General features: G+C 45.3%; 3 long non-coding RNA genes, 1 other non-coding gene and 2 pseudogenes across 6 annotated transcripts; all 6 read right to left on the bottom strand.

Moving 5' to 3' along the window:
* Positions 1-12859: 12859 nt before the first annotated feature.
* LOC109027608 (putative uncharacterized protein FLJ44672) lies at positions 12860-15552 on the bottom strand (annotated as a pseudogene).
* Positions 12860-17726, bottom strand: LOC134758805 (putative uncharacterized protein FLJ92257; annotated as a pseudogene).
* Positions 17727-18715: 989 nt separating this feature from the next.
* Positions 18716-27649, bottom strand: LOC129523665 (uncharacterized). Of its 2 annotated transcripts, none has more exons than XR_008667235.2 (4): positions 27504-27649; positions 26565-26629; positions 20238-20360; positions 18716-19488 (listed from the first exon to the last, which is right to left on the bottom strand). It is a non-coding gene; the product is annotated as an uncharacterized lncRNA (long non-coding RNA). The 2 variants fall into 2 exon arrangements; XR_010134531.1 differs by having other exon boundaries at positions 20242-20360.
* Positions 27650-28389: 740 nt separating this feature from the next.
* LOC129523666 (uncharacterized) lies at positions 28390-38352 on the bottom strand. Its single transcript, XR_008667236.1, has 3 exons — positions 38288-38352; positions 29985-30108; positions 28390-28494 (listed from the first exon to the last, which is right to left on the bottom strand). It is a non-coding gene; the product is annotated as an uncharacterized lncRNA (long non-coding RNA).
* Positions 38353-40462: 2110 nt separating this feature from the next.
* LOC129523940 (U6 spliceosomal RNA) lies at positions 40463-40566 on the bottom strand. Its single transcript, XR_008667575.1, has one exon. It is a non-coding gene; the product is annotated as a U6 spliceosomal RNA (small nuclear RNA).
* A 530-nt stretch (positions 40567-41096) lies between these two features.
* LOC134758868 (uncharacterized) lies at positions 41097-53337 on the bottom strand. 2 transcript variants are annotated; one of them, XR_010134533.1, is made up of 5 exons: positions 53161-53337; positions 51809-51867; positions 51342-51416; positions 45679-45782; positions 41097-41497 (listed from the first exon to the last, which is right to left on the bottom strand). It is a non-coding gene; the product is annotated as an uncharacterized lncRNA (long non-coding RNA). The 2 variants fall into 2 exon arrangements; XR_010134534.1 differs by lacking the exon at positions 53161-53337 and adding an exon at positions 52854-53132.
* Positions 53338-53882: the final 545 nt, after the last annotated feature.

Below are 53882 nucleotides of genomic sequence, written 5' to 3'. Positions count from 1 at the left end.
GAGCCTGAGGCAGGCAGATCACCTGAGATCAAGAGCTCGAGACCAGCATGGCCAACACGGTGAAACCCCGTCTTTATTAAAAATACAAAAATTAGCTGGGCATGGTGGTGGGTGCCTGTAGTCCCAGCTACTCGGGAGGCTGAGGAAGGGAGAATCACTTGAACCTGGGAGGTGGAGGTTGCACCACCATGCCCAGTGTCAGAAACAAACTCACCTGTCCAAACACAAAGAATGGACTCAGATACCCAGAGAACAGCGAAAGTAAGACTTTTAACAATGGTCTTGCAGGATCGGGTGTCTGATAGGCAGGCACACTCATAACAGTTTCAACAAGCAATTTATCCTCTTGTGTGCAGGTCCCTCCCGCTTCCTCATACATAGGCTGAGTACTATGGGGTCACAATCTTCCTGGATGTCACCTATTGGTTGTTGGGTAGGGGCTTTAGGTGTCTTTTTTGTTTGTTTGTTTTTTTAAGATGGAGTCTTGCTCTGTCGCCCAGGTGGGAGTGCAGTGGCGCAATCTCGACTCACTGCAACCTCTGCCTCCCAGGTTCTTGCCATTCTCCTCCCTCAGCCTACTGAGTAGCTTGGATTACATGCGCCCGCCACCACGCCCAGCTATTTTTTTTTGTATTTTTAGTAGATACGGGGTTTCACCATGTTAGCCAGGATGGTCTTGATCTCCTGACCTCATGATCCACCCGCCTTGGCCTCCCAAAGTGCTGGGATTGCAGGCGTGAGTCACCGTGCTGAGCCGTGTATACCCTGTTTCTTCTGTAGTTTGCTGACCTAATCTGATTTAAGGCACTTTGTCTTGGAAATGGACCACTGTATACATTATTTCCTTTACCCAGCTAATTTTAATTTTTTTTTTTGTAGAGATGGGGGTCTCACTCTGATGCCCAGGCTTGTCTTGAACTCTTGGCCTCAAGTGATTCTCCTGCCTCAGCTTCCCAAAGTGCTTGGATTACAGGCAGGAGCCACCTGTTCAGCCATTTTTGTTTAAAAAAGAGAGTTTAAAGGACTCCAACTAGGAACTAATGCAGTAATCTGGGCCAGATATGATTCTAGCTGGGTTGAAATAATGACCAAGATAAAAAGGAGGAAGATGGGAAAGGCTGGGAGGGGCACAACCAACAGGACTTGTAAGTAAGCAGATCTGGTGACAAAAGTCAGGGAAAACAAAAGAAGACTCCCAGGTCTCCAGGTGACAAGGCCGGACGTGGTATATGGTAGTGCCAGCAGACGGAGAGGGGAGTGCACACCACCACACAGCTGGCCCACACAACCTGGCTGCAAAAGGCCAGGAATCGCATGCTCTCCAGCTTGCAGCCTGAATTTGGACAACTCACTCACTCTCACTGCCTGTCTTCACAATTTCAAAATGAAGCTTAAAAAAAAAAACGCTTCGCTAACTCGTTTTGCTTTTTTCTGAGACAGAGTCTCACTCTATCACCTAGGCTGGAGTACAGTGGTGCGATCTCGGATAACTGCAACCTCTGACCCCAGGGTTCCGGCGATTTTCCTGCCTCAGCCTCCAGAGTATCTGGGATTACAGGCCTGCCACCATGCCCAGCTAATTTTTTTGTATTTTTTTTAGTAAAGACGGGGTTTCACCATGTTGGCCAGGCTGGTCTCTGACTGCTGACCTCAGGTGATCCACCCTCAGCCTCCCAGAGTGTTAGGATTGCAGGTGTGAGCCACTGTGCCCGGCCGGCCTCCAGCTTGTTTTAAGAATCCAGTAACATCATTATGTTTAACAATTGGCTTAGATATTCAGAAGCTGCTGATGTGAATGTTAAATGAATTTTATGAGTAAAAAAATTAGATCAAAGTAAGTGGATTCCATGTAGCCGAGAATGATGTCTTCTGGATGTGCCACCTGGTAACCCCTCCTTCAGTGCACTATGCCCCTTGACAAACACCATGGGGAGCAGGGACAGAGGAGGTGGGTGGGGAGCACAGGGACACAGGCACTGACATCCGACCCTGCCTTGCCCCTGTCCCGTTCATCCCTTTCTATAATACAATCATTTAACAATGGTTCCCCATGTGTAAAATATTTGCTTTATTCAATCACAGAACAGATACTTGATGTTCAAATTTACTGAGGAAGAAACTGTTCACTTGCCAAATAGGAACTTAAAAAAATCAACAACCCTTAATTAGCTGTATCATTGAAGTAAAACCAATGTAAGGGATTTAGTGTTTATCCAAGCAAGCCTGGTTGGCTTCTTGGCTTCCTGTCTTCCCCATTTGTTCCTCCTTCTCAAAGTGTGGATTTCATTTTCAAACTGGGGGAAAGAGGTGTTCAAGGTGGGAGGTGGAGGCAGGAGGATGGCTTTAGATCAGGAGTTCAAGACCAGCCTGGTCAATATAGTGAGACCTTGTCTCCAGAAATTTTTTTTTTTTTTTTTTTTACTTAGCTGGGTGTGGCTGTATGCTTGTGGTCCCAGGTTCTCAGGAGGCTGAGGCAGGAGGATCACTTGAGCCCAGGAATTTGAAGCTGCAGCGAGCTGTAATCATGCCACTGCACTCCACCCTGCATGACAGGGCAAGACCCTGTCTAAAAACAACAACAACAAAAAAGGGCCAGACTCAGTGGCTCACACCTGTAATCCCAGCACTTTGGGAGGCTGAGGCAGGAGGATCTCTTGAGGCCAGGAATTCAAGACCAGCCTGGGCAACATAGTGAGACCCTGTCTCTATATTTTTTTTTAAAAAAAGAGGTGTTTGGGGATGTAGACATCCACTGCTGAAGGGCTGTTTTGTGTCATAACCAAGACACATGGCCTGAGACCTGTGATGATTATTTGTATTTGTGCAAACTCCAGAGCAGCCCAAGCTCCTAGACTAAGAGACACTCCACCCTGTTTGTAACAGTCTTGAGCAGACATATGAGGAGACACAGGTCATTGTCTCCAGTATCAAAGGAATGAACCAGGATGTTGATTTTAGAGCCAACACTTTCCCAAGAAGCCTCCACAGTGTGACCTCACAGGGCCTCTACTGGCACTGAGTGTCAGAATTAAGGCATCTGAGGCTGGGCCACATTCTAGCTGAGGCCCCACTCAAAACATGGCCTGGAGTGATCAAAAGATGTTGATATGACAGCTCCTCACCAGATGTCCTGCTCCCACTCTTGCCCCTCCATGTCCAGTCTCTTGACAAGCAGCTGAAATGTTCTTTTTAGTGTTTTTGTTTTGTTTTTCCTTTGACATGGAGTCTTGCTCTGTCGCCCAGGCTGGAGTGCAGTGGTGTGATCTCTGCTCACTGCAACCTCTGCCTCCCGGGTTCAAGCAATTCTTGTGCCTCAGCCTCCTGAGTAGCTGGGATTACAGGTGCCTGCCACCATGCCCGGCTAATTTTTGTATTTTTTAGTAGAGACAGGGTTTCACCATGTTGGCCAGGCTGGTCTTGAACTCCTGACCTCAGGTAATCCACCTGCTTCAGCCTTCCAAAGTGCTGGGATTACAGGTGTGAGCCACCACGCCTGGCCTTTTTTTTTTTTGTTTTTTGATTTTAGAGATAAGGTCTGGCTCTGTTGCTCAGGCTGAGTGCAGTTGGGCAATCATGGCTCACTGCAGCCTCTATCTCCTGGGCTCAAGTGATCCTCCCACCTCAGCCTCTGGAGGAGCTGGGACTACAGGCATGTGCCACCACATCTGGTTAATTTTTTTTTCAAGAAGGAGTTTCACTCTTGTTGTCTAGGCTGGAGTGCAATGGCCTGATATCGGCTCACTGCAAACTCTGCCTCCCGGGTTCAAGTGATTCTTGTGCCTCAGCCTCCTGAGTAGCTGGGATGACAGGTGCCTGCCACCATGCCCAGCTAATTTTTGTATTTTTAGTGGAGATGAGGTTTCACCATGCTGGCCAGGCTGGTCTCGAACTCCTGACCTCAGGTGATCTGCCCCCCTCAGCCTCCCAAAGTGCTGGGAATACAGACATGAGCCACTGCACCTGTTACACCTGGTTTATTTTTTAAAAGTTATTTTTGGCCGGGCGAGGTGGCTTACGCCTGTAATCCCAGCACTTTGGGAGGCCAAGACAGGTGTATCAGACGAGGTCGGGAGTTCCATACCAGCCTGACCAACATGGAGAAACCCCATCTCTACTAAAAATACAAAATTCACCAGGTGTGGTGGTGCATGCCTGTAGTACCAGCTATTTGGGAGGCTGAGGCAGAATTGCTTGAACCCAGGAGGCAGAGGTTGGTGAACCGAGATCGTGCCACTGCACTCCAGCCTGGGCAACAAGAGCGAAATTCTGTCTCAAAAAAAAAGTTGTTTTTACAGAGACAGGGGTCTCTGTATGTTGCCCACGCTGGTCTGAAACTGCTACCCTCAAGTGATCCTCCCTCTTCAGCCTCCCAAAGTGCTGGAATTACAGGCATAAATCACCATGCCCAGCCTTATTCTTTTTTAATTAGCTCAGTTTCAATTTCCTATTATAAAAATACCATCAAATAGAAAATGTCAATGTTAAGTAGGCTTTCCAAGTAAAGGTGGCAAATCACAAAATCTCCCTTCCTTGATACTTATTCATTCATTCTTTTTTTTTTTTTTTTGAGATGGAATCTCACTCTGTCACCCAGGCTGGGGTGTAGTGGCACAATCTTGGTCCACTGCAACCTCTGCCTCCCAAATTCAAGTGGTTCTCCTGCCTCAGCCTCCCAAGTAGCTGGGATTACAGGTGTGCACCACCATGCCCAGCTAACTTTTGTATTTTTAGCAGAGACAAGGTTTCACCATATTGGCCAGGCTGATCTCGAACTTCTGACCTGCGGTGATTCACCTGCCTTGGCCTCCCAAAGTGCTGGGATTACAGGCATGAGCCACTGCGCCTGATCCCTTGATACTTACTCATTCTAATGACATTTGTTGTGTGCCTACTATGTGCCAAGTACTATATTAGGTTCTGAGAATGAACAAGATGGGACTCCTGCCATAGGGAGCCTCTGTTCTGATTTGCCGTTGAGTTTGGGAGGAGGATATGCAGACAAGCAGTTCAATAAATAACAAGCTGATTTTTTAGTGTGGTATCTGCTTTGAGAGAACCAGGCAGGACGAGGCAATGAAAAGGACGATGATTCCCTCTTCACAGGATGAGGGAGGATTTCTCTGCAGAGATGATGTGTGAGCTGAGGTCTGAAACATGACAAAAATCCAGCTATGGCAAGAGGTATGGGAAGTCCATTTCAGGCAGGGGAGAGCATGTGCAAAGGTCCTGAAGAGGGAAACCACTTGGCATTTACAGGAGCAGAAAAGAAGCCCAGATGCCTGATGCGCAATGAGCAAGAGGAGAGGAATAGAGGGTGGCAGACAGGGTCCGATCATGCTAGGATTGGTTTGTTTTTTAAGAGACATGGTCTCACTCTGTCACCCAGGCTGGAGTGCAGTGGGGCAATCATAGCTCACTGCAGCCTCAACCTCCTGGGTTCAAGAGATCCTGTCATCTCAGCCTCCCAAGTAGCTGGGACTATAGGCCTGAGCCCCACCATGCCTGGCTAAGTTTTTTTATTGTTATTAGAGATGACAGTCTTGCTATGTTGCCTAGGTAGGTCTCAAACTCCTGGACTCAAGTGATCCTCCCATCCTGGCCTATAAAAGCACTGGAATTACAGGTGTGGGACACCACATCTGGCCAAGATTGGGGGTTTAAAAAATGCTTTACTTTTAATTTTTGTGGATACACAGTAGGTGTATATATTTATGGGGTGCATGAGACATTTTGGCACAGGCATGTAATGTGTAATAATCACATCAGGGTGAATGGGATGCCCATCACCTCAAGCATTTGTCCTTTCTTTGTTTTACAATCTCCAATTATGCTTTTTTTTTTTTTTTTTTTTTTTGAGACAAAGTCCAACTCTGTCACCGGGGCTGGAGTGCAGTAGCACAATCTTGGCTAACCGCAACCTCTGCCCCCTTGGTTCAAGTGATTCCCCTGCCTCAGCCTCCTGAGTAGCTGGGACTACAGGCGTGCACCACCACACCCCGCTAATTTTTGTATTTTTAGTAGAGGTGGGGTTTCTCCGTGTTGGCCAGGCTGGTCTTGAACTTCTGACCTCAGGTGATCAGCCCCCCTTGGCCTCCCAAAGTGCTGGGATTACAGGCATAAGCCACCATACCTGGCCTATTTTAGCTATTTTTAAATATACAATAAATTATTGTTTACTATAGTCATGCTGTTGTACTACCAAATACTACATCTTATTCATTCTAACTGTATTTTTGTACCCATTAATCATTCCTGTGCACCCCTTCCAGCCCACTACCCTTCCCAGCCTCTGGTAACCATCATTCTATTCTCTATCTTCATAAGTTCAATTATTTTAATTCTTAGCATCCACAAATGACTGAGAACATGCAAAATTTGTCTTTCTGTGTCTGGCTTATTTTAGTTAACATAATGATCTCCAGTTCTACCCATGTTGTTGCAAATAACAGGATTATATTCTTTCTCATGGCTGAATAATATTCCATTGTGTATATATACCACATTTTTTCTATCCATTCACCTGTTGATGGACACTTAAATTGCTTCCAAATCTTGGCTATTGTGAACAGTGTTGCAATAAATATAGAAATGCAGATATTTCTTCAATATACTGATTTTCTTCCTTTTGGGTATATATCCAGCAGTAAGATTATTGCATCATAAAGTAACTCTATTTTTCATTTTTTGAGGACCCTCCAAACCGTTCTCCATAGTGGTTGTACTAATTTACGTTCCCATCAACAGCGTATCAGGGTTCCCTTTTCTCTACAACCTCAATAGCATTTGGTATCGCCTGTCTTTTGGATATAAGCCATTTTAACTGGGGTAGGATGATAGCTCATTGTAGTTTTGATTTGCATTTCTCTGATGATCGATGATGTTGAGCACCTTTTTATATACCTGTTTGCAATTTGTATGTCTTCTTTTGAGAAATATCTATTCTGATCTTTTGCCCATTTTAAAATCAGATTATTATATTTTTTTCCCATTTATTTTTTTTCCACCTGAGCTCTTTATGTACTCTAGTTATTAATCCCTTGTCAGATGGATTCAGAATTGGGTTTTGACTTTTACACTCAATTCTAAATCATTAAATGCTGTCAAGTGGAGAACTGACATAATATTCGTATTGGAAGACCACTTTGTGTATCAGCTATCTATTGCTGTGTAACAAACCACTCCAAGCGTAATGGTATAAAGTTACAATGATGCTTATTAGTCTTCTCACAATACTGAAGGCTGACTAGACTCACCTAGGCAGTTCTGGCTTAGGATGTCTTATGTGGTTACCTTCAAACAGTATGCAGTTAGAATAGTCTTAATGGTTTCCTTGCTCAAATATCTCCTGGTTAATGTGGGCTGTTAGCTAGTGCCTCAGATGGGGCTATCTGGTGGAACACCCACACATCACCTCCATACGTGGCCTGGGCTTTCTCACAAAATGGTGAATGAGTTCTAAGTGCATCCATCCCAGGAAGGACAGCCAAGTGGAAACATCTTTTATGACCTAACTTTGGCAGATCATAAGCAACACTTCCATTGTATTCTACTTATAGAAGCAGGGGACTAAGTTCATATTCAAGGGAAGATAAACTAGATTTTTTATTTTTTTTGAGATAGAGTCTTGCTCTGTCACCCAGGCTGGAGTGCAGTGGCCCGATCTCAGCTCACTGCAACCTCCACCACTCAGGTTCAAGTGATTCTGCTGCCTCAGCCTCCTGAGTAGCTGGGACTACAGGCACAAGCCACCACGGCCAGCTAATTTTTGTATGTTTAGTAGAGATGGGGTTTCAACATGTTGGCGAGGATGGTCTCAATCTCCTGACTTTGTGATCCACCCACCTCGGCCTCCCAAAGTGCTGGGATTATAGGCGTAAGCCGCCACACCCAGCCTGAAACCAGATTCTATCTCTTGATGACAAATGTAAAAAATTTGTAGACAACTATTCTTAACAGTGAAGAGATGGAATCAACCTATGTTTCTTTCCATCAATGGAAAAAAGAATAAAGGAAATGTGGCGGCCGGGCGCAGTGGCTCATGCCTATAGTCTGTAATCCCAGCACCTTGGTAGGCTGAGGGGGGTGAATCACCTGAAGTCAGGAGTTTGAGACCAGCCTGGCTAACATGGTGAAACCCTGTCTCCACTAAAAATACAAAAATGTGCCAGGCATGGTGGTATGCACCTGTAATCCCAGTTACTTCAGGAGGCTGAGGCAGGAGAATCACTTGAACTTGGGAGGCAGAGGTTGCAGTGAGCTGAGATTACACCACTGCACTCCAGCCTGGGTGACAGAGTCAGACTCTGTCTCAAAAAAAAAAAAAAAAAAAGTTCAACACATAGAAATGCTTGATATAATCAAAGTGAATCAGAGGATAAAAGAACTACAATAAAACAACTGAAAAAATAATTATGGAAATTAGAGACAGTAGTCTAACACTGGGTTGTCAATTGGTGACCCTGAGTTAGACAACCTAAAAAAATAAAACAGGGCTGGTCATGGTGGCTCAAGCCTATAATCCCAGTGCTTTAGGAAGCTGAGGTGTGAGGATAGCTTGAGGCCAGGAGTTTGAGACAAGCCTGGGCAACATAGTAAGACCCCATCTCTACAAATGTAACAAAAATTAGCCAGGTTTGGTGGTGCATGCCTGTAATCCCAGCTATTCGGAAGGCTGAGGCAGGAAGATCCTTTGAATCCAGGAGTTTGAGGCTGCAGTGAGGTATGATGACACCACTGTATTCTAGAGTCTGGGTGAAAGAGCAAGGCCCTGTCTTGAAAGAAAGAAGAAACATAGGAATGGAGGAAGGAGGAAGGGAGGGTGGGAGGAGTGAGGGAGGAAAGGAAGGAAGGAAGAAGGAAGGGAGGAAGGGGAGGGAGGGAAAGGAGAAAGAGAGAAAGAAAGAAAAGAAAGAAAGAAAGAAACAGAAAGAAAGATTGCATGCAGAGATAGAGAAGTACATAGTCAGTAGCCAAAGGGCACACCGTATACCTGGAAAAACTAATACGGAGTGACTGGCCTCGAGCCAACCCTGGCTAAGCTATCAAACTTCAATGATAAAGGAAGTACTCCACTGGCCTTTGGGCAGGAAAACATAAGTACATGTGAGAAAAACCTCCAGCCAGCCTCAGACCTTCCCTTAGCCCCAGCCAGAGTCAGATGAGAATAGAGTCAGAACTTATGGGAAGACCTGAAGAAAAGGAAAATGAATCAAGAATATTCTCCCAGGCCAAGTGCGGTGGCTCATGTCTGTAATCCCAGAATTTTGGGAGGCCGAGGCAGGAGGATCACCTGAGGTCAGGAGTTCGAGACCAGCCTGTCCAAGATGGTGAAAGCCTATCTCTACTAAAAATACAAAAATTAGCCAGGCATGGTAGTGTGTGCCTGTAATCTTAGCTACTTAGGAGAATGAGGCAGCAGAATCGCTTGAACCTGGGAGACGGAGGTTGCAGTGAGCTGAGATCACACCACTGCACTCCAGCCTGGGCAACAGGGCAAGACTCTGTCAAAAAAAAAAAAAAAAGTCATCCAAGGATAAACACATTAAACAGAAACTATCAAACATGCACCAATTCCAAAAATACAGCAGCTGTGGGTGAAAACAGAAACTGCAGATTAAAAAGAATCATAATACTTTTATTATTTTTAAAATAATTTTAATGAACATTGAATAAAAAGATATCACTTTCCCATAGGCATTTATCTGAAGTTCAGAAATTCTCCCACCTTACTTTAGTTTCTTCAGCTTCTGTTGTAGCAAGCAAAATAAAATTTATATATATATTTAAACTAAAACACAATATAAAATACATAAAGTTACTTTTTTTTTTTTGAGAAGGAGTCTCACTCTGTTGCCAGGCTGGAGTTGTATCTTTGTATTTTTAGTAGAGACAGGGTTTCACCATGTTAGCCAAAATTGTCTCGATCTCTGGACCTTGTGATCCACCTGCCTCAGCCTCCCAAAGTGCTGGGGATTACAGGTGTGAGCCACCGCACTCATCAAAGTTATTTTCAGTCCATTAATCTATCTACTTATCTAGCTACCTATTTGCACAAAAAGAGGTATGAATTAATTTTTTTTTTTTTTGAGACAGAGTCTCTCTTTGTTGCCTAAGTTAGAGTGGAATGGTGTGATCTTGGGTCACTGCAACCTCTGCCTCCCAGGCTCAAGAGATTCTCATGCCTCAGCCTCTCAAGTAGTTAAGATTACAGGCATCACCATGCTCAGCTAATTTTTGTATTTGTAGTAGAGATGAGGTTTCACTATGTTGGCCAGGCTGGCCTCGAACTCCTGAATTCAAGTGATCTGCCTGCCTCAGCCTCCCAAAGTGCTGGGATTACAGGCATGAGCTATCATGCCTGGCCATATCACCTAATGTTAAGAGTTATTTCTTGGTGGTTGAAAATTTCATGATTTGCTACTTGCTTCTTTGTACTTTTCTTTCCTCTCTCCTCTCTCTCTCTCTCTCTCCCCCTCCCTCTTTCTGACAGGGTCTCACTCTGTTGCCCAGGCTGCAGTCTCAAACTACTGGGTTCTAGTGATCCACCTATCTCAGCCTCCCGAGTCGCTGGGACTACAGGTGCACATTACCATAACTGGTTTTTAACTTTTTATAGAGATGGGATCTTGCTATGTTGTTCATGTTGGTCTCATACTCCTGGCCTTGAGCAATCCTTCTACCCTGCCTTCCCAAAGTGCTGGGATTACAGGTGTGAGCTATAGCACCCGGTGCGCTTTGTACTTTTCTATAGGACTTAGATTTTATATAATAATTACAAATAATTTTTACAAAAGCAGTAGTCATTCTAAACTTTTAAAAATTAAGCAGTGATTAAGAAAGAGCTACAGAAAGTAGTATTAATTCAGCACCTATTATATGCTAGATATTTTGCATATAGCGGATCACCTAATCCACATATCAAGGCAAGAATTATAATCTTTATTTTCCAAGACAGAAAACTGAGGCTTACAAGCATTTGTTAATTCTAGAGTTACACTGCCGCTGCCAAAATAAGTGCCCCCTCCCAGCAGCCTGTCCACTGCTGGTTTTATCAAATTCAAACCCCACTTCCACCCCCACATCTGTGCACAAGAATGTTCACACACACACACACACACACAGACACACACACACACACAAACACACACACATTTCTGCAATATTCCATTTGACTAGGTCAGGAACTTGTCATGACAAACCAAATGCAATACCTATTTCCTGACCAAAGCTGTTATTCAATATCTCTATCATTTGAGAAACAGTTTGATTTCATGCTGACAAGGGTCACACTGAGGTCTTAAGAGAAGTAACAATTACAAAGCATCCTAATCTAAGTGAAAGGGTGTGATGTTCAGATACATCCAGCCCTTTGAGATGCTCTGCTGGAAGGTGGTTGAGGTGCAAAGTACTATTGACTCATGGTCATCTTGGTCCATGGTCATTAATAATGATACTTTGTACTTCTTTCATGTTTGTGCTAAGGGTGGTTTCAAAACCTGGAAGAAGCTTATCAACTTCTAGGCATTCAAATATCTCTTTCACAATATATAGATGTGTGTGTGTATGTGTATGCTATGAAAATATACACATATATACATATGTGAATATATATACACACACATACATATATAAATATTTACAGTATACTAATCAAAAAGTAAATTCTTTTTTTTTTGAGATGGAGTCTCACTCTGTCACCCAGGGTGGAGTGCAGTGGCTCGATCTCAGCTCAATTCCATCTCTGCCCCCCCAGATTGAAGCGATTCTCCTGCCTCAGCCTCCTGAGTAGCTGGGATTACAGGCACCTAATTTTTCTATTTTTAGTAGAGACAGGGTTTCACCATCTTGGCCAGGCTGGTCTTGAACTCCTGACCTCATAATAGACCCACGTCATCCTCCCAAATTGCTGGGATTACAAGCATGAGCCACTGTGCCCGGCATAAAGTGAATTCTTAATCATCCTTGAAAAGAAAACGGCAGGCCAGGTGTGGCTCTCACCTGTAATCCCAGCACTCTGGGAGGCTGAGTTGGAAGGATCACTTGAGCCCAAGAGTTTGAAACCAGCCTGGGAAACATGGTGAGACCCCCTCTCTACAACAAATATAAAAATTACCTGGGCATGGCAGCTTATACCTGGGGTCCCAGCTACTCAGGAGGCTGATGTGAGAGGATCACTTAAGCCAAGAAAGCAGAGGTTGTGGTGAGCTGAGATCACACCACTGCAGTCCATCCTAAGTGACAAAGCAGTACCTTGCCTCAAAAAAAAAAAAAAAAAAGAAAAAAAAAAGAAAAGAAAAAAATTGGTATCCAAGAAAAATTTAAAATCTCTCTCTACATATAAATGTATATAGTCATAGTGTATTAATCAAAAAGTAAATTCTTAATAGTTCATGACAAGCAAATGGCAGGCCAGGCATGGTGGCTCATGTTTGTAATCTCAGCACTTTGGGAGGCCCAGGCAAAAAGATTGCTTGTGTCTAAAAGTTTGGGACCAGCCTGGGCAACCTAGTGAGAACCAACCTCTCAGAAAAAATCAGAAATTAGCCAGGCATGGTGGCATATGCCTGTAGTCTCAGCTACTCAAGATGCTGAGTTGGGAGGATCACTTGAGGCCAAGAGGCCAAGTCTGCAGTGAGCCATAATCACACGACTACACTCCAGCCTGGGTGACAGAGCAAGACCCTGTCTAAGAAAACTATAAAAGAAAAAGAAAACTATAAAAAATATAAAAAAGAAGACATGAAGTGAGAAGCTACCATGTCCAGGGCAAAGACAAAGGGCCCAAGCAAAAGCCCATTCCCCTCCTCACCCCCAGTAGACAAGAAAAACCATGAGACACTAAATAAAACAGAAATCACTGTGAAACCACACAGGCAGAATTTACTATCGATTTGTCAGAAATCCACTCTCAAGGTTAAGAGACAGTTTTTGCTAAGGCACTCTGCTGTAAAGTGAACAAATGAGAGCCCAGGGAAGCTTTAGGCTCCTTGATGCTGTTGACCATCAAAGGCTTAAAGCTGGATCTGGAAGAGGCAACTGTGAGGCAAGAGCAAAACCAGAAGAGGCTACCATGAGGCAAAAGATGGGCCTTGAGTGGCCACTGTGAGGCAGAAGATGGGCCAGACGAGGCCATTGTGAGGCAGGAGCTGGTGTAAGAGAGACCACCATGAGACAGGAGCTGGGTCTTGGGAGGCAGATCTGAGGTAGGAGATGGGTCTAGTGAGGCCACTGTGAAAAAGGAGCTGGGCCTAGAGAGGCCAGTGTGAGGCAGAAGCTGGGCTGGTTGAAGCTGCCAGAAGTCAGATAGGAACATGGCCGGGGAAGGCCACCATGAGGCAAGAGCTGGGCCTGGAAAGCCTGCTGCGAGGCAGGAGAAAAGCCTGGAGAGGCCATTGTCAGGCAGGAGCTGGGCCTGTTTAGGCTGCCACGAGGCTGACAGTAGGCCTGGAGAGCTTGATTTGAGAAAATTTTGAGCCTACAAAGGCCACCAGGAGCTGGGCAGAAGCTGAGTCCAAGGAGGTTGTTGTGAGGCAGGAGTTGGGCCTGTAGACACAGCAGGGAGGAAGAGCTCGACCTGGAGAGGATGCCAGGAGGCAGCAACTGGGCCTAAAGAGGCCGACTTGAGGAAGTTCTGGGCCTGGAGAGGCCGCCAAAAGGGAAAAACTGGGCCTGGAAAGGCCGTTGTAAGGAATGAGCTGGGCCTAAAGAGGTCATTGAAAGGCGGGAGCTGGGCTTGTCGAAGCTGCCAAAAGGCAGGAGTTTTGGACTGGGGAGGCTACAGTGAGGCAAGAGCTGGGTGTGGAGAGTCCGCTGTGAGGTAGAGGCTGGGCCTGTACAGGCCTTAAGAAGGCAGGAGCTGGGCCTGGAGAGGCTGACTTGAGTTCAAGTTCTGGGCCTGAAGAGGCCACCAAGTCAAAAGCAGGGCCTGAGAAGGCCACCAAGAGGCATGAGCTGGGCCTGGAGAGGCTGATGGGAGGAAGTTTTGCACCTGGAGAGGCCACCAAAAGGCAGGAGCTGGGCCTGGAAAAACCAACTGGAGGATGATTTGGGTCTTCAGAGGCCACCAGGAGGCAGGAGCTGGGAAAGGAGAGGCCAATTTGAGGATGATTTGGGCCTGCAGAGGTTGCTGGGAGGAAGAGCTGGGCCTGGAGAGGCTGACTGGGGGAAGTTCTGGGCCTGGAGTGGCCAAAAAGCGAAAGCTAGGCCTGGAAAGGCCACCGTGAGGCATGAGCGTGGCCTACAAAGGCCATTGGGAGGCAGCAGCTAGGCCTGTAGAGGCTGCCGAAAGGCAGGAACCTGGTCAGAGGAGGCCACGGTGAGGCAAGAGGTGGGCCTGGAAGGTGCACTGTGAGGTAGAGGCCAACAACAGGCAAAAGCTGGGCCTGGAGCGATGACAAGAGGAATGAGCTGGGCCTAAACAGGCCAGTATGAGAAAGGACCTCAGCCTAGAGAGGCCAGTGTGAGACAGGAGCTGGGCCTGGACAGGTTGCCAGAGGCATCAACTGGGCCTAAACAAGCCATTGTGAGGGAGGAGCTAGGCCTGTTGAGGCTGCTGGGAGGCAGGCGGGAACTTGGCCCACGGAAGCCACTGTGAGGCAAGAGATGGGCCTGGAGAGGGAGCTAAGAGGCAAGAGCGGGGCCTGCAGAGGCTGTTCTCAAGCCAGAGCTGGGTCTGTACAGGCCACTGCAAGGCAGAAGGTGGGCCTAAAGAGCTTGACTTGAGGAAGTTTTGGGCCTACAAAGGCCGGCAGTAGTTGGGCAGGAGCTGAGCCATAAAAGGTTGTTGTGAGGCAGGAGTTGGTCTTGTAGATACAGCCAGGAGGAAGAGCTAGGCCTGGAGAGAATGCCGGGAGGCAGCAACTGGGCCTGGAGAGGCCGACTTGAGGAAGTTTTGGGCCTGGAGATGATGTCCCGGGACAGGAGCTGGGCCTGGAGAGGCCACTGTGAGGCATGAGCTGGGCGTAGAGAGGCCAGTGTGTGGCAGGACCTGGGCCTGTCCAGGCTGCCAGGAAATAGGTGGAAACCTGGCCAGGGAAGGTTGCCATGAGACAAAAGTTGGGCCTGGAAAAACCATCGTGAGGTATGAGCTTGGCCTAAAGAGCCATTGGGTGGCAGGAGCTGGGTGTGTAGAGGCTGCTGAAAGGCAGGCGCTTGGCTTGTGGGGGGCCACGGTGAGGCAGATGCTGGGCCTGGAGAATCTGCTGTGAGGCAGATATTGGGCCCGTAGAGGCTGACAGAAGGCAGGAGCTGGGCCTGGAGAGGCTGCCAGGACACAGAAGCTGGGCCTGAAGAGGCTGCCAAGAGGCATGAGCTGGGCCTAAAGAGACCAGTGTGACAAGAGATCAGCCTGGAGAGGCCGACTTGAGGAAGATTTTGGCCTAAAGAGCCTGTCAGGGGCAGGAACTGGGCCTGGAGAGGCCACCGTGAGGCATGAACTGGGCCTAATGATGCCAGTGTGAGGCAGGAGCTGGGCCTGTCAAGGCTGCTGGGAGGTAGGCAGGAACTTGGCCAGGGATGACCTCCGTGAAGCAAGAGCTGGGCCTGGAGAGGCCATTGTCATGCAGGAGCTGGGCCTATCCAGGCTACCAAGAGGCAGAAGGTTGTGCTGGTGAGCTTGACGTGAGGAAGTTTTGGGCCTACAAAGGCCTCCAGGAGCTGGGCAGGAGCTGAGCCAAAAGAGATTGTTGTGAGGCAGGAGGTGGGCCTGGAGATTCAGCTAGGAGGAAGAACTGGGCCTGGAGAGGCTCACTTGTAGAAGTTCTGTGACTAAAGAGGTTGCCAAAAGGCAAAAGCTGGGCCGGAATGGCCACCATGAGGCAGGAGCTTGGCCTAGAGAGGCCACTGGGAGGCAGGAGCTAGGCCTGTAGAGGCTGCCGAAAGGCAGGAGCTTTGCCTGGGAGGCTGTGGTGAGGCAGATACTAGGCCTGGAAAGTCTGCTGTGAGGCAGAGGTTGGGCCTGTAGAGGCCGATGGGAGGCAGGAGTCTGGGCTGAAATGGCAGACTTGAGAAAGTTCTCAGTCTGGAGAAGCCACCGGGATGCGGGAGCTGGGCCTGGAGAGGCCACCGAGAGGCATGAGCTGTGCCTAAAGAGGCCAGTGTTAGGCAGGAGCTGTGCCTGAAGAGGCGACTTGAGGAAGTTTTGGGCCTGGACAGCCCGTTGGGGGCAGGAGCTGGGCCTGGAGAGGCCACCGTGAGGCATGAGCTGGGCGTAATGAGGTTAGTGTGAGGCAGGACCTGGGCCTGTCGAGGCTGCCAGGAGGCAGGTAGAAACTTGTTCAGGGAAAACCTCCGTGAGGCAAAAGCTGGGCCTGGAGAGTCAGCTGGGAGGCAAGAGCTGGGCCTGGAGATGCTGTTGTCACACAGGAGCTGGGCCTGTCCAGGCCATTGGGAGGCAGAAGGTGGGTCTGGAGAGCTTGACTTGAGGCAGTTTTGGGCCTACAAAGGCCACCAGGAGCTGGGCAGGAGCTGAACCAAAAGAGGTTGTTGTGAGGCAGGAGCTGGGCCTCCAGGCGCAGCCAGGAGAAAGCTCAGCCTGTAGAGGCCACCTGGAGGCAGCAGCTGGGTCTGGAGAGGCCAACGGAAGAAGGCAGGAGCTTGGCCTTGAGAGGCTGACTTATGGACATTTTGGGCCTGTATAGGCTGCCCAGAGGCAGGAGCTCGGACTAAAGAGACTGTTGTATGGCAGGAGCTGGGCCTGTACAGGCCACTGGGAGGCAAAAGGTGGGCCTCAAGAGTCCACTGTAAAACAGGAGCTGAGTCTTGGAAGGTGGCTGTGAGGCAAAAGATGGCCCTTGGGAGGCTGATGAGAGGCAGTAGCTGGGCCTGGTGAGGTTGACTTGAGAACCTTCTCTCTGGGCCTGGAGAGAAGGCTGGGAGGCAGGAGTTGGGCCTAAAGAGGCCATTGTAATGATGGAGCTGGGCCTGTGGAGGCTGCCATGAGGCAGCAGCCTCATCTGTGGAGACTGCCATGAGGTAGGGTATGGGCCTAAATAGGCCATTGTTAGCCACAAGCTTGGCCCGTAGAGGCCGACTGGAGAAAGTTCTGGACCTGGAGAGGCTGCCAGGAGGCAGGAGCTGAGCCAAAAGATTCAAGCGCATTACATTAATTAGGCACTTTATTTCCATTATTACATTGTAGTATATAATGAAATAATTATAGAACTCACCATAATGTAGAATCAGTGGACATGTTAAGCTTATTTTCCTGCAACAAGATGGTCCCATCTGAATTGATGGAAGAAAGTGACAGATAATCAGGTATTAGATTCTCATAGGGACAGCACAACCCAGATCTCTCACATGCATGGTTTGCATAGGATGCATGCTCCTATGAGAATCTAATGCTGCTGCTGATCTGAGAGAAGGCGGAGCTCAGGCGGGAATGTGAGCAATGGGGAGTGGCTGTAAATACAGATGCAGCTTCCCTCACTCAACACCACTCACCTCCTGCTGTGTGGCTCCTTACAGCTCCATGGCTCAGGGGTTGGGGACCCCTGCTGAAGTGCATCCAAAAGGACCATTCCCACACCAGTCTTCATAGCGGTCAAGTGCAGCAACCACTTAGCTCCCAAGGCATGTGCCTCAGCTGGCATTTCATCACAATCAACAGTAAGCAGTAGCTTGAGTCATTGTGAGGTCACTTCCTGGAAATCACCAGCATTCCATTTCCCATTGGCAAGGAGCTCAGCACTGCCCCTTGGATAACCAAACCTATCCCCAGATCCCATCTGGGTGAGTCTATCTCCAGGGACCCTTCTTAGCATATTAGAGTCCAACCAGGAGACATAAACCACTCAAAAGTTTAAAGTGGTAAAATTTAATACAGAGAATTATTCATTATAACAGGGGAACAGCATAATGACAGACTGGCTAGCACAAAGTAAAGAGAACTCTAGAGAATATAGGACTAGCCCAGGCCAGGCATGGTGGCTCATGCCTGAAATTCCAGCAATTTAAGAAGCCAACACAGGAGGACTGCTTGAGGCCGGGAGCTAGAGATTGGCCTGGACAACACAGTGAGACCCTGTCTTTATCCAAAAAAAGAAAAAAATTAGCTGGGAGTGGTGGTGCACACTTGTAGTCCCAGCTACTCAGGAAGCTGAAGTGAGAGAATAGTTTGAGCCTGGGAGGTCAAGGCTACAGTGAGTCATGATTATGCCACTACAGTCAAGCCTGGGTGACGCAGCAAGACCCCATCTCAAACAAAACAACAAAACAACAACAACAACAACCATTTACAGACAGAAAAGAAATAGAGCTAATAAGCTAAGGGAAGATGCTGAAATGTGACCAAGTAATATGCGGTATTTTATCTATTTAAAATAATCAAACAAAAAATAACTTATTAAATTATAATACCCTGTGCTGGCAAAGGTGCAGTGAAATGGACACTTTCTTATACTAGGAGGGGTGTTTAAATTGTACATAGTCTCCCAAGGTAAAGCTTGGCAATTTTTTAAAATAATAGAGACAGGGTCTCACCTTACTGCCTCCTCCAACTCTTGGCCTCAAGCAATCCTCCTGTCTTAGCCTCCAAAGGGCTGGGATTATAGCCAGGAGGCACCCAAAACCTTGTCAATGTACATCAAGGGCAATGAGAATGCCCATTCACCATGACTCACAGTAATCTTACTTCTGGAAATACCTTGGGGAGACAATTCAATCTAAACAAAAGGTCATCTGCATAAACACAGTGAAATTCTGGGAGTAACTGAAAACAGAGTGGTTAAGTTAAATAAGAAACAGTTATAAGAAATTATACTATGGTATTTATAGGCACCTGGTAAAAGGTCAGTTAATGTTAGCTGCTACTTTTTTGTTGCTTTGAGACAGGGTCTTACTCTGTCACCCAGGCTGGAGTGCAGAGGCCTGATCATGACTCACTGCAGTCTCAACCTCCTTGGACTCAAGTGATCTTCCCACAGCAGCCTCCCAAGTAGCTGGGACTACAGGAACATGTCACCACCCTAGGCTAATTCATGTACTTTTCTGTAGGGATGGTGCCTCCTTTGGTTTCCGAGGCCTGTCTCAAACTCTTGGCCTCAAGCCATCCTCCTACCTCAGCCTCCGAAAGTGTTGTGATTACTGGTGTGAGCCACCACACCTGGCCAGCTGCTACTTTTATTATTATTCCTCTCAATTAAAAATAATTTTCATTAAAAATTATCATTTTCAAGGCTATGGAACAATATGTGTCATACAGCATAATTGTAAAAACATATACAGTCATCCCTCGGTATACAGAAAGGATTAGTTCCAGCCCCCCATCTCTGCATATACCAAAATCCATGCATACTCACATTTCACAGTCAGCCCTCTGGAACCCACATATAGGAAAAGTCCAAATATTAGTTGGGCACAGTACCAAGCACCTATAGTCTCAGCCACTTAGGAGGCTGAGGTGGGAGGATCGCTTGAGCCTGGGAGGTTGAGGCTGCAGTTAGCTGTGATGGCACCACTACACTCCAGCCTGGACAATAGAGCAAGACCCTGTGTCAGAAAAAAACAAAACAAAAAAACAAAAAATGGGTTAGAAATTGTGGTGAGGTCTGTTGGGCAAAATTCCATATAAGCAAAGTATAAATTAAGAAGCAAATGGTGATAAATTAGTATGATTGACTTTCTGGAGTTTCTGACAATAAAGGTAAGAAAAATGCAAAACACAGAGACAGAGGGTAAAAAAGAAATTAGTGAAGCATTCTACGAGTTTAATAAAATGACACTGGCCATGTTCGTGCAGCAGCAGTATGTCATGATATGACATACCTTGGAGAGAAGTTAACAGATGAGGAAGTTGATAAAAATCATCAGAGAAGCCAAATACCGATAGCGACAGTCAAGTAAACCACGAAGAATTTACACAACTGATGTCAGCAACGTGGAAATATTGTATAGTGTGTGTTGAAGTTCCTGTACATTATTTGCCTTTTGTTTGAAAGAAATCTATCTACTAAGTTATTCTTGCTATCAAAAGAATATGTGTGAATAAGTCATTTGAACTTATTCTTCTGTTTTTCTACTTTTATCTTCCTGCCATCATCTCATAGCCTTACTTTAGAATTTTTTTATTTTTTTAGAAAATTGAACAAGTGCTCCTTGTGGTGGCTCATACCTCTAGGATGGAAGGCAGGGGTAGAAGGGTCACTTGAGGCCAGGAGTTTGACACCAGCCTGGCCAACAAAGTGAGACCCCATGTCTACAAAATAATTTAAAAATTAGCAAGATGTCATCATGTATACTTACAGTCCCAGCTACTCAGGAAGCTGAGGCAGGAGGATCCTTAGCCCAGGAGTTCAAGGCTGCAGTGAGCTGTGATTGCACCACTGTACTCCAGCCTGGGTGACAGGGTGAGATCCCATCTCCTAAAATAAAAAAGAAAGAAAGAAAATAGACCAAGTGCAAGTTGTATGTGGCTTATTCTGAATATTTCTAAACTAGAAGTTCTCAATCTTTCGGGGTCTAGCATCCCTTTACATTTTTTAACTTTATTGAAGATCTCTTTTTCTTTATATAAATAATTATATTAAAATTAGAAAATAAGACAAAATTTAAAAAATATTATTCATTACATAATAATAAAACTATTACATGTTGATATAAGTAATACAAGACAAAATTTTTAAAATATTTGGCCAGGCGCAGTGGCTCATGCCTGTAATCCTAGCACTTTGGGAGGCCGAGGTGGGCGGGTCACAAGGTCAAGAGATCAAGACCATCCTGGCCAACATGGTGAAACCCCGCCTCTACTAAAAATACAAATATTAGCTGGGCGTGGTGGCACACGCCTGTAATCCAGCTACTCGGGAGGCTGAGGCAGGAGAATCATTTCAACCCAGGAGGCGGAGGTTGCAGTGAGCTGAGATCGCACCACTGCACACCTGCCTGGTGACAGAGCGAGACTCTGTCTCGAAAAAAAAAATTTTATTATTCATTAAATATTAATAATAAAACAATTACATGTTGATATAATACTTTTTTTTTTTGAGACGGAGTCTCGTTCTTTCATCCAGGCTGGAGTGAAGTGGCGTGATCTCGGCTCACCATAACCTCCGCCCCCCAGGTTCAAGCGATTCTCCTGCTTCAGCCTCCCGAGTAGCTGGGATTACAGACGCCTGCCACCATGCCTGGCTAATTTTTGTATTTTTTTAGTAGAGACAGAGTTTTGCCATGTTGGCCAGGCTGGTCTCGAACTCCTGACCTCAGGTGATCCACCCGCCTGGCTCTCCCAAAGTGCCGGGATTACAGGCATGAGCCACTGCGCCCACCCTGATTAATATATTTTTTAAAACACTGATTAGTCAGGCAACAACACTGGGCAAGGGTCTCCTCATTGCCAGTGACACAAACCCCACTGCACGGCTCCGGGGTTGCAAGGGCTGCAGAGACAAAAGGCTCTAACTTGAGATTTTATTATTTTATTTGTATTTCTATTTGTGTTGTGAGACAGGTCCTGCTCTGTCACCCAGATTGGAATGTGGCTATGCACTTGTAGCTCACTGCAGGCTCGACCTCCTGGGCTCAAGCCATCTTCCTGCCTCAGCTCCCCAGTAGCTGGTACTACCGTTGAGTGCCACCATACCTGGCTATTTTTCAAATTTTTTGTAGAGTGAGGGGTCTTGCTACGTTGCCCAAGCTGGCCTCAAACTCCTGACAGCTCAAGAGATCTGCCCACCTCAGCCTCCTGAGTAGCTGTGACTACAAGTACATATCACCATGCGTAGCTACATTTATTTTATTTTATTAAATATTGAAAAATATTTTTGGCCGGGTGTGGTGGCTCATGCCTGTAATCCCAGCACTTTGGGAGGCCGAGGTGGGCGGATCACCTGAGGTTGGGAGTTTGAGACCAGCCTGACCAACATGGAGAAACCCCGTCTCTACTAAAAATACCAAATTAGCCAGGCGTGGTGGTGCATGCCTGTAATCCCAGCTACTCAGGAAGGCTGAGGTGGCAGGAGAATCACTTGAACCCAGGAGAATCGCTTGAACCCAGGAGGTGGAGGTTGCGGTGAGCCGAGATTGAGCCATTGCACTCCCGCCTGGGCAACAAGAGCAAAACTCCATCTCAAAAAGAAAAAAAAAGAAAAATATTTTTGTAGAGAGGAGGTCTTGCTATGTTGCCCAGGCTGGTCTTGAATTCCTGTCCTTAAAAGATACTCCCATTTCTGCTTTCCAAACAGCTGGGACTACAGGCATGAGCCACTGTACTGAGCCTGAAGAGATTTCTTTAATCTAGCATCCCATACTTGACAGGATTGAGAAAGGCAGTAGTGGTTTTTAAAATTACTTCATAATTCAGTAAGAATCTAACTCAACCTTGACCCCTGCCTTCTCTCACACCCCACATCCAGTCTGTCAGGAAATCCTGTTGACTGTCTTCAACACATACTGAAGATCCCCACCCACCAACTCCCTGGCCTCCTCTCCTACTTCTCTCCTCTGACCATCTCTCAACACCACCATGACCCTGGTCAAGACTACTATCATCTCCCGCCTGGATGTTGCCACAGCTTGGCCCCCATGCTTCTACCCAAATCTTCCCACAGTCTTTCTCAACTCAGCAGCCAGAGAATGCTTTTAAATAGGCAGACAGATCATGTCGCCTCTCTGCTCAGAACCCTCTTGAATTTCCTATCTAGCCCAGCAATAACCTCCCAGGGCTTACACGGTCTGTACTGATCCCTGCCCAGCAACTCCCTGGCCTCCAGCCCTAATTCTCTCCCTCTTTCCTTCTGCTCCACTGGCCTCCTTCCAGAGCCTCAGACACACCTCAGACAGTTTATTCAGTTGTTTCTGCCCACAATCCTCTTCCCTCAGCACCTTGGCCAGCTCCTTGCCCTCCTTCAAGTCTTGGCTTAATTTTCACTTAGGAGGCCACTCCTGATCATACTATTTAACATTGCCATCTGTCCCCATGCCCACCATGCTAATTTCTTCCCTCCTTTCTTTCCTTCCCTCCCCTCCCCTCCCCTGTCCTCCCTCCCTCCCCCCACCTCCCTTCATTTTTTTGACAAGATCTCACTCTTGTTACCAAGGTTGGAGTGCAGTGGCACAATCACAGCTCACTGCAACCTCAAATTCCCAGGCTCAAGCGATCCTCCCACCTCAGCCTCCCTAGTAGCAGGTACTACAGGTGCATACCATCATGCCTGGCTAATTTTTTTAGTATTTTATTTTATTTTATTTTGAGATGGAGTTGCACTCTTCTTGCCCAGGCTGAAGTGCAATAGTGTGATCCTGGCTCACTGCAACTGCTACCTCCAAGATTCAAGTAATTCTCCTGCCTCAACCTCCCAAGTAGCTGGGATCACAGGCATGTGCCACCATGCCCGGCTAGTTTTTGTATTTTTAGTAGAAATGGGGTTTTGCAATGTTGGCCAGGCTGGTCTTGAACGCCTGACCTCAGGTGATCCACCCACCTCGGCCTTCCAAAGTGCTGGGATTACAGGCATAAGCCACTGCGCCTGGCCAATTTTTTTTTTTTTTTTTGTAGACACAAGGTCTCACTATGTTGCATAGGCTGGTCTTGAATTCCTGGCCTCAAGTGATCCTCCTGCCTAAAATTCCTACGGATTGCTGGCATAAGCCACCATGCCTGGCTTCATGTTCCTTTCTTCTTGCTGCTGCAACATAGTTTGCAATTTCCTAAATTTAGTGGCTTAAAACACTACAAATCTACCATCTTACAGTTCTGGGGGCCAGAAGCCCAAACTAGATTTATTAAGGCTAAAGTCAAGGTGTCAGCAGGGCTGCATTCCTTTTGAAGGCTCTAAAGTGTTTCCTTGGCTTTTCCAGCTTCTAGAAGCCACCCCCATTCCTTGGATCATGGCCCCCAACTCCATCTTCAAAGCCAGAAGTGAAGCATCTTCAAATCTCCCTCTCTGACCTCTGCTTCCATCATCACATCTCCTGCTCCAATTCTGACTCTCCTACCCTCTTTCTTTTATAAAGACTCTTGTGATTGCTGGGCATGGTGGCTGCCACACATAATCGCAACAATTTGGGAGACCAAGGCAGAAGGAACATCTGAGGCCCAAAGTTTGAAACTAGCCTGAACAACATAGAGAGACCCCACATCTAGAAAAAAATGAAAATAAATGTGAGCTGGATGTGGTGTGTGCCTGTAGTCCCAGCTACTTGAGAGGCTGAGGTAAGATGATCACTTTAGCCCAGGAGTTTGAGATCAGCCTGGGCAACATAACTAAATTTCATCTCTACAAAGATGAGCTGGGCATGGGTGACATGCACGTGTAGTCCCAGCTACTTGGGAGGCTGAGGTAGGAGGATTGCTTGAGCTCAGGAGGTCAAAGCTATAGTGAGCTATGATCACATTGCTGCACTCCAGCCTGGATGACACAGGGAGATTCCGCCTCAAAAAAAGAAAACAAAAGAAATATATATCTGGTCTCTGTCCCTGGTTCCTGGTAGAGGGCTTCTAAAGCCCTTATAAAGACCTCAGTGTTAGAGGTGATAGGAGCATCTTTTGTTTTAATATTTGGTCTTGGTCCCAGGTTTCTGACACAAGAGCCTTTAAGAACTTTGGGATCTCCAGCATGACAAGAATGCATTTGGTGATGTTGTTGAGATGACTGGGTGACTGCAAGCTCCTAGATTTTTTCAGGAGGAGGACTGATTGCCAGAAAAAGCAACCACATGATTAGAGGCTTGGAACTTTCAGCCTCATGCACTGAACTCCAGGAGGAAGAGGGGCTGGAGATTGACTTAATCACCAACTGCCAAAGATTTTATCAATCGTGCTTGCATAATAAAGCCTCCATAAACACCCTGAACAACAGGGTTTGCAGAGCTTCTGGGGTTGTTGAACACAGGAGATTCTGGGAGGGCAGCATGTTCAACAGAGGGCATGGGAACTCTGTGCTCCCAAAGTTACCTTGCCCTGGGCATCTTTCTTTTCTTTTTTTTGAGACAGGGTCTGGCTCTTTTGTCCAGGCTAGAGTACAGTGGCACAATCTCAGCTTACTACAACCTAAGCCTCCCCAGTCCCCAGCTCAAGGCATCCTCTCACCTCAGCTTCCCTAGTAGCTAGAACTATAGGTACACAACACCACACCCGGCGTTTTTTTTTTTTTTTTTTTTGTAGAGACAGGTTTTCACCATGTTGCCCAGGCTGGTCTCAAACTCCTGAGTTTAAGCAATCCTCCCACCTCGGCCTCCCAAAGTGCTGGGATTACAGGCATGAGTCACAACATCCAGCATGTACATCTCTTTCATTGGCTGTTTCTGAGATGTATCCTTTACAATGAACCTGTAATAGGAAATGAACTGGCCAGATGTGGTGGCTCACATCTGTAATCCCAGCACTTTAAGAGGCTGAGGTGGGAGGATCGCTTGAGCCCAGGAATTTGTGGCCAGACTGGGCAACACAACAAGACCCCATCTATACAAAAAAATAAAAGAAATTAGCCAGATGTAGTGGTGCAGGTGTGTAGTCTCAGCTACTAGGGAGGCTGAGGTGGGAGGACCACTTGAACCCAGGCAGTCCAGGCTGCAGTGAGCTATGACTGCACCACTGCACACCAGCCTGGACAACAAAATGAGACCCTGTCTCTAAGAAAAAAATAAAATAAACTGTTTTTTTGAGTTCTGTAAACTGTTCTAGCAAATTATTAAACCCAAGAAGAGGGTCATGGGAACCCCGATTTGTAACAGGTTGGTCAAAAGTACAGGTAACAACCTAGGACTTGCCACTGGCATCTGAAATGAGGGTGGTCTCGTGGTACTGAGCCCCTAACCTGTGGGGTCTGTGTCAACTCCAGGTAGTGTCAGAATAAAATTGTGGGATACCCAGTTAATATCCAGAGCATTGGAGAACTTGGTGTAGAAACTCCACACACACATTCAGTCAGAAGTGTGTGAGTAGAGACTAACATGGGCTTTTCTTTCACCTGTCTACCTGCTTAACTGCATAGGAGAGGCAATACGTGGTGCTCATGAACAAAGCAAACATTAAAGTCAGACCAGACCTGACATTTGACTCAGTCTTAATATCCAGGTAAGCTTGGGCAAATCACTCATTATTCCTAAGTCTTCATCACTTCATTCACAAAATGGGGATAACTGTGGCACCTACCTGTGATTTTGTGAGAACTAATGAAATACTATGATTGGTGTTATTGTGATCATTATACCTATTCTAAACTATTTGACAAGGACAGGGATGCATAATAACATTAACAGATTACAAACTGTAATGAGGTCTCTTGGGCAAAATTCCATACAAGCAAATTACTGTCTCTCCAAAGCATTCCTGCCACACTTAATTCACCATTCCCTGAATAAAATGTGCCATCTTCATTGTCCAGGTCTGTGCAGTGCTGGTTTCCCTGCCTGGGCAGCTCACTCCATCCCATCCCAGCCCATTCCCCATCCCTCCACCTCCCCCTTCCCTCCCCACTCTCATACAACTCTTCCTCATCTTTCAGGACCCGGTTTCAATGTCACCTTAACTGGAAGCTTCTCTCACCCTTCAGAAGAGCTTCCCATTGCACTTGAGGCATGCACTATTATTTGATCATTTTTGAGTTATAGTCCAAGTCTTTTTGTACCTGAATAAGATGTTGCCCAGTCAGTCTCTCTTCCTGGATTCTGAAGTCTTTCATGGTAGATTCAGCTGGAAGTGACAAAAAGACATTCTTTTGAAAAAGAGGGATGACACAGACAGACGTAAGTTCTTAAACGGTTTAAATGGTATGTGAAAATTTAACAAAATTCAAAGGCTTGTGGGGAACACTTAGGAGGAAAAGTTACTGGGAATGTTATAAAGGGTTAATTTATATTTTATCGTACTTTATTTTATTTTATTTTTTGAGACAGAGTCTCATTCTGTTACCTAGGCTGGAGAGCAGTGGTGTAATCAGGGCTCACTGCAGCCTCAACTACCTGGGCTCAGGTAATCTCACTTAATCTTTATTTGGTTTAAGAAACTCAGTCTTGGTTGAGCATAGTGGCTTATGCCTACAATCTCAGCACTTTGGGAGGCTGAGAGGGATATATTACTTGAGGCAAGCAGTTTGAGATCAGCCTGGGCAACATATTAAGACCCTGTCTCTACCAAAAAAACAGAGTGAATTTGTGGAAGACAATTTTTCCACAGACTGGGGGTGAAGGAAATGATTTTGGGATGATTCAAGTGCATTACATATATTGTGCACTTTATTTCTATTATTATTACATTGTAATATATAATGAAATAATTATACAACTCACTATAATGTAGAATCAGTGGGATCTCTGAGCTTGTTTTCCTGCATCAAGACTGTTCAACTGGGGTGATGGGAGACAGTGACAGATCATCAGCCATTAGATTCTCACAAGGAGCGTGCAACCTAGATCCCTCACATGCACAGTTCACAACAGGGTTCGTGCTCCTATGAGAATTTAATGCTGCTGCTGATCTGACAGGACATGGCGCTCAGGTGGTCATGGGAGCGATGGGAGGGGCTATAAATACAGATGAAGTTTCCCCTCACTCGCCCGCTGCTCACCTCCGGCTCTGTGGACCTGTGGTTGGAGACCCCTGCTTGAGTGCATTCAAAAGGATCCATCCCATGCCATTCTTCAGAGTCATCTTTACTGCCGCCGTGGTCAAGTGTAGCACCCCTAAGCTCGCAGGGCATATGCTTCAGCTAGCATTTCATCACAATCAACAAGTGGTAGCTTGAGTCATTGTGAGGTCAGTTCCTGGAAATCACCAGCATCCCGTGTCCCATTGGCAAGGAGCTCAGCTCTGCTCCTTGGATAACCAAACCTGTGCCCAAATCCCATCTGTGTGGGTCTATCTCCTGGTACCCTTCCTAGCATCAATTCTGTATTTGTAGGAGTCCAATCAGGAGATATAAACCATTCAAAAGTTTAAACTAGAATGGGCAAGGTGGCTCAAACCTGTAATTCTAGCACTTTGGGAGGCCAAGGCGGGTGGATCGCTTTGAGCTCAGGAGTTTGAGACCAGCCTGGGAAGTAGGGTGAAACCCCATCTCTACAAAAAACACAAAAATTAGCCGGGTGTGGTGGTACATACCTGTAATCCCAGCTACTCGGGAGTCTGAGGCAGAATTGCTTGAGCCTGGTAAGTGAAGGTTGAAGTGAGCAGAGATTGTGCCACTGCACTCCAGCCTGGGTGACAGAGTGAAAGCCAGTATCAAAAAATAAAAGTAAGAATATATATATGTAATTTTAATATAAAAAGTATTAAATTTTGGCTGGGCGCGGTGACTCACGCCTGTAATCCCAGGAATTTGGGAGGCTGTAGCAGGCAGATCACCTGAGGTCGGGAGTTTGAGACCAGCTTGACCAACATGGAGAAACACCGCCTCTACTAAAAATACAAAATTAGCTGGGCGTGGTGGCACATGCCTGTGATTTCAGCTACTTGGGAGGCTGAGGCAGAAGAATCGCTTGAAACTGGGAGGCGGAGGTTGCAGTGAGCCGAGATCACACCATTGCCCTCCAGCTTGGGCAACAAGAGTGAAACTCCATCTGAAAAAAAAAAAGTATTAATTTTAATAGAGGATCAGCATAATGAGGGACACAACAGCACAAAGTAAAGATGACTCGAGAGAATATAGAACTAAGCAGAGGCCAGGCATGGTGGCTCAAGCCTGTAATCTCAGCAATTTGGGAAGACTAGGCAGGAGGATCGCTCAAGGCCTGGAGTTGGAGACTAGCCTGCACAACAGAGTGAGACCCTGTGTCTACCAAAAAAAGAAAAACGCCAGGTGTGGTGGTGGTGAACACCTGTTGTTCCAGCTACTTGGAGTCTGGGGTGGGAGGACCCCTTGAGCCTGGGAAGTCTAGGCTACAGTGAGCCAAGATCATGCCATTGCACTCCTGGGAGATAGTGAGACCCTGTCTTAGAAAGAAAAAGAAAAGAAAAGAAAGTGCTGACCCCCTACTTCTCCCACCCTCTCTGGAACCTCACTTGTCAGTTCTTCCTCCCACTTCCCTGTATCATTACATATCCCCCCCTTTTAGCTCCTTCTCACCATTTAAACTAATCAAACTTCTTATATTTAAAAAAAAAAACTCTCCCTAAACTCAGTGTTTCCCCTGCTTTAGGTCGCCAGCACACCCACTGAGCCATCTGCTTTCCCTGGTGCCTTCTCCACACAGCAGCCTGGGCCACGTCTCTAATCCATGAATCTCATCACATTACCCCTCCCCCATTTACATCACTTCTCCTTGCCTTGGGTATTAAGTCCAAACCCCTGGTCTGCCCTGCCTTGCAAGGCAGCCTCACTGCTTGCCCCTCTCCATTTTACCTGCTGTAGAGTCCAACTGAGCCTCACCTGCACCTTGAATGCCCACTCTCTCTCCTCTGGGAGCCTCTGAAGTGGGTGATGCCCTCTGCTTAGAATATGCTTCCCCTTAAATCTCTACTCTCTTCCTGGCTAGCTTTGGCTCCTCTGTCACTTGTCTGCTTTGGCATCATCTCCTCCTGGAAGCCTTCCTTGACTCCCCAGATTCTCAGGAGCATGGGAGGTGAGGTGCTCCTCCCATATATGAATGGAGATTAGGGAGTATGTGTTATTCATGTTTAATTCACCAGTGCTTAGCTCAGTGCCTGGCACAAAACAGTCACTGTGGTGGCCAAGGTAATGACCCCCACCCCCAATTGCTCATGTCCTATGTTACACCACACAATTACATAGGAAGGGGGAATTAAGAGTGCAGATGGAATTAATGTTGCTAATCAGGTGACTTTAAAACAAGATTATCCTGGAGTATCTGGGTGAGCCCATGTAATTACAAGTGTTCTTTAAATGTGGAAGAGGGAGGCAGAAGGTTAAGAACCAGAGATAGTGGGCACAATGGCTCATGCCTGTATTACCAATACTTTGGGAGGCCAAGGCAGGAAAATCCCTTGAGTCCAGGAGTTCAAGGTCAGCCCTGGCAACATAGCAAGGCCCCATCTCTACAAAAAAAAAAAAAAAACAAACCCAAAATTCCCCGAGTGTCATGGCACTTACCTGTAGTCCCAGCTACTGGGAGGGATGAGGTGGGAGGATCGCTTGAGCCTGGGAGTTTGAGGCTACAATGAGCCATGATAGGATCACTGAACTCCATCTTGAGTGACACAGCAAGGTCCTGTTTCTAAAGAAAAAAAGGACATTGGAATCAGGGTCCCCTCCATCCTAAGGTACCTACAAGGCATCTCTCTCTGCAAATGAGTAAACATCATCCTCCAACTCCTCACAGAGTGGAGCAGCAGGAAAACTCCCTCACCTCATTTCTGTGCTGCTTGGGAGGCCTGGACAGCCCAATAACCAGCTGCTTGCTGATGAAGCAATCGGGAAATGGCTCGAGTTGAACTAAGGAGAATTTGGATCATTCTTTTGGTTCTCAATAGGCAGGGTAGGGGCCAGGCATGGTGGCTCATATGTGTAATCCTTGCACTTTTGGAGGCCAAGGTGAGAGGATCACTTGAGGCCAGGAGCTCAAGACCAGCCTGGGCAACATAGTGAGACCCAGGTGGCATGCACCTGTGGTCCCCACTACTTGGTAGAATGAGGTGGGAGGGTTGATCACTTGATCCCAGGAGTTTCAGGCTGCAGTGAGCCATAATCACACCACTGCACTCCAGCCTGGGTGACAGAGCCAGACCATGTCTGAAAAAGTAAAAAATAAATAAATAAATAAAAAAATACAGAGAGAGACTATAGGCAGCCACCACCACATCTGGCTAATTTTTAAATATTCTGTAGAGACGAGGTCTTGCTAGGTTGCCCAGGCTGGTCTAAAACTCCTGGCATCAGGCCAGGCGTGGTGGCTCATGCCTGCAATCCCAGCACTTTGGGAGGCCAAGGCAGGCAAATCACCCGAGGTCAGGAGTTTGAGACCAGCCTGGCCAATGTGGCGAAACCCCATCTCTACTAAAAATACAAAAATTGGCCAGGCAGTAGTGGCATGGGCCTGTAATCCCAGGTACTCGGGAGGTTGAGGCAGGAGAACCACTTGAACCTGGGAGGCGGAGGTTGCAGTGAGTCAAGATCGCGTCACTGCATGCATTCCACCCTGGGTGACAAAGTCAGACTCTGTCTCAAAACAAACAAACAACAAACAAACAAACAAAAAAACTCCTGGCATCAAAAGATCTTCCTATCTCACCCTCCCACCCTCCCAATGCCCTGGGATTATATTTTTTGTTTACTATAATTGAAGACACTTTTTCTTATACTGCTTTAAGATATAAAGAAAAAAAACCAGATAATAACAAATGTTGGTGAAGTCCAGGCACAGTGGCTTAGCCTGTAATTCCAGAACTTTGGGAGGCTGAGGTGGGCAGATCACTTGGGGCCAGGAGTAAGAGACCAGCCTGAGCAACATGGTAAAACCCCATCACTACAAAAAAGTATAAAAATTAGCCAGGCATGGTGGCATGCACCTGTAATTATCAGCTACTCAGGAGGCTGAGATGAGAAAATCACTTGTGCCTGGGAGGTCAAGGCTGCAGTGAACTGTGATGGCATCACTGTGCTGCAGCCTGAGAGACAGAGCAAGCCCCTGTCTAGAAAAAAAAAAAGTCAGCAAAGATGTGGAGGAATTGGAACCCACATACATTACTGTTGGGAACATAAAATCGTGTAACCATGCTTTTCTTGTCATTTTAATTGGATTTTTTAAAAATCAAGACAGGGTCTTGCTATCTTGCCCAGGCTGATCTTGAACTTGTAGGCTCAAGCCATCCTCCCAACTGAGCCTCCTGAGTAGCTGGGACTACAGGTGTGAGCCATCACACCCAACTGGTGTAGCCACTTTAGAAGACAAACTGGCAGTTTCTCAAAAGGCTAAACATACAGTCATCGTATAATGCAACAATTTCACTCCTAGGCCTATATCCCAGAGAAATAGAAATATATGTCTGCACAAAAACTTGTACAGCAATCTTCATAGCAACATTGTTCATAATAGCCAATACGTGGAAACAACCCAAATGTCCACCAACTGATGAACAGATAAACAAAATGCAGTGTGTCTCTACCATGGAATATTATTCAGCCACAGAAGAAATGAAATACTGATACACACTATGACATAAAGGAACTTTGAAAACATTGTGCTAAGAAGGAAAAAAAAGCCACAAAAGATCACATATTGTACAATTCTACTTGTCCAGATTAGGAAATTCTATAATGATAAAAAATGAATCAATGGTTGCCTAAGGCTGGGGGGCCAAGGCAGGTAGGGGGGGAGTAGGAGGTAGTGGCTAAGAGGTGTGGATTTCTCTATACGGTAATGAAAGGTTCTAAAAGTGACTGTGGTGATCGATGCACAGCTCTGTGAATATTCTAAAACCTACTGAATTGCAGATTTCAATAAATAAATAAATTGAAGAGTATGTGAATCATATTTTAATACAGCTATTATTTAAAATAATAAGTGGCTGGGCACAGGTGGTCATGCCTGCCTGTAATCCCAGCACTTTGGAGGCTGAGGCAGGAGGATCACTTGAGGTCAGGAGTTTGAGCCTAGTCTGAGCAATCTAGCAAGATCCCATCTCTATGATAAAAAAATTAAAAAATTAGCTGGGCATGGTGGCACACGTCCGTAGTCCCAGCTACCTGGGAGACTGAGGATTGCTTAAGCCCAGGAGTTTGAGGCTACAGTGAACCATGATCATGTCACTGTACTGCAGCCTGGGTGACAGAGCAAGACCCTGTCTCTAAAAAGGAAAGAAAATACAAGTTTTTATCACTTTGTGAGTGTAGCCAAGTTTGAGGAGAAATAGACAAGAATAAAAGAGCACTGAATAACGAGAGTAAGTGGCTGGTTAGGCCCAGTTGCTAGCTAAGTGGCTTCTGAAACATTCATTAGTAAAGTTAAAGCTCTGGGGACAGTCATGCAGTCAAACAATGAATGCTAAATTCATTACAAATGCTGATGGTCTTTCTTTACATGCCTTCTAGTGAAAAATTCCTAAGTGCCTAAATAGCAAGTCTGCAATGATAGCAGCTGTTTATTAAAAACTACAAAAAAGAAATGGAGGCTGGGCATGGTGGCTCATGCCTGTAATCCCTGCACTTTGGGAGGCTGAGGTGGGCAGATCACCTGAGGTCAGGAGTTTGAGACCAGCCTGGCCAACACGGTGAAACCCTATCTCTACTAAAAATACAAAAATTAGATGGGTGTGGTGGCAGGCACCTGTAATCCCAGCTACTCAGGAGGCTGAGGCAGGAGAATTGCTTGAACCCAGAAGGCAGAGGTTGCAGTGAGCCAAAATCACGCCATTGCACCAGCCTGGGCGACAAAAGCAAGACACCATCTTTAAAAAATAAAGATAAAAAAAGGCATCTTCTTCAAGAATGACATAGTGTTTCATGATAAAGAAGCCCTAATTTTGCATTTGTTCAAGTATTGATTAGATTTAGCAAATATGACACCAATCTTGGACAAAGTGCAAACAACAATTTCATTTTCTCCTTAATCAAAACTGATTAGGTAGTCTAATACCAATTCTGATCTTATTAAAAACTGATAAGATAAAAAAAATCAGGGAATGATGGAGCCAATAAGATGTTACAACCTGTTCTAAGGAGAATTCCAAAACCCACACATATTTGAGACCATTAAGCATGATGAAATATATCTGATTACTATATTTAAAAATAAACTGATTATATAGCCAACAACAATTGGGCAGGGGTCTCCTCATCCACAGCCACACAATCCTGATCACGCAGCTATGTGGTTGCAAGGCCTGCATAGCCTAGAAGGGACTGGTCTGACTTGAGATTTCACTTCATTCATATTTGTATTTTGAGACAGGGTCCTGCTCTGTCACCCAGGCTGGAGTGCCGTGGTATAATCATAGCTCACTGCAGCCTTGACCAGCTGGGCTCAAGAGATCCTCCTGCCTCAGCTGTACCAGTACCTGGGAATACAGGCAAGTACCACCATATCAGGCTATTTTTTAAAAAAAATTTTTGTAGACAGAGAAGTCTTACTATGTTGTCCAAGATGGTCTCAAACTCCTAGCCTCAAGAGATCTGCCCACCTCAGCCTCCTGAGTAACTGGGGCCATAGGTACACACCACCATGCCCGGCCATATTTATTTTATTTTATTAAATTTCTTTCTTTTATTTTTGTAGAGGGAGGTCTTGCTATGTTGCAAGGCTGTTGTCGAACTCATGGCCTTAAAACATACTCCCATCTCTGCCTCTCAAACTGTTGCAACTATAGGTGTGAGCCACTGCACCTGTGTGGCCTGACTTGCGATTTCTTTAATCTAGCATCCTTTACTTGGTAGGATTGGGAAAGGCAGTAGTGTTTTCAAAAATTACTTAATAATTCAATTAGAACCAAACTCAACCTTGACTCCTGCCTTCTCTCACAGCTCACATCTAGTCTGTCAGGAAATCCTATTGACTGACTTCATCTCCCGCCTGGATGTTGCCAAATCTCAGTCCCCCTGCTTCTACCCAAATCTTCCCACAGTCTTTCTCAACTCAGCAGCCAGGGGGTGCTTTTAAATCAGGAGAAAGATCACGATGCTTCCCTGCTCAGAACTCACCCCCAACACCCCCACCCACAGTTCCCATTTCAGTCAGAGTAAAAGCCAAAGCCCCAGCAATAGCCTCCAGGGCTTACATGATCTATACTGATCCCAGCCCAGCAACTCCCTGGCCTCCTCGCCTGCTTCACTCCCTCTATCTCTTTGCTTCTCTGGCCTCCTTCCAGAGCCTCAGACACACCAGGGAGTTTCCTCCTAATGCCTTTATCCTGTTGACTCAGCCTACAGTGCTCTTCCCTCAGCACCTTGGCCAGCTCCATCACCTGCTTCAAACTTTTGCTCAATTTTCACTTATGAGGCCAACCCTGACCACTCTACCTAACATTGCCATCTGTCCCCATTCCCTGCATGCTCATTTCTTTCTTTTTGAGATGGGGTCTTGCTCTATTGCCCAGGCTGAAGTACAGTGGTGCAATCACAGCTCACAGCAACCTCAATGCCCTAGGCTTAAACAATCCTCCTGTCTCAGCCTCCCTAGGAGCTGAGACTACAGGTGCACGCCAGAACACCTAGCTAATTTTTTTTTTTTTTTTTTGAGACAGAGTCTTACTCTGTCACCTAGGCTGGAGTGCAATGGCATGATCTTGGCTCACTGAAACCTCTGCCTCCTGGATTCAAGTGATTCTCTGCCTCAGCCTCCCAAGTAGCTGGGATTACAGGTACGCACCACCACACCGGGCTTATTTTTGTATTCTTAGTAGAGATGGGGTTTCACCATCTTTGCCAGGCTGGTCTTGAACTCCTGACCTCATGATCCACCCCCCTCAGCCTCCCAAAGTGCTGGGATTACAGGCGTGAACCACCACGCCCAGCCTTTTCTTTAAAATTTTTATAGACATGAGGTCTCACTATGTTGCCCAGGCTGGTCTTAAGCTCCTGGGCTTGAGCAATCTTCCCACCTCAGCCTCCCAAAGTGCTGGGATTACAGGCGTGAGCAACTGCCCCTGGCTTCATGTTCATTTCTCCTTGCTGCTGCAACAAAGTACCCTACATTTAGTGGCTTAAAACACCAGAAATCTACCATCTTACAGTTCTGGGTCCCAGAAACCCAGCTAGGTCTAGTAAGGCTAAAGTCAAGGTGTCAGAGGGGCTGCATTCCTTTTGGAGACTCTAGAGAGAATGTGCTCCCTTGCCTTTTCCAGTTTCTAGAAGCCACCCCCATTCCTTGACTCACCTTGAAGATGGCCCCTGACTCCATCTTCAAAGTCAGAAGTGCAGCATCTTCAAATCTTCCTCTCTGACCTCTTCTTTCATCACCACATCTCCTTCTCTAATTCTGACTCTCCTACCTCCTTTCTCTTATAAAGATCCTTGTGACTGGCGGGCATGGGGGCTCCCATCTATAATCCCAACATTTTGGGAGGCCAAAGAGGAAGGAATGCTTGAGGCCAAGAGTTCAAGATCAGCCTTGGCATCATAGCAAGACCCTGCCTTTACAAAGTTAAAATTAAAATCAGCTGGGCATGGTGATGCACATCTGTAGTCCCAGCTACTGGAGAGGTGAAGGTGGGAGGATTGCTTTAGCTTAGGAGGTCAAGGCTGCAGTGAGCTACGATCACATCACTGCACTCCAGCCTGGGTAGGAGAGTGAGAGACTCCGTCTCAAATATAAGAAAAGAAATATATATTTGGTATTTGCCCCTGGTTCCTGGCACAAAGCTTCTAAAGCTCTTATAAAGTCCTTAGTGATAGAGGTAATAGGAGCACCTTCTGTTTTAATATTTGGTCTTAGTCCCAGGTTCCTGACACAAGGGCCTCTAAGTTCTTTCAGACCTGCAGCATGGTAAGAAAGCATGTGGGATGCTGTTGAGATGCCTGGGTGGCTGGAAGTTCCTAGACTGCTTCAGAAGGGCTGGTTGCCAGAGAAACCAACCACATTTTTTTTTTTAAATGGAGTTTGGCTCTTGCAGCCCAGGCTGGAGTGCAATGGGACAATCTCGGCTCACCACAACCTCCGCCTCCTGGGTTCAAGCTATTCTCCTGCCTCAGCCTCCTGAGTAGCTGGGATTACAGGCATGTGCCACCATGACCAGCTAATTTTTGTATTTTTAGTAGAGACGGGGTTTCATCATGTTGGTAAGGCTGGTCTTGAACTCCTGACATTAGGTGATCTGCCCACCTCGGCCTCCCAAAGTGTTGGGATTACAGGCATGAGCCACCGTGCCCAACCCCAACCACATTTTTTGAGGCTTGGAACTTTCAGCCTTACTGGCTGAACTCCAGGAGGCAAAAGGAGCTGGAGATTGACTTAACCACCAATGGCCAATGATTTTATCAATAATGCCTCCATAAAAATCCTAAACAACAGGGTTTGGAGAGCTTCTGTGTTGCTGAACACAAGGAGGTGCTGGGAGGGTAGCGTGCCCAACAGAGGGCATGGAAGCTCTGTGCCCCTCCCCACTTACCCTGCAATACATCTCTTTCATTGGCTGCTCCTGAGATGCAGCCTTTACACTGAGCCAGTAATAGAAAATAAACTGGCCAGATGTGGTGGCTCATGCCTGTAATCCAAGCACTTTCGGAGGCAGAGGTGGGGAATCACTTGAGCCCAGGAATTTGAGACCAGACTGGGCAATGTAACAAGACCCCATCTATACAAAAAATTTAAAAAAATTAGCCAGATGTGGTGGTGGGAAACTTGTAATTCCAGCTACTTGAGAGGCTGAAGCAGGAAAATCACTTGAGCCCTGGAGGTTGAGGCTTCAATGAGCTATGATTGCACCAGTGCACTCCAGCCTGGGCAACAGAACGAGACCCTGTCTCTTAAAAAAAAAGGAAAAAAACCCTGTTTTTCTAAGTTCTGTGAGTTGTTCTAGCAAATAATTAAACCCAAGAAGAGGGTCATGGGAACCCCTGATTTCTAACTGGTTGGTCAAAATACAGGTGACAACCTAGGACTTGCAACTGGCATCTAAAGTGAGGTTGGTCTTGTGGGACTGAGCCCCTAATCTGTAGGGTCTGCACTAACTCCAGGTAGTGTCAGGATGGAACTGTGGGATACGCAGTTGGTATCCAGAGAGTTGGAGAATTGGTGTAGAAACTCTGCACTCACATTTGGTCAGAAGTGTGTGAGTAGAGAGAAACATGGGTTCTTCTCTCACCTGTCTACCTGCTTAACTGCATAGGAAAGGCAATGCATGGTGCTCATGAACAAAGCAAGCATTAAAGTCAAACAAGACCCAACATTTGACTCAGTCTTAATATCCAGGTGAGCTTGGGCAAATCACTTATTATCCACAAGTCTTCATCATTTTGTGTGTAAAATGGAGATAACTGTGGCACCTATCTGTGATTTTGTGAGAACTAATGAAATACTATGATTGGTGTTATTGTGATCATTATACCTATTCTAAACTATTTGACAAGGACAGGGATGCATAATAACATCAACAGATTAGAAACTGTAATGAGGTCTCTTGGGCAAAATTCCATACAAGCAAATTACTGTCTCTCCAAAGCATTCCTGCCACACTTAATTCACCATTCCCTGAATAAAATGTGCCATTTTCATTGTCCAAGTCTTTACAGTGCTGGTTTCCCTGCCTGGGCAGCTCACTCCATCCCATCCCAGCCCATTCCCCATCCCTCCACCTCCCCCTTCCCTCCCCACTCTCATGCAACTCTTCTTCATCTTTCAGGACCCGGTTTCAATGTTACCTTAACTGGAAGCTTCTCTCACCCTCCAGAAGAGCTTCCCATTGCACTTCATGCATGTACTGTTATTTGACCATTTTTGTGTTATAGTTCAAGTCTTTTTGTACCTGAATAAGATGTTGCCCAGTCAGTCTCTCTTCCTGGACTCTGAAGTCTTTCATGGTAGATTCAGCTGAAAGTGACATAAAGACATTCTTTAAAAAAAAAGAAAAAAAAAAAGAGGGATGACACAGACAGACATCAGTACTTAAAAGTTTTAAATGATATGTCAAAAGCAAACAAAATTCAAGGGCTTCTAGGAAAAATGTAGGAGGGAAGGTGTCACTGGGAAATATGATAAAGGGTAATTTTTATTTTATTTTATTTTTTGAGAAATGGTCTTGCTCTATTGCCAAGGCTGTACTGCAGTAGTGAGATCAAAGCTCACTGCAGCCTCAACCTCCTGGGCTCAAGAAATCTTCCCACCTGATTTTTATTGTGTTTAAGAAACACAGTCTTACTCTGTTACCAAAGCTGGAGTGCAGTGGTATGATCATAGCTTACTGCAGCCTCAACCTCCTAGGCTCAAGTGATCCTCCAGTCTCAGCATCCCTAGGACCTGGGACTACAGGTGTCCACCACAATGTCCAGCTCATTTTTTTTTTAATTTTTAGTAGAGACAAAGTGTCGTTATGTTGACCAGGCTGATGGTAATCTCCTACCCTCAAGCAGTTCTCCCACCTCAGCCTTCCAAAGTGCTGGGATTACAGGTGTGAGCTGCCACATCTGGCTCAGGGGGTTAATTTTTAATTATATAAAGAGCTCAAAGCAAATAGTAGAAGGAGCCTAAATGCCTATAGCGGCTGACTGGTAAACTGTGATACATCCATATAATAAAATATTATGCAACCATGAAAAGGATTAAGAAAGATCAATAGGTATTGGCATAGATGTCCACGAAATATGAAAATGTGAAGTGATGTCCAATTAGCCTGTATCTTGAAAAATATGGCCCTTTTTCTCAGTAGCAATTACTTCCTGAGATAAGATTATGGGTCTAAAGAGTAAAGGAAATTTTTCACTTCTTTCTTAAAAATATTTACTATTTTTATAATTTAAAGAGATTAAATAAATAGATCATCAAATTAGTAAAAGACACATTAACTCTATAAATAAATGGAGAAGTCACAGAGAGCCCAGGCATGGTGGCTCACACTTATAATACCAGCACTTTGGGAGGGGGTGGGGGAGGATTGCTTGAGGGCAGGAGTTCCAGACCAGCCTGGAAAACATAGCAAGACATCATCTGTACTAAAAAAAAAAAAAAAAAAATTGCCAGGCACGGTGGCATGTGCCTACAGTCCCAGCTACTGAGGTGGAAGGATCACCTGAGCCCAGGAGGTCAAGACTGTGGTAAGTTGAGACTGTGCTTGTGCCACTACACTCAAGCCTGGAAGACAGAGCGAGACTTAGTCTCAAAAAAAAAAAGACAATAAAGAAATAAAGCTAACAAGCTAACATAAGAAAAGATATTAAAATGTGACAAATAAGATGGGCACGGTGGCTCATGCCTGTAATCCCAGCACTTTGGGAGGCCGAGGTGGATGGATCATGAGTTCAGGAGTTCAAGACCAGCTTGACGAACATGGTGAAACCCTGTCTCTACTAAAAATGCAAAAATTAGCCAGGCATGGTGGCGTGTGCCTGCAATCCCAGCTACTCAGGAGGCTGAGGCAGGAGAATCGCTTGAACCTGGGAGGCGGAGGTTGCAGTGAGCCAAAGTCATGCCACTGCACTCCAGCCTGGTGAGAGAGCAAGACTCTGTCTCAAAAAAAAAAAGTGACAAATGAAAATAAAGTAATATGAGGTCTTTTATTTATTAAAAATAATCAAACAGAAAATAACTTGTTAAATTATAATACCCTGTGCTGGCAAAGGTGCAGTGAAATGGGCGTTTTCTTATACTATTAGTGATGTTTAAATTGTAAATAAACCTTCCAGGGTAAAGCTTGGCAATTTTTTAAAAATAATACAGACAGTGACTCACCATACTGCCTCCTCCAACTCCTGGCCTCAAGCAGTCCTCCCACCTCAACCTCCAAAAGTGCTGGGATTATAGGTCGACAGCCACCATGCCTGAAAGCTTGGCAATTTACATCAAGCATAATAAGAATGCTCATGCCCTGTGACTCACAGTAATCTCACTTCTGGAAATATCATCTTTGGATATAATTCAACCTAAACAAAAGGTCATATGCACAAACACAGTGAAAATCTTGGAGTTTTTTTTTTCTCTTTTTTAAAAATATATGGAATGCTTCACAAATTTGCATGTCATTCTTGCACAGAGGCCACGCCAATCTCTCTATTGTTCCAACTTTAGTATATGTGCTACCGAAGCAAGCATGAGTAATTTAAGATAAAGTGGTTAAGTGAAATAAAGAAGAGTTACGGGGAATTTAAAAATCTATGGTATTTATAGGGATCTCATTAACAGCTAAGTAAATATTAGCTGCTACTTTTATTATTTTTATGGTAATTCCACTCAATTAAAAATTGTCGCTAAAAATTACCATTGTCATGGAACACAATGTATCCTACAATATAACTGTAAAAACAGATACAATTTGTCCCTTGGTATATGGGGGGATTGGTTCCAGCTCCTCCATTTCTATGTATACCAAAATCCACACATACTCAAGTTTTCCAGTCAGTCCTGGGGTATTGAGATATATATATATATATAAAATAAGAAAATTAGTGAGGTGTGGTGACAAGCACCTGTAGTCCCAGCTACTTGTGAGGCTGAGTCAGGAGGATTGCTTGAGCCTACAGTGAGCCATAATTGCACCACTGCACTCCAGTCTGGGCAACAGAGTGAGACAGAAGGTTGACTGTTCAATAGAATTTTTCTGTTGACTTGAACATATGGTCAGGACTGTGGTATATGAAAATTCTTCTTAAGATAACTATCTAATCCAATTAATGCTGGAATTGGGAACAGAAAATGTTTTGGTGACTATTTATTCCTTCACTTGCTGTTATATAAACTATTGCCAGTGGGTACTTAACAACCAAGAATGTCATCTCTGAGCTACTCACAATGAAAGGTGATGTCTGGGACCCAGGTGTGTTCAGGTCCCCATGTCTGGGCTATGGGTGCTGAGTGGGACTTACTTATCCATCCATTTTCTATATTCTGGCACTGGGAAACTTGGGTTTATCCATCTTGATAAAAGGTCATTTAAATTCCACTTGGCAAGAACCACAAATGGAAGAAAGGTCATGAAATCACAGGCTAGCCCTTGTTCTCAAGGGAATCTTCAGCTTAGGTGGCTCTGTAAAAGAGGAATCATATTGTTGAAAAATCATCGCAGGTCAGCTGAGGTGGCCCATACCTATAATCCCAGCCCATTGGGAGACTAAGGCAGGAGGATCCCATGAGGCCAGGAGTTCAAGACCAGCCTAGGCAACACAGTGAAACCTCATCTCTACAAAAAATTAGAAAATGAGCTGGGTGCGGTGGCACATTCCTATAGTCCCAGCTACTCTGCAGGCTGAAGTGGGAGGATGAAAGTGGAAGCTGCAGAAGTGGAAGCTGCAGTGAGCTCTGACCTCACCACTGCATTCCAGCCTGGGTGACAGAGTGAGACCCTGTCTCAATATACACATACATACACACACACACACACACGCACACACACAGACACATGCAGACACACACACACCCCCTCATCTCAGTCTGTCCAGCCTTGACTAAATAAAAGGGTCTTCTGGTTACAGAAGAGGTATGCTCTTTTGTAGGACAGGGAGGGACCAGCAAGCTTGTTCACAGTCTTTTCCTCATCCTCTGCTTAGTTTTCCAAGAACCCTCACAGTGGAAACAGAGTCACTGGGAAAAGGACCTAAATCTTTATATTACCAGGGGAGAAATATGCCTCCTTTGTCAATTAATAAATAGAATACCTGCCTTAAAATCGAGGGAGTTCTGCTAGAATGAATCACTCCCTACAACCCTGACCTATGCAGGGAACATGAAAAACTGGAGTTTGGCCAGGCGCAGTGGCTCACACCTGTAATCCCAGCACTTTGGGAGGCCGAGGCGGTGGACCATCTGAGGTCAGGAGATTGAGACCAGCCTGGCCAACATGGTGAAACCCCATCTCTACTAAAAATACAAAAATTAGCTGGGCGTGGTAGTGGATGTGTGTAATCCCAGTTACTCAGGAGGCTGAGGCAGGAAAATCAGTTGAACCCGGGAGGTGGAGGTTGCAGTGAGCCGAGATCGCACCACTGCACTCCAGCATAGGTGACAGAGCGAGACTCTGTCTTAAAAAAAAACAAAAAACAAAACTGGAGTTTGGGGGCCTATAATATTGTAGGCCACATTCCAGATTGGAGAGACCTTACCAAAGTACAGCCTTTCCACAAAGCACTGCCAAACACCAGCTGGCTGTCTCCATGGGACAACACCATATCTCTGGCTCTTGTTTCCCCAGGAGATGCTCTATTCCAGCCTTCCCTTACGTTTTGTATCCCGCACATTTCCTAGCGTAAGGCCTCAAAACATAGCAGGCTGCCGAGTCACTGCTGATCTACTGCATATCTGACTTCAGACTCCAGCAGGGCACTTTGTCTTTGAGAAATTAAAGAGAAGAGAATGGACCCAGACTGATGCTGGCCAACTTAGCGGTCCAAAGATATAAGCTGCTCAAACTGAGTACAGTGCCTCTGATTTTCTGAGTCTGCCCTGCTCCTAGGGCTCTTTGGATCAAATTAATTTCTCCTTGTTGAAGAAATTGTTTGCTAGAATATAAAAAATTTGGCCAGGCACAGTGGCTCATGCCTCTAATCCCAGCACTTTGGGGGGCCGAGGCAGATGGATAACAAGGTAAGGAGTTCAAGACCAGCCTGGCCAACATGGAGAAACTCGTCTCTACTAAAAACACAAACATTAGCTGGGTATGGTGGCACGGGCCTGTAGTCCCAGCTACTCAGGAGGCTGAGGCAGGAGAATTGCTTGAACCCAGGAGGTGGAGGTTGCAGTGAGCTGAGACTGTGCCATTGTACTCCAGCCTGGGTGACAGAGCAAAACTCCATCTCAAAAAACAAAACAAAACAAAAAAAAAAAAAAAGAAAAGAGAATATAAAAAATTTAAAGAAGAAAAAAATGTTAAAATAAAATTTTCTCCTAAAGAGCACTCAAAAGCACACTCCCACCAATGCTGGATCTATTTATCTCTCTCTTGCTTTTTTTTTCTGAGATAGGGTCTCTCACTCTATCACCCAGGCTGGAGTATAGTGGCAAGGTCATGGCTCACTGAGGCTTTCAATTCCTGGACTCAAGCTATCCTCTCACTTCAGCCTCCTAAGTAGCTGGGATTGTAGGTGCATGCCACCATGCCTGGCTAATTTTTTTCATTTTTTGTAGAGAGGGTGTTCTCACTATGTGGCCCAGGCTGGTCTTGAACTCCTGAGTCAAACTAATCCTCCTGCCTTGGCCTCCCAAAGTGCTGGGATTATAGGCTTTAGCCACTGTGCCCAGTCTATTTATCTTTCTATAACTCACATATTAAATCTTCCTCCTTAAATTGCCTCCTACCCATCCATCTGCAGGGATAGCAAACACAGGTATCAGCGGGTCAGGCAACCTACGTGAGGGAAGGAGGCTGGAGTAATGTGGGAGACCGGGGGAAACTGTAGCAAACTGCAAGGTATTCACTTCAACAGTTCTTCAACACTGTGATGGTCAAACCAAACACAGAAACAGGAAGCCCAGTTCAGTCACCAGCAGCCAACGTGGGATATTTCATCTACATGCTACAAGGCAAACTGCTTAGGATGAATGACCTGGTCTCCACCAACCTACTCTTGGGGTCCAGCCGCTCCTGCCCAAGTCCCTACACTCTACTGACATGACCCACATTCACAGTACTCTCCTGACACCTTTTCTTGTTCACTTTTTTTTTCCCCAACAAATTTTGTTTGTTTTTTTTTTTTTTTTACTTTTTTTGAGACAAAGTCCCCCTCTGTCACACAGGCTGAAGTATAGTGGGGTGATTATGGCTCACTGCAGCTTCCATCTTCTGGGATCAAGTGATCCTCCCACCTCAGCCTCCCAAGTAGTTGGGATTACAGGCATGTACCACCACACCTGGTTAAGTATATTATTTTTCTTTTTTCTTTCTTTCTTTTTTTTTTTTTTTTTTGTTATTGAGACGAAGTCTCACCCTGTCACCAGGCTGGAGTGCAGTGGGGCGATCTCAGCTTACTGCAACCTCCAACTCCCAGGTTCAAGCAATTCTCCTGCTTTAGCCTCCCAGGTAGCTAGGATTACAGGTGTATGCCACCATTCCTGGCTAATTTTTGTATTTTTAGTAGAGACGGGGTTTCACCATGTTGGCCAGGCCGGTCTTGAGCACCTGACCTCAGGTGATCCACCCACATCGGCCTCCCAAACTGCTGGGATCACAGGCACGAGCCACTGCACCCAACCAGTTTATTATTTTTTCTAGGGACAGGGTCTCACTATGTTGCCCAGGTTGGTCTTCAACTTCTGGGCATAAGCAATCCCCTGGCCCCCTCCTCCCACAGTGCTGGAATTACAGGCTTGAGCCAATACATCAGGCTCTAACAAATATTTCTTGAGCACCTACTACATACCAGGCACTATAATAGGTGCCCAGGAAACAGCAGTGAACAAGGTATAAGAGTTTCTGCCCTCACAGAGCTTATAGGGTAGCAGGAAATTGATATAGTTTGAATGTTTGTCTCACCCAATTCTCATATTGAAATTAAATCCCTAATGTTGGAGGTGGTGGCTGGTGGGAGGTGTGTGGGTCATGGGGGCAGATCCCTCATGAATGGCTTAGTGCCCTCCCCATGGTAATAAGTGAGTTCTCTCTCTACTAGTTCATGTGAGAGCTAACTGTTTAAAGAGCCTGGCACCTCCTCCCCTATCCCTTGCTCCGTCTTCTCACCAAGTGATGTGCTGGCTCCTCCTTCTCCTTCTACCATGAGTGGAAACCTCCTGAGGTCCTCACCAGCAGATGCTGGCACTATCCTTTTTTTTTTCTGAGACAGGGTCTCACTCTGACACTCAGGTTAGACAGCAGTGGTGTAATTATGGCTCACTGCAACCCTGACCTCCTGGGCTAAAGAGATCTTTTTACCTGAGCCTCCCAAGTAGCTGGGACCATAGGCATGCATTAGGCATGCATCAGTGCACCATCATGCCTGGCTGATTTTTTTTTTTTTTTTTTTAGTAGAGACAATGTCTCACCATGTTTCCCAGGCTGGTTTCAAACTTCTGGGCTCAAGCAATCCTCCTGCCTCAGCGTCCCAAAGTGCTGGGATTATAGGTGTGGGCCACTGTGCCCAGCCTGGCACCATGCTACTTGTATAGTCTGCAGAACTGTGAGCCAAATAAACTGTTTTTCTTTATAAAGTACCCAGCCTCAGGTGTTTCCTTATAGCAATGCAAAATGGACTAATCTAGGAATCATATGCCAGCACTTACCAGACTGTGATGAGCATGTGACAGAAGTACAGAGTGGGACTGAAACGTTCCCCAGGGGCGTCTTGTTGCATCAGAGAGAGTGGGGTGAGACATCTCGGCTGAGGCTAAAGATGAGTAAAGACGAGAGTGAAAGAGTGATGATGGGGGTAAGGAGAGGGTTTCCTGAAGAAGGACCAGTAAAGTCCCCCAAGAAAACTGTGAGGTCACTTCCTGGAAATCACCAGCATCCCATTTCCCATTGGCAAGGAGCTCAGCACGGTCCCTTGGATAACCAAACCTATGCCCAAATCCCATCTGTGTGAGTCTATCTGCCGGGACCCTTCTTAGCATATTAGAGTCCAATCAGGAGACAAAAACCACTCAAAAGTTTAAAGTGGTAAAATTTAATACAGAGAATTATTCATTATAACAGGGCAACAGCATAATAAGAGATTGGCTACCAAAAAGTAAAAAGAACTCTAGAGAACATAGGACTATCAGAGGCCAGGCATGGTGGCTCATGCTTATAATTCCAGTAATATGAAAAGCCAAGGCAGGAGGATTGCTTCAGGCCAGGAGTTTGAGACCAGCCTGGGAAACACAGCGAGACCCTGTCTCTACCAAAGAAAAAAAAAAATAGCCAGGTGTGATGGTGCACACCTGTAGTCCTAGCTACTTGGGAGGCTGAGGTGGGAGTATTGCTTGAGCCAGGGAGGTCATGGCTGCAGCGAGCTATGATTTCATCACTGTGCTTTAGCCTGGGCAACAGATGGAGACCCTGTCTCAAAAAAAAAAAAAAAGTATAGGACCAGCTGATACAATGAACAGTAACTGCCCCTACTGTCCCTATGATGAGATGGAGTGACCAAGAAAGGGACTCCTCACTAGGGCTGAGATCCAGTCACCCTTGGAGAGGGCACAGTCATGGGTAATTCAATGGCAGAATTGCTGCATTACCACATGGTGGAACATGCTAGCAATCTGCCCTCTGGAATTTGCTGAAAATCTGCCTTCTATGGTGCTAGATTAAGCTATGAATGAACAGTTGTCTCACTACAAAACCACCCATGCAGGTGCAGAGAAACTGCTGGTCACTGGGTGCTGCTGAGCACCGTGCAGGGCAGGAGCCCAGTGCTGGACAAGCTCAGTGGCTGTGGAGATTGACACACTACAATCAGAAAGAACAGCCTCTTACAAAGTCCCTCTAGCACAATGTAGTGACAACATTTAATAATGCACCAGCTGATAGAGGAAGCATATAAGGAACCCACGTCTATGTTTGCAGAGCAGGCAGTGAAGGGTGAATTTGGAACTGATGTGCAGTCATTGGATGGACAGCTGGTACATGACACATTTCAATCTACCAAGGAAAAAAGGAAGAGAGAAAAGAGATAGAGGACCAGGCATGGTGGTTCACTCCTATAATCCCAGCAGTTTGGGAGGCCAAGGCAGGTGGATCACTTGGGTCCAGGAGTTTGAAATCCAGCCTGAGTGACATAGTGAAACCCTGTCTCTACTAAAAATAAAAAAAATTAGCTGAGTGTGGTGGCTTGTGACTGTAGTCCCAACTGCTCAAGAGGCTGAGGTAAAAGGATCCCAAGTGTCTGAGAGTTCAAGGCTGGAGTGAGCCATGATCACACTATTGCACTCCTGCCTGGGTGACACAGCGAGATCCTGTCTCAAAAAAAGAAATGCTGGTGAAAATTTGAAGAAATTGGAACCCACATACATTATAGGTGGGAACAAAAAATGGTTTAACCACCTTGGGTGTTTCTTTCTTGTCATTTTAATTTGATTTTTTTAAAAATCGAGATAGGATCTCACTATCTTGCCCAGGCTGGTCTCTTTTAACTTGTAGGCTCAAGTGATCCTCCCACCTCAGCCTCTCATGTAGCTGGGATTACAGGTGTGAGTCACTGCACCTGACTGGTGTAACCACTTTGGAAAATAGTTTCTCAAAAGGCTAAATGTACAGTATCATAGAATGCAACAATTTCTCTCCTAGGTATATATCCCAGAGAAATAAAAATATATGTCCACACAAAAACTTATAAATGAATATTCATAGCAGCATTATTCACAGTGGCCAATACATGGAAACAACCCAAATGTTCATCAACTGATGAATAAACAAAATGTGGTGTGTCTCTACCATGGAATATTATTCAGCCATAGAAGGAACGAAATACTGACACATGCTATGACAGGAAGGAACTCTGAAAACACTGTGCTAAGAGGGAAAAAAAACCCAGCCACAGACAATCACATATTGCACAATCCTATTTATATAAAAGGTCCAAGCCGGGTGCGGTGGCTCACACCTGTAATCCCACTTTGGGAGGCCGAGGCAGGCAGATCATGAGGTCAGCAGTTTGAGACCAGCCTGACCAACATAGTGAAACTCTGTCTCTACTAAAAATACAATAATTAGCCAGGTGTGGTGGCAGGCGCCCATAATCCCAGCTACTCAGAAGACTGAGGCAGAAGAATTGCTTGAACCCAGGAGGCAGAGATTGCAGTGAGCTGAGATTGCACCATTGCACTCCAGCCTAGATGACAGAGCAAGACTCTGTCTCAAAAAAAAAGAAGAAAAAAAAAGGTCCAGATTAGGCAAATCTATAGTGACAGAAAATAGATCAGTGGTTGCCTATGGGAACACAGGGAGATGAGGGGAGTAGAAGTGGCTAAGAAGTGTGGATTTCTCTACAGGGTAATGAAAGCTTCTAAAATGGATTGTGATGATAGATGCACAGCTCCATCAATATTATAAAAACCACTGAATTGCATACTTTGATAAATGAATTTATGGTATGTGAACTATATTTCAATAAAGTTGTTATTTAAAAAAAGGGAATGGGGGCCAGGCACAGGTGGCTCATACTTGCCTATAATCCCAGCAATTTGGGAGGCTGAGGCAGGAGGATCACTTGAGGCTAGGAGTTTGAGACCATCGTGGGAAACACAGCACTATCCCATCTCTACAACAAAAAATTAAAAATTTAGCTTTGCATGGTGGTGTACGTCTGTAGTCCCAGCTACTTGGGAGGTCAAGGTGGGAGTAGTGCTTGAGCCCAGGAGTTTGAAGCTACAGCGAGCCATGATCACACAACTGCACTACAGCCTGAGTGACAGAGCAAGACCCTGTCTCTAAAAAGGAAAGAAAAGAAATGCAAGTTTTAATCACTCTGTGAGGGTAAACAAGTTTGAGGGGAAAAGAGAAGAACAAAAGAGCACTGAATGGTGAGAGTGGGAGGCTGGTTAGGCTCATTGCTAGCTAAGGGACTTCTGAAAAATTCGTGAGTAAAATCACAGCTCTGGGGGTCAGTCAGGCAGCCAAATGATGAATGTGAAATCCATTACAAATGCCCACCGTCTTTCTTTACATTCCTTCTAGTGCAAAATTCCTAACTGCCTAAATAGCAAGTGTTCTGAAATGATAGCAGCTGTTTATTAAAGAAATAACATCTCAAATTTTAAAAATCATGAGTCAAATATTATTTTCCTCCTCCCATTTTACAGGTGTGCAACCTAAACAACAGAGAATTTAAGTAATTTTTCTAAGTGGCAGAGCACAGATTTAAATCCTATCACTTTGGCCTCAGAGTTTGTGCTTTATTTTATTATTTTAAAATTCATCTTTTTTAAAACCAAGAGGCTTATGCAAAATTCTGCTAGGATTCAAAAAAAGCCTCTTGCTTTTCCTGACCATGGGTGCAGGCAGGGCTCATGCTGCATTTTCTTTACTTATAATTGGATGGAGACATGATGGATGGAGATATGATGACAGGAGCTCTCTTGGTCATCGTGCACCAGAAAGGAGAGTGAAGAGAAGCACAGGGAAGCCAGTCTTAACCATGTTTGAGCAACTGAAACAATGTCAGCCTCAGCCTACCTGCACAATTACTTTTATGTGAGAAAAACAGGCACCTCCCTATTTGGAAAATCACTGCTAGCTACAGTAGCAAACAATCCTCAAGTTATTCCTGGTAACATTATTCCTACAGCCCCAATCCTTTTAACTCATGACATTAGCTCTACATTTCTCTATTGTTCCTAACATCTAGTTCATAACCAAGAGCTTATGTTATTAAATAAGCTTTGAGTTAACAGGATTAATGAATGAAGAGTTTAAAGATACCAAAAAAATCTCATAGAAGTACACGCTGAATGTGCCAACTGACTACTATGAACTAATTTACTTTTGAGAAACATGCTATTTCTTATATGCTACTGACAGTGCCTGTAAAAATGGTGCACTTTAACTGGCTGTTTTATTTTCTCCCCAATCTTAATATCTTATATCCACAGACTGAGATCAGAGCACCAGCATATACAATGTCACTTTATACTAGAGTTAGGAGGTGAAACAAAGAGTAGAAATCAGACTCACTTTGCTAGCTGCTCTCCTCTGTCCAGAATATTTTAAAGGAGACTGTATTCCCCCAGGGCTCACTGACCTGGCACTCTCTCCTTGCGGAGGCTCACACCACTGTCTTGTGCAGCTCTCAGTGCTTTTGCAGAATGTGTCACCATGCTATAAAACACCTTCTCCTCCACCTCTCAACCTAAGCATGTATCACTTGGCTTCAGGACAGCTTGTCTTCTCACTGTCCTGCCTTTCCTTCTGAACGTCTTGGTCTTTGTGGTGGCCTCTCATCTCACTATCCTGGTGAAGCTTTGGGGTCATTACTTCTTCAGTTGCTTCCCTCACTAATATATCAATTGAAGACAGTATGGATGAGTTGCTTTAGAGTAATACTGTGACCCTAGAACCAGCTGGTCCCAGGACTTCTTCTGACTCTAAAACCAGATATAGTTGGAATAAAATATGCTCCCTAGAATGAGATTGTCATCATTACCTGGACTTTTTAATCTGCATTTTTGCTCATGCTATTCCTTCTATCAGGAGTAGCTTTGTCTCTCCCTGGTGACATTCTTCTCTTCCAGCAAGGCCTAATTTAAGTGTAATTTACTTCATAAAGTTCCTGTCACCTTGGAATTAACCTCCCTTCTACACAGTGTCATTGTTCACCTTGTTCAAATCTTTATAAATTCAGGCTCAGGCCTGTGTGGTCATGGAGTGTGACTTTTTACCAAAAGGAACACCTTGGCCAGGCACAGTGGCTTGTGCCTGTAATCCCAGCACTTTGGGAGGCCGAGGCAGATGGATCACCTGAGGTCAGGAGTTCGAGACCAGCCTGACCAACATGGAGAAACCCTGTCTCTACTAAAAATACAAAATTAGCTGGGTGTGGTGGTGGGCACCTGTAATCCCAGCTACTTGGGAGGCTGAAGCCAAAGAATCACTTCAACGAAGGAGGCAGAGGTTGCCGTGAGCCAAGATAGCGCCACGGCACTCCAGCCTGGACAACAAGAGTGAAACTCTGTCTCAAAAAAAAAAAAAAAAAAAAAAAAAAGAACACCTCATGCACTTTACAAGGAGCTCCTTCAGGAAAGGATAGCACCTCGTGTAAAGGAGAGCTCTCTGATTGATTAATTAATTAATTAAAGACATTCAGAAATTAAATTAATTAAAGACATTCAGAAATTTAGCTTTATCACAGGCAGCTGTTCACACGTAAAACTAATTTGGTTACCTTCATATGTATACACATGTAGCTAGTGAATTGACATAACTATTAAACTGGAGAATCAACAGAAACATGCCAAGGACTGGCCCTTACCTTCCACAGTGACCTCAATTTCAGGAACCTTTCCATTACTCTCAGGGCTTCATGGTCTTTTTGGGGACTGCAAGGCTGAAAAATAAGCACAGAATTAATTTAGTATATTGTAGGAAAAAATACAGAAGGAGATGCTTTATAAGAGCAGAGTATTAAAATTTATTCAGTTTGGCTCTTTTCAAAGGAACCTGCAGAATTAAACTTGTAGTGTAATCCTCCACAGGGGGCTCAACAAAGCCATGGAAACATGAATGAAGTGGGATTGCAAATGTGACATTTCCAATAAAAAATTTTTTTTAAAAAAAGAAGGAAAAAGAGGTCCATTAAATAAAACACTTTAAAAAGCCAAGAAACTAACTGCCAGTTCCACAAAGAGAGTGGCCAATGATTCTGTGTGATTTAAGGAATGCTGAGAAAGGATGTCTTAATGCAGTGAAATATAATAGGAAGTACAGGTAATCTCTTACCTTTAGTGTTTATTTTATTAGCCATTCCAGGAGGCGAGTAGGAAATAACTAGTTCAGGTCTAGAAAGAAAACCAAGAAATGTTATGGTAGCCAGTACAATGGTGGTCTCACAGCTAGTAAAACAGTCGTGATGTGACCAGTGTTTTTCCCTAAAGGCGTTCGCAGAATCATCCTGTAATGTAACAATAATTTCTATCATTGTGGACAAAAACCCTGACTTTTCCTTCCCATGACTGGCAAGTAATTATATGAAGAGTAAATTACTTCTTTCATGAAAAAGAAAATTAACACTAGTATACTTTCTTCAGCCACTAAAATTCTACAGAAATGTAGATATAATAAGAAACTCAACCATCACATCAGGCCAGGTGCGGTGTCTCATGCCTGTAATCCCAGCACTTTTGGAGACTGAAGTGGGTGGGTCACCCGAGGTCCGGAGTTCGAGACCAGCCTGACCAACTTGGTGAAACCCTGTCTCTACTAAAAACAGAAAAATTAGCTGTCTCTATTAAAAACACAAAAATTAGCCAGGCATGGTGGTGCATGCCTGTAATCCCAGCTACTTGGGAGGGTGAGGCAAGAGAATCGCTTGAACCCAGGAGGCGAAATTTGCAATGAGTCGAGATCACGCCATTGCATTCCAGCCTGGGCAACAAGAGTGAACCTCTGTCTCAAAAAAACAAAAAAGAAAAGAAATTCAATCATTAATATTTAGTTGCTCACAAGATTGACCCAGGAATAACAGAGCAGCTAAAACCCAGCAAATTAGACTTCATTCAAGTACTTAGGTGTACTGTGAGCCACCATGGTGCCTCTCAACACCATGGAGGCAGTGGTCACTATTCTTGCACTGACGAAGACAGCTGAGTACAGGATGGGGGACTGCAGGGGCAATGGAGAGTGCCAGGACTGCAGCTCAGAGCCAGGCTTTTCCATCAAGGACTTACAGCCACGCCTGTCACCTCTAGCTAGAAAAACATTTTAGTAGAAATATCATTTTATTGTTTTAATTCCAGAAATGACTACAGTGGCAAATATAACTTACTTTTTTAATATTGTTGTTGTTGTTGTCGAGGCAGAGTCTCACTCTGTCGCCCAGGCTAGAGTACAGTGCTGTGATCTGGGCTCACTGCAGCCTCTGCCTCCCAGATTCAAGCGATTCTCCTGCTTCAGGCTCCCAAGTAGCTGGGATTACAGGCACCAGCCAACATGCCTGGCTAATTTTTAACATTTTTAGTAGATATGTTGGTCAGGCTGGTCTTGAACTCCTGACCTCAGGTGATTCACCTGCCTTGGCCTCCCAAAGTGCTGGGATTACAGGTGTGAGCCACCATACCTGGCCTGGAACTTACTTTTTAACAACAAACTTGGTTTTATTACTCCACAGACGATCCTTTCAAGTCATGGAATTCCAAACCAGGTAGGGCTTGGAAAGGAAATTCTGTCTGGCAAGCCTTCTACATACAGGAACTCGGGGTTTGATTCAAACACAGAATATGGTACTTTTACTGCCTCAGTGAGTCCAAGAGCTTGAGCTGAAAGTGCAAGAGAACATAATTTGTAGAAGATAAAATTTGACACACACATTCTTTTTATTTGTATCTGCATTCTCAAGTACATTATGAACAAGTTCCCTACAATCAAGCAATAGTCACTTCACATTGAAGGCATTTTGCTTAGGATATTGGGCAAATCTGAAGAACAAGCCTAAAAGATAAGTACTTTCAGGAGGAATATTTTAACACTTTTCTTTGTTTTTTTTTCTTTGAGATGGAGTCTTGCTCTCTTGCCTAGGCTAGAGTGCAGTGGTGTGATCTCAGCTCACTGTAATCTCCACCTCCCGGGTTCACGTGATTCTCCTGCCTCAGCCTCCCAAGTAGCTGGGACTACAGTCACACGTCACCACACCCAGCTAATTTTTTGTATTTTTAGTAGAGATGAGGTTTCACCATGTTAGCCAGGATGGTCTCAATCTCCTGACCTCAAGTGATCCATCTGCCTCAGCCTCCCAAAGTGCTGGGATTACAGGCATGAGACATCGTGCCCGGCCCATGTTAACACTTTCAATCAAAAG

Source organism: Gorilla gorilla, chromosome 6 (assembly GCF_029281585.2).
Source record: "Gorilla gorilla gorilla isolate KB3781 chromosome 6, NHGRI_mGorGor1-v2.1_pri, whole genome shotgun sequence".
Classification (NCBI taxonomy): domain Eukaryota; kingdom Metazoa; phylum Chordata; class Mammalia; order Primates; family Hominidae; genus Gorilla; species Gorilla gorilla.
This window is presented reverse-complemented; position numbering and strand designations above follow the sequence as displayed.